Source organism: Tachyglossus aculeatus, chromosome 15, assembly GCF_015852505.1.
Source record: "Tachyglossus aculeatus isolate mTacAcu1 chromosome 15, mTacAcu1.pri, whole genome shotgun sequence".
NCBI lineage: Eukaryota > Metazoa > Chordata > Mammalia > Monotremata > Tachyglossidae > Tachyglossus > Tachyglossus aculeatus.
The window spans coordinates 20798840-20870928 of record NC_052080.1 but is presented as its reverse complement, the minus strand read 5'-3'; positions in this window follow the sequence as shown (position 1 = coordinate 20870928).

Genomic DNA, 72089 nt, shown 5'->3' with positions numbered 1-72089 from the left:
ACTCCAAAGCCCGGGCTCTTTCCACTGAGCCATGCTGCTTCTAATCCCACTTCTGCCACTTGTCTGCAGTGTGGTCTTGGGCAAATCACTTAACTTCTCTGTATCTCAGTTCCCTCATCTGTAAAATGAGGATTAAGACTTGTGTAGCCCCACGTGGGATAACTTGATTACCTTGTATTTACCACAGCACTTAGAACAGTGCTTGGCACATAGCAAGCGCTTAACAAATACCATTATTATGATTACAATTATTATTATATATGTATGTATATGCATTATTACAATAGAGTTGGTAGTCACATTCCCTGCCCACAACAAACTCACAGTCTAGGGATGAAGACAGACATTAATATAAATACGTAAATCACGGATATGGACATAAGTGCTGTGGGGTTGAAGGGGAGAAAATCCAAGTGTAAGAGTGACACAAAAGGGAGTGGGAAAAGACTGGGGAAATCTTGTACCTACCGCAGTGGTTTCAGCCATGCTTGGCACCCAGAATTTATTGAGATGGTAAACCAAAAGCTCTTTATGTGCAGGGAACGGGTCTGCTAATTCTGTTGCAATGTTCTTTTTCAAGTGCTTAATACAGCGTTCTGCCCACGGGAAGCATTCAGTAAATACCACCGCTTGATGGGCTGAGCATTACTGTGTGCACAGCATGCTCTTAAGTGCTTAGGAGAGTACAGCAGAGTCAGAAGACCCTGTCTCTGCCCTTGAGGAGGTTTCAGTCTTGTGATGGGAAATCTTTCCATTCCTTTACACCCTGAATGCAGGAAAGCGGCAAGGAATAGCTCAGGCCACAGCCAATTCAGTCTCTTCCAGGGTATGGACTCTTGGTTCAGTTTAATTATCCCTGCATTGTTCCCCACCATATAGCTCAAGTGTCTTTCTTCAAAAGAAGAAGATGAAGCTCTTTCAACTGAAATGAGGCTGGGAATGAGGGATTCTCTCAATGATATGGATTTCATTACTTATGCAATCTCCCCAGAGGAAAAGAGGTATCGATTCTCTGTACTTGAAAAAGCCAAAGAACTTATTGTCTTGGCTCCTACGTTCAAGAAAACACATGCACACACACTCACACCAAGAAATCTTTTCCTTTTCTTCATGAAGCAGGGACAGAGGGCATCATGAGTGACTCCTACATAATTGTTTTACAGGGATTAAAAAAAAAATCCTTCATTTAGGGCGAAAGTTGCTCTTCCCTAGGAAACTATGATCAATTGCCCTCATTTTCCCTATTCTGTTTCCCTTCTGCATCACCCTTGTACTTGGATTTGTACCCTTTATTCACCCCACCTTCAGCCCCACATCACTCACGTACATATCCAGAATTTAACTCCTGTCTTCCCCTCTAGACTATAAGTTCCTTGTGGGCAGGGCCCATGTCTACCAATTCTGTTATACTATACTCTACCAAGTGCTTAGTACAGTGGTCCTTACACAATAAGCACTCAATAAATACGATTGCTTTCTGTTGGAGATGAACAATGGAAATAGGAAATGGTGAAAATGGCAATCTCTTCATCTGTCCAAAAGCAGAGATCTGGTTTCCACTGCAGGGTTAAGTCTGTGTCGAGCTCACCTTCTGTACCATCAGCTTTGAATCTGCATTTTGTTTTGTTTTATATATCATCAGGTAGCTCTTCATTCCCCTTATCACAAAAGGAGAGTTGGGAAAATGAAACACTTCAGCTTTCCCTGAGTTTCTGTCTAACCTTTTCCAATTTATATCCAAGGATATTCCTTACATGCAGGAGAGAGGAAGGGGAAAGATTCATCCAATTATTCTAGTGGGAGAATTCAGACTGCCATAATATTATCAGGGAAAGAATTATTATCATCCTCCTCCTCATTCTTTCAGAGGGTGAGAATCCTTCTTTCGAGATCCTTAAAAGCAAAGTTGCCTCTTCTCTGCCAGGCATGATAATGATGAGAATAATAATAATAATAAGTATGCTATTTGTTAAGCACTTGGGTGTCAAGCCTTCTATACTGTAAGCTCGTTGTGGGCAGGGAACATGTCTGTTTATTGTTGTATTGTACTCTCCCAAGTGCTTAGTACAGTGCTCTGTGTACAGTAAGGGCTCAAGAAATATGACTGACTGAATGAAAGAATGAATGAGTGAACTCCCTCCCTTCACGTCCATCAAACAGCCTGTTTGAATGAATGACAGTACTGTTTTAAGCACTGGGATATATACAAGTTCATTAGTTTGGACACAATCTCGGTCCTCCGTGGGACTTACAGTCTAAGTAAGGAAAACAGGTATTTCATCCCCATTATACAAATGAGAAAACCGAGGCACACAGCAGACTGACTTGTTCAGGGTCACACAGCAGACAAGTGGCAGAGCTGGGATTGAAATGTCCGAGCTCCATCCACTAGGCAATGCTGCTTCCCAGGGAAAATGTGTTGTCCAAAGACAGGAGCGTGATTCAACGACCTTTGGAATCCCCTTAGAGCCATTATCACCATAGGTGTCATCTTTTAACCTGGCTTTATTTGGTTAACCAATCCTTACCTCCCAACCAATGGAAGAATCAGCAGCATCATTCATATTCTAGATTCGGCAAAAGCAGGAAACATCCTATATCCAAAATATACTCCCTAAGTAGGAAAATGGGGGAAAAAAAAAGAAAAACCAAAGAATACCCTTCTATTATGAAGCTCAATTAAACTTATCCTGTGGTGAGTCCAGTCAGCAGGTTGCCGTGGAAGGTTTTTAGTTTTTTTCCTAGCAGGTGAATTCCTGAGACATCTGTAAAGAAATTTCCCCCACAGCCGGGAACTCATAGCCAGAGGGGAGAAGTTATTTTAACTCTGGCCCCACAGGCTGAATGCAGCCCTTGATTGAGTGATTGGAACTGTGCTTCGAGGGTAAAAGGAACTGGGATTTTTTTTTCCCCTCTCTCTCTTTTTTCCACCCTCCTAATGAAATTCGCAGACATGGAAAGGAAACTGAGTTATTTATAGGAGTGGGAGGAATGCACGGGGCCTAATTGTGCTTAGTCTATTGCTAAGTACGTAATCTGTTTGCTATTAAGTTTTACAATCTTTCAGCAATATACACATTTTTTTAGGAGGACTACATAAATCTGAGTAAGGAAAGCTGAAGGGAAGTGTTCCAAGCATTTCACATCTCCCCATAAAATCTACTTTTTAAGAATTGAAAAACAACCCAACAACAACTGTATATCCAGGGTTAATTTCCCTAGTGCAAACTGCAAACTCTCCTCTTTCTTGCCCTGGTTGGGGCAGTTTATGCATCTCCCTTTCAGACCTGTATGCTCGATGCATCGATCTACGGGCTGAATAAATCGCCCTGGGTGGCCAGCCTGAACTCTGACTGCTCTCTGGGGTTTGGGTGTCTTCTGTGGAACCACAATCTAAATTCTGTCCCATGCAAGTGGATGGAAGCGAGTGTCTGAGGGGAGCTTTGACCTCTTGTCCTTTGGACTGATTTGAAGTGGTGAAGGCTTTCCCCGGGGAGTATTAAACAAGATTGGACCAGACCAGAGCATCAATTGTATTCCCCCAAGCACCTCTCCCAAGCGCTTAGTACAGTGTTTTGACATAGTACGTGCTTAATAAATACGGCCGAATGAATGCATGAGAGAACCGGTCCGGGTGCATTGATTAAGCGCTTACTGCATGCAAAGCACTGCACTAAGCACTTGGGAGAATACACTACAACAATGATTTCACCAAGCTCTTTGCCTTCCAGATGTTGGGGAGGAAGGATTAAGCATGGGATGGAGAATGAGGCATTTGGCAACATCTTAAGGCTACATCACCCCATATTAGCCTCAAATATATACTTGAGGAAGGTGTAGAGGGTATGAATGGGAAGGGACTGTGTCTGTTGTGCTCCACCCTCCTAAGGGCTTAGTACAGTGCTCTGTATACAGTAAGTGCTCAAAAAATATCATTAATTGATTGCTTGGGAGCCCTGTGTGGGACAGGAGAGGGAGGGAGAATACAATAACAATTATAATTATAATAATGATTATAATTGTGGCATTTGTTATGTACTTATCCTATAAGAACTATGCTAAGCACTGGGGTAGATACAAACAGATCAGACATAGTACTTCTCCACCAAGAGGTCTTCCCTAACTAGACCCTCATTTCCTCTTCTCTTACTTCCTTCTGCATCACACTTCAGCTTGGATTTGCTCCCTTTATTCACCACCCCCTCAGTCCCCCAGCACTTATGTACATTTTTGTAATTTATTTATATTAATGTCTGTCTCCCCATCTAAACAGTAAGCTCACTGTGGGCAGCGAACTTGTCTACCAATTGGTGCTATGCTGTACTTTGCCAAGCACTCAGTATGGTGATCTGCATACAGTAAGCCCTGAATAAATACAATTAATTGATTAATTCTTCTTCACTTGACAGATGAGGACCCTGAGGCACAGAGAGGTTAAGGAATTTGCTTAAATTCATGCAGCTGGAAAAGGGTGGAGCCAAGATTAGAACCCAGGTCTCCTGACTCTTTGACCTGTGATCTTTCCTCTAAGACAGAAAAAATTTCCTCATGTAATAATAATAATAACACTTGTTGAGCATTTACCATGTGCCAGACACTGTTCTGGGACAGATAAAAGAAAATCAGGTTGGACACAGTCCCTGTTCCACATAGGGATCACAGTCTTAATCCCATTTTACAGATGAGGGAACTGAGGCACAGAGAAGTAACTTCCCCTAGATTAACTTCCCCTAAATTACACAGAAGAAAAGTGCTGGAGCCAGAATCAGAACAGAGGTCCTTCTGATTCCCAGGCCCGTGTTCTATCCACTAGACCACACTGCTTCTGATCCAGGAAAAATGGCAGATTAGAAAAATGGTACTTTCAACCTATGTTTCTCAGTGGTAACTAACATGACTTGGCCCCATTGTCATTCAGCCTGAAACAACAAATTCTCAATCAGGGGATTCCGTGGCCTGAAAAGGCACATTTTTTCTTTTTTGTTATTTCATAGTCACACAAACTGCTGGATGTCCCTTGTTGATGTGATGGAGCTTGTTCCAGGACTCTAAGATGATGCCTGGAGAGTCATGACTCAATTGAATGGCTAACGGCTTGTCAAAAAAGACCCCGCACGACTCACTATTTTCACAAAAAAAGGGCATTTAAAAATGACTTGTAAAATGAACCATTAGCTGCTGGTGATATCATCTTTAATTGTGGCTTCAACGACCATCTCAGTGTAGATGATTCCTCAATCTACATCTCTGGCCTGAACTTTCTCCTTCTCTGGGGTCTCACATATCCTCCTGCCTTCAAGAAGATTTCTATTTTTTTAATGGTATCTATTGAGAGCTTATTATGTGCCAAGTACCGTACTAAGGGCAGGAATAAATACAAGATAATAGGGTTGGACACCTCCAATTTAACAAGTCCAAAACTGAACTTCTCATCTTCCCACCCAAACTCTACCTCCCTGTAACTTTCCCATTAATATAGATGGCACCATCATCCTCCCTGTCTCCCAAGCTCATAATCTGGGCATTATCTTTGATTTATCTCTCTCATTCAACCCACTCATTCAATCTGTCCACAAGTCCTGTTGGTTCTACCTTCAGAACTGCTAAAATCCACCCTTTTCTCTCCATTCAAACTACTACCATGTTGATCCAAGTACTCCCTGCCTCTTGTTTCTCCCTACTCCAGTCCATACTCACTCTGCTGCACAGACTGTTTTTCTAAAACACCATTTAGTCCATGTTTCTCCACTCCTCAAGACCTCTGGCGACTTTCTCTTCACTCATTCACTTTCACATCAAACAGAAAGCACTCAATCACCTTGCCCCCTCCTATCTTTCCTCACTGATAACCAACTACAATCCAGCATGCTCATTTCACTCCTCTAATGCCAACCTATTCACTGGACCTTGATCTCATCTATCTCACTACCAACCTCTCGCGCACAACCACTTCCTGGCCCAGAATTCCTTCCCCTTTCATATCCAACTGATCATCACTCTCCCCACCTTCAAAACTTTATTAAAATGACATCTCCTCAAAGAGGCCTTCCCCAATGAAGCCTGGAGAGGACAAAATGACAATAAACAGACATAGTCCACTGCTATTTAGCCTTCAAGGGTGCTAGTTGAGCATTAAAAAAAATAAAAAATATTAAAAAACATTAGGATATTAAGTATTTACTGAGTGCTCAATGCTGGGGTAGATGCTCTGCACATAGCAAGTGCTTAATAAGTACCATATTAATAATAATAACAATAATAATAAGGTAAACAGGTTGGAAACCATCCCTGTCCCATAAGGGACTCACCAGCAAAAAAGAAAGGAGAACAGGTATTTCCCATTTTTTCGGATGAGGAAACTGCGGCACTGACAAGTCAACTGGCTTGTTCATAGTTGTATAGCAGGCAAATGGCAGGCCCCGGGTTAGAACCCATCTCCTTGGATTCCCAGTCCCACAGTAGGCCACACTGCTTCTCTTCACTGGTTTAAAAACCCTTTCATCCATGTTTCAGTTTCTACTCTTGACTTGTGGGAAGGAAACCATGGGGGTATCTCGAAAAAAAACCAGTTCCTATGCCGAGCTGGATTTGCCTTCGTCCCGATTCTTAGAGGGAGGCGCAATGGGGTGGGCCCTCGTGGACATTTGGTGTTTTCTGAGGGCTAACTGCGGGGATGTTTGCCACAAGGAGCTCAACCCCTAGTCCACTGTGAATAACAAACCTCTTTCCAGTTGGCCAATAGCCATCTCTTCCAGAAGCCAACTGGCAACCAGAAACCCCCCGGCCTCCTCACAGTTCGCAGATGTGCACTGGACAGTGTGGGAGTGATGCTGTACTTCAGAAATCAATTGCTTTTCAGGGTAAATGGTAGAACCTGAAGGGTAATTGCAGCAAAAAGTTTGTTTCCTCCTGCAGTGTGAATAACCTTTGGGAAGTCAAATGGCCTAAAGCCTCTCAAATCCAAAAGGCCAACTGGCCAAGGAACTCAGGTTCGGCCCCTCCTGGGAGATTTAGGACGGTTGGCGGGGCTTTGGTGAGGGAGGGAAGGGTGCGGGGCTTTTCCCACATTTGTTATTGAGCGGCGGACAGGTTTCTGGAAGGGGTTAAAGAGAAGAGGCTCGGAGGAGGGAGGAAGGCTTGTTTCTCCTTAAGCAGCGGAGAGCGGACTGCATGCCAGCTGGCCACTTGCTAACCTTGGCCCCCGGGCCAGCGGAACAGTTCAATCCTACTTTGCGTCAACTGTTTGCGTCTCGGGATGAGGCTGGTGTGGTGATTTCAGGCCCTAAATAACCTGTGACAGGAAGAGTGTTTACTGCCAGGCTTGGGGCCTCACATTTGCGATGGACCCAAGTGAACTGCCTCCTTGCACTCCTTGACATCGGGCTTCCTGTCGGCCATTTCTCTGAGGGCAGAGAAATGAGAGGCCTTTGCGATGGGCACCAGGGCCCGACAGGACACCATCTTTGCTAAGTGACTCAACTGAGGGTCTGTCCTAGAGGATGGGTAACTTCAGTTTGTGATTCTGAATCCTGTGGCAGGCGACATGCGTACTGGGGCTGCAAGTCCACGCCTCATGAGGGTCCGTTCATTTGAATAGTCCAGTGGGGATTAAGCTTAAAGTAGTGTCCTGTAGATTGGTCTACAGCAGGTTATGTTATAGGGCAGCATCTTCCCCATGAACACCTTAAGATTCCGCTCCCCTTCCTCACTACAACCTTTGGAGGGTGGACGGATCATGGATTTCTCACCCTGAATGACCAGTTTGGCCACAGCCCTGAAATGTAGCAAGCGAACCACCTAAAATGAGCCCAATCTGCTCATAAGGCTTGGAGATGGGAAAGAAAGGATTCTGAGACATATTTGGTGGCAATGGTAGGATATCCTTCTGCAGGTGAGTCTCAGTGCCAATCTGAACTGGACAGTTGAATTGGATATGCTTCTTAAGCTCATGTGGCCAGGGAACGTGTCTAACAACTCTGTTATATTGCACTTTCCCAAGGGCTTAGTACAGTGCTCTGCTCACAGTAAGACCTCTATAAATGTGACTAATTGTTTTGCTCACCCCAGGCCCATCACAGATATTCACAAGAGACTGTCAAGGGCCTTGGGTTAAATAAAGCAGCATGGCCTACTGGAAAGATCAAGGGACTGGGAGTCAGAGGATCTGGGTTCTAATCCCAGCTCTCCCACATGTCTACTGTGTGACCTTGGGTAAGTCATCGAACTTCTTTGTGTCTCAGTTACCTCATGAGCAAAACAGATTAAAACCATTAGCCCTATGTGGGACATGGACTGTGTCCAATCTGACACAGCTTTTATCTACCTCAGTGCTTAGTACAGTCCCTGGCACAAAGTAAATGCTTAACAAGTGAAATTTAAAAATAATAATAAAAATAAAGCACAAATGTCCCAGTCTGTCTCCTAATAACCGTGCAAGAGTCAGGTTGAGGGAAAGAGCCTGATAGGTGCTTTATGAAGGCAGGAGATAGTTTTTTTGGGTGTCTAAAAATGATGCAGAAAGCAAGAAAAATGATTAAAAGCCAAAAGACAGACAATGGGGTGTTATCTCATCTGGAGATAGCTGAATTTTCCAAGCCTGCTGGCTAAGAAAAACAAAACATAATATGAGTTGTCTTAGTGAAAAATACTGAAGTTTAAAATCAAAGCAGGTGCAGTGGGCAAGGGACTGCGGCATCTCATGTTTCTCAGATGATTAAGTGACTATTGATGAACACATGAAAAATCAATAGAGAAGAATCAATCAATCCTCATATAAAACGTGCCACGTTGCTGGGGTGTAAATCACAGGTCTGGGGAGGAGAAAACTAGTAGGATATGGCCTCTTTAAGGAGCATGAGAGACTAATTGGAGGAAGTGGGAGACCCTCCTGAATGGTCTGGAGGGTACCAATCAGGGCTATGTATGTACAGGAACACTTTGAGCTCCAATATCTTCTGGGATCCTAACAACTCTATTTTACTGTACTCTTCCATGTGCTTACTACAGTGCTCTGCACACAGTAAATGCTCACTCACTACCACTGATTAATTGATGAATTGATTGGTTGGAGGGAGGCGAGCATGCAATTCTCTCTCTCAGAGTAAAGAACTAGGGTGAAAATGGCCCTCAGAGAAGTTTCCTCACTGTCCTGGCTAAATACTAATTTGGATACTTGTTAAGCACCTACTATGTGCCAAACAATGTATTTAGCGCTGGGGTAGACCCAAAATGTTTAGGTTGGATATGGTCCCTGTTCCACAGGGAACAGAATTTAAACCCTATTTTAAAGATGAGGCAACTGAGACCCAAAGAAGTGAATAATAATAATAATAATAATAATGATGGTACTTATTAAGTGTTTACTATGCGCCAAGCACCATTATAAGTGCTGGGGTAGATACAAGTTGATCAGGTTGGACCCCGTCCCTTTCCCACATGGGGCTCAAAGGCCTCATCCCCATCTTATGGATGAGGTAACTGAGGCTCATAGAAGTTACATAACTTGCCCAAGATCACACAGCAGGCATGTGGGGGAGATGGGATCGGAACCCAGGTCCTTCTGACTCCCAGGGACTTCACATACCCAAGTGAAGCAGACAAGTGAAGGAGTCAGAATTAGAACCCCAGGCCCGTGCTCTTTCCACTAGGCTACACTGCTTCCCATGGATAGTTGCTTTCTCCCATTCTCCTTCCACCCACAGCCCACCTTCTGATGGTTGGACCGAGTCAGCTTCAATCCCACTTAAATTGTGCTACAGAGTGGGGCCCAACTGGTTGGTTCCAGGTTGACCTTGCAGCTAACTGAAATGGAGCGAACAGCTTGAACACGTTCAGCTTTAGTTTAAGGTCTTTGCTCGGATGAAACTTTCTGGAAGCACACATCTGTGAAAAGCAAAGCCTTCTCCAGAATTTGATGTTCAATTAACTCCTTAGCCAAAAGCTTTTCTCATTGGTGAAATTCATAGAAATGTGCCTTTTAAAAATACCGTGTTTCAACTAAATTGGGAAGGCTTCTTCAATTTTAACGCCATCATGACTTGGCCTAAAAGAGGACCAGAGAAGCAGCAAGGCCCAGTGCAAAAAGCAAGGGCTACGAAGTCAGAGGACCTAGGTTCTAATCCTAGGTCTGCTACTTGTCTGCTGTGTGATCTTGGAAAAGTCACTTCACTTCTCTGTGCCTCAGTTACCTCATCTACCAAATGGGGATTAAAGCTGTTTGACAGGGACTGTGCCTGACCTGATTAACTTGTAGTCAGTGAGTCAATCAATTGCATTTATTGAGCGCTTGCTGTGTGCGGAGCACGGAACTAAGCACTTGGGAGAGTACAGTACAACATAAACAGAAACATTCCCTGCCCACAACGAGCTGAGTCTCGAGGGGGAGACAGACATTAGCATAAATAAATTACAGCTATGTACCTAAGGGCTGTGGGGCTGGGAAGGGGGATGAATAAAGGCAGCAAGTCGGGGAAAGAAGGGGTAGGAGAAAAACAATGTCCCCAACATTTAGTACAATACCTGGCACACAATAAGCGCCTAACAAATACCACATTTTTTTTTATGTTAAGGAAGGAAAGAAACCTCACAGTGTTCTGCTCTTCTTGGTTCATCAGAAGAATGCAGGACCCAATGCTACTATGAGGGGCTGGGCAGGGATAAGGCAAGTAATCAATCAATACTACTCATTGAACCTACCATGTACAGAGCACTGGAATAAGCACTGGGGAGAGTTCAATCAACATAACAGTTCCAGCCCTCAACCAGTTTTGAGTAATAGGGGGTGTCACACAAAATTACATTTAGAAGGAAAAAGGTAATGGGAAAACGAATAAGCGAATTACATGCTTATGAATTGCCAGCATCTAAGTCCACATATAACAATAATCATCATCATCATTATTATTATTATTATGGTAGTTGTTAAATGCTTACTATGTGCCAGACACTGTACTAAATGCTGGGGTGGATACAAGCAAATCAGGTTGGACACAGTCCCTCTCCCACATGGGGATCACAGTCTCAAGCCTCATCTTACTGGTGAGGTAACTGAGGCCCAGAGCAGTAAAGAGATTTGCCGAAGGTCACACAGTAGACAAGTGGTGAAGCCGGGATTAGAACCCATGACCTTCTCCCAGGCTCGTGCTTTATCCACTACACCATGCTGCTTCTCACTACATCACACTGATGTGCCCTCTCCCTTCCATGCTGCCCCTGCACTTGGGACTTGTATCTTTTAAGCATCCCCTTGCCAGCCCAGCTGCACTTATGGACATATCTGGGATTTATTTCAATGTCTTTCTTCCCCTATAGACTGCAAGCTCCTTGTGGACAGGGATGATGCCTACCAACTCTGTCGTACTGTTCCCTCTCATCTGCCTAGTACATGGTAAGCACTCAATAAATACCTGCGCATGATTAAAGTGAATTCCTAAAACTACCGGTGGCTGTGAGTCACATAAATCCTGAGGTGGTAGTTGAAAGGATATGGGCAGGGGAGAAGAAAATAAAAGATGGGAAGAGCTGTGATCTAGACTGAAAGCTCATTATGGGCAGGGAGCGTGTCTAGAATCCTGTTGCATTGTGCACTCCCAAGCACTTAGTACAGTGCTCAGCACATAGTAAGTGCTCAATAAATACTATGGATTGATCGATCTGGAGGGCTTACAAGGGGAGGGAGCCCCAGGCTAGGGCAGAGGCAGGAATGAGGAACTCTGACAAAGTTGGCCTGGGAGGAGTGTACAGGAAGAGGAGTGGGTGAAGAGAGCAGACAAGTACAAAGGAGAAAGGTGGAAATCCTTGAAACTCCTGATGAGACCATTCTATATGGAGGTGGAAATGGGCAGCCATCGGAGGCTCTGGAGGAGGGGAGAAACGTGAGTTGAACCAAGTGTCGTGAGGATGATCTGCTCTGTGGAGCCAAGGAGAGCCTGAATTTCAACTGGTGGTGACAGTCATCCATTCAATATTCATGATTATTAAAAGGGACAGTCCTACTGGGTAAAGAACTGTAGAGGAGAAGATGACAGGGAGGACAAATTGAGTACAATTTCAGATCCCAACACTGCCATTGATGACTGTGTGCAATGACTGTTCTGTTACTCATTCAGAGTTTCAGAGAAGCAACAGAGAATAGTGGTAAGAGGTACAGGCCCGGGAATCAGGAGGCACGGGTTCTAATCCTGACTCCACCACCAGCCTGATGGGTGAACTCGGGCAAGTCATTTGACTTCTCTGGTCCTCAGTTTCCTCCTCTGTCAAATGGGGATTTAATACCCTAGTGGAAAGAACACAGGCCTGGGAGCCAGAGGAAGTGGGTTCTAAACCCAGCTTTGCCACATATCTGCTGTGTGACCTTGGGCAAGTCACTTAACTTCTCTGTGCCTCAGTTACCTCACCTGTAAAATGGGGATTAAGTCTATAATCCTCATGTGGGAAAGGAACTGTGCCCAACGTGATTACTTTGTATCCACCCCAGTGCTTAGAACGGTGCTTGGCACATAATAAGTGCTTAACAAATACCACAGTTATTATTATTATTATTATTACCTATTCTCCTTCCCCCTTAGGCTGTAAGCCCCACGTGTAACACGGACTCTGATCTGACTGCACTGTAGCAACCCCAATGCTTAACACAGTGCTTGGCACTTAGTGCTTAATACAATTATTGCAATTAATTTCAGCTTCTTGTCAAAGCTGCCTAACCCTTCTCAATACCTTCCCTGCACTCCCCCTGCACCCCACCAAGAAACGCCATGATGCTAAGAGCTAACTTTTGAAAAGGACTTTGCCCTCTTTGGATGAGAGTTGCCCTAGAAACACACAGCATTTTCCCCACACATTCTAGCTCTCTTAGCCTTGGTCCTCCGTGTTCATGTTCCAGATATCTTAATGGATTGGGATTTATGAAATGGGATCTGAGCACACACAAGCTCTAAGCAAACACAGATGCAGAAGTGAGATTGTGAAACAACAGCACAATCTGTACCTGTGAAACCAAGAGGGATTCATGTGCATAACTCCGTGAGTTTATTCTTACCCTCTCTTCACCTTCTACTTTGCACACAAAAGAGTTGGGCTAGGTAAAACTCTGATGGCTCTGGTCATTCCTTTGAGATGGAGTCACTGAAAACTTGAGGAGGAGCCTAAACTGGCTGAATATTTCCTATGAGGCCTCTCTCCTTCCCTTCTCCTTACTGCTCCCTTCAACCCTCTCACGCACTGCTGAACCATCCCCTTGGCTATTGACCATACTCATCCCTCTTATACTAAAAAAACCTCTGGATTCCACAACTCCCTGATCCTATTCCTGTCCAAAATCTTTGACTGGGCTATAAACACCTGCTGTTTTGTTGACTCTCTTCTTGACCTATGACCACGGCTCCCTTTCTCTTCACTAAGTCCACTCTCCCTGCTCACCCATGACCTCCTCACAGATAAATCTAATCTAATGGGGTCTTCTCTGTCTTAATCCTTCTCAATTGCCTCCAATGTTGTTGCCTGCTTCCTTCTCTAGAAAAGCAGCAGTCAGACACCTGGGTTCTAATCCTGGCTACGCCACTTGCTTGCTGTAGAACTTTGGGCAACACTGGGCACTTAAAGTCTCTGTGATTCAGTTTCCTCACCTACACAGCAAGGATCTAAGTACCTCTTCTCCCTCCTCCTTTGACCGTGAGGCCCATGTGGGACAAGGGACTGTGTCCTGGGTCTGACCTGATTATCTTATCTCTACCCCAACAATTAGTTCAGCATTTGGCCCATAGTAAGTGCTTAACAAATCATTTTTATTAGTATTAATTATCATTAATAACAGTATTAATATTATTAAAAAATACTACATCACCTTGCCTTTGCCAACACGGTTCTCACCTGGCTCTCCTCATACATAACTGATCTCTCATCCATCTCATTTGCTGGCTTTTCGTCCTCCTCACATCTCTCAAATATGGGTACCCCCAAAGGTGCCTTTCTGGTTCCCCTATTTCTTGCTCTATGCTCAGACTCAGAGCCCCACACTCATGGTCTCAACTACAACATGCAAGTGGATGACTCCAAAATATATCACTTCTTTTCTCTTGCCTCCAGGACATCTCCATGAGCACCTCAGATACAAATCTCTATAACTGAACTCCTTATCTTCCCTCCAACACCCTAAGTCACATAAATCAACAGACAAGTCAGCCCAATATACTTTTCCAAATTCAGTTGGACATTCAATTATTTATTGAAATTGTAATTTGTAATTATTTATTATTGTAATTGTAATTATTTATTACAAATTTTTGGTCTTCCCCCTCCTTCCAAGCTTTGTAAATTATTTTAGTCTCTCAGTCTCTCCCTAGATGGCAGAGATGCTTCCAAACACTCTAGTACAGTGCTCAGACCACCTAGCAAAAGAAAGGAAAGTTTCAATAACTTGAAAGATCAAGGATCTGGGGATTTTTTTTTTCTAAAGTAGGGTGGCCCCCTGAGACCGAGCCCTAATCAGACAATGCAGATTTGATTGTGTGGAGTCTTAAATGCTTATTCTCTTGAGTTTTGGCAACTAGATTACACTGCATCTAGGTGACCTATATGGAAATATAACTATAATAACAATGGCAATTATTAAGTACTTACTATGCGCTAGGTGCTGGGGTAGGTAGGTGTGGTGGGACATAGCCCGTGTCCCACACGGGGCTCACGATCTCTTACCCGCACAGTATAGATGAGGAAACTGTGGCTTCAAGGTTAGGTGACTGGCTCAAGGTCACACAGCAAATCAGTGAGTTACCTGGAAATCAACCACGGGTCTTCGGATTGGCTGTTCTGTGCCTTTTCCTCTAGACTACCCTGCCTCCACTCTCTAGCCTCTTTTTGGCTTAGATGATCTGGATTGTCTGCTTACCCCGCCCAAATCCATCAGTGATTGGCTTAAATTCTGCTTTTTAAGTGGCGAGGGAAGACCTCGACCAAACTGGCTATTGTTTGTGACCATTTGGAAAGCCTTCCTGCCCTTATGACTCCTGCCTAGCAGGATGGAAACAAACCATAGCCACAAGATCTCAATCAGGCTGTCATGTGAATTACTTTACGGTGCATAAGGAAATAAAAATAAACTAGATTGGGATTGGAAAAAAAAAAAAGCCTCTCAAAGCCTCTAACCTCAAGTATAATCTTCATCAGTGGTAATTCCAGCATAGGTTGGGGATGGGGAAAAAACCATCGTTGTTAGTGACTCAAAGTCTTGGATTGCACAACTTGTTGCTTCTTGGGAGGTTACTGTGGGATTTCGACTTAATAGCTTGCCCAATTTTTCCACTTTTAGTTCCAGGCTATTACTCTTAACCACTTTTTGATTGCTGATGAGCAGACCTGCCCCTTACTTTCTAGAATGACTTGTTTCCGTCGGTAATCCAATCCATTGATTCCCAGCCTCAAGCGCTCAATAGCTTCATTGACCACAGAGCGGGCTTCAGACTAGCCTGCCGAGTTTCTTCCTCGAAGCAATATTCCCAGCCACTTGGGCTACTGTTGCTTTTTTTTTTTTGGTATTTGTTAAGTGCTTACTATGTACCAGGCACTGTAATTAGTGCTAGGGTAGACAAAAGATAATCAGGTTGGACACAGTCCTTGCCCCATATGGGGTACACAATCTAAATAAGAGGGAGAAGGATTCAATCCTCATTTTACAGAAGAGGGAACTGAGGCACAGAAAAGTTAAGTAACTTGCCCAAGGTACTACAGCTGACAAGTGATGGACGGAGGATTAGAACTCAGGTCCTCTGACTCCAGGCCCATCCTCTATCCACCAGACCACATTGCTCATGCTTTCAAACTTCATATAGGAGTCTAATTTAGCCACCTGAGGTCATATGGGAACAGTTCTGCTTCTTTCTGATCTCCATTCCCCTAAACTAAGTACCACTGAACTTCACTTATGGGCCATAATATTTTCACTCAATCAATTAATCGTATTTATTGGGAGCTTACTGTGTGAAGAGCACTGTATTAAGTGCTTGGGAGAGTACAATTCAATAGGGAAGCAGCATGGCTCAGTGGAAAGAGCACTGGCTTTGTAGTCAGGGGTCATGGGTTCAAATTCCGGCTCTGCCAACTGGCAGCTGTGTGACTTTGTGCAACTCACTTAACTTCTCTGGGCCTCAGTTACCTCATCTGTAAAATGGGGATTAAGACTGTGAGCCCCGTGGGACAACCTGATCACCTTGTTAGCTCCCCAGCGCCTAGAACAGTGTTTCGCACACAGTAAGTGCTTAATAAATGCCATTATTATAATTATTATTCTTAATAGAGTTGGTAGATCAATCAATCAATCAATCATATTTATTGAGCGCTTACTATGTGCAGAGCACTGTACTAAGCGCTTGGGAAGTACAAATTGGCAACATACAGAGACAGTCCCTACCCAACATTGGGCTCACAGTCTAAAAGGGGGAGATACATTCCCTGCCCACACAGTCTAGAGGTGGAAACAGATATTACTATAAATAAATTACAGATATGTAATTAAGTGCTGTGGGACTGAGGGAGGGGTGAAAAATGGGAGCAAATCAGGGTGACACAGAAGGGAGTGGAAAAAAGAAGAAAGGGATTAATTAGGGAAGGCTTCTTGTGGGATATATACTTTAAAAAGATTATGGGAGCGGGGAGAGTAATTGTCTATTGGGTAAAAAAAGGAAGGAGGTTCTAGGCCAGAGGCAGGGCGTGGGCAAGAGGTCGGTGGTAAAATAGACAAGCCAGAGGTACAGTGGGTAGGCTCTTTACAGGACAACTGACTGTGCCACCAGAGCTGACTGGTCCACCCTAGCAACCCAACCTGAACTTCCTGAGCTCTTGGTAAGTTAGAGGTTTCGTAAATTTTACAGTGGCCCCATGAAGGAGTTGTGTTTTGGGTGGGAGGGGCTTGCTGAAATGGAATGGGTAGTCTCCATTCCCAACTTTAACTAGAAGTCATTGGGGTTGGTTGGGCAGGCAAGGGGGTGTCCGATCATCTCAATCACCACGGATAAGGGAGGGCCTGCAGGGCCAGAACATGTCCGACCTGATTCTCTCCCCAGAGCTTAGTTCTGTGTTTGGCACACGGTAAACATTTAACGACTAATACTTGCTATAAAAATAATTGTTATTTGTTAAGTACTTACTCTGTGTGATACACTATTCCAAGCCCTAGCGTAGATAAAAGTTAATCAGTTTGGAAACAGTCCCTAACCCACAAGGGACTTACAGTCCAAGCAATCTTTTTATTATTATTATCATTACTACTATTATTACATAATGGTAATTGTTATTATTACATAATAATAATTGTGGTATTCCTTAAGGGCTCACTTATGTGAGCCCTGAACTAAGCACTGGGGTGGATACAAGCAAATCGGATTAGGCACAGTCCCCGTCCCACATGAGGCTCAGGGTCTCAATCCTTATTATACAGATGAGGTAACTGAGGCACAGAAAAGTGAAGTGACTTGCCTAAATTCACGCAGGGTGGAGCTGGGATTAGAACCCAGGTTCTTCTGATTCCCAGGCCCAGAGAAGCAGCGTGGCTCAGTGGAAAGAGAACGGGCTTTGGAGTCAGAGGTCATGGGTTCAAATCCCGGCTCCGCCACTTGTCAGCTGTGTGACTTTGGGCAAGTCACTTAACTTCTCTGGGCCTCAGTTACCTCATCTGTAAAATGGGGATTAATACCGTGAACCCCACGTGGGACAACCTGATCACCTTGTAACCTCCCCAGTGTTTAGAACAGTGCTTTGCACATAGTAAGCGCTTAATAAATGCTATTATTATTATTATCCACTAGGCCACATCTTTTCGCACAAGCTGATCATCAATGCTGTCTGGTTCCTGGAGGTTTTTCCGATTTCAACACGTCCGGGCTAAGCACTTTCAGGGACTGAGAACATGGAGCACATAATGACAAATCTAGACCAGAGGGTCTATACTGGACTCCTTCCTCACGTGGCCCTGGGCACTAAGGGTCAGGCCACACACAAGGCAAAACACGCATCCCTGTCGATGGACCATTCACCTCCTGACTTCATCCAGCTCCCCTCAACGCCACAGGGGGATGGTTCTGTGAACCCGTGCCCCTTGATTTTATTTCCCCCCACTCTCTGCGGGGATGATTTTGCCTCTAGAAATGAGCAGCTGCATAAGTCTTTAAAGGGCGGCCGGGGATTTGGGCGAGCCAAAGAATGTTCCTTTACTATCTTACGTCTCCTTGATCGACCCGAAATGTTAAGGGAAACACTCAGCCTTGCAGGTGCGGCTGCTGCATCTTAAAAATAGGTTTTAACCTTGAAGCAGACCGGCACTGCTGATGGCGGTGGAAGCAACTGTGTGATCTGACACGTTTTCGACTCTCTTGGGTGATATAACTGATTTCTTTCCAGAGCAGCGTGCTTCTTCTCAAGTATTCGCAGATTTTGCATCTTCAGGGTGGAGAGGGAAGTTGCATTTCAGCAGCAGATTCGAGAGTCAAATGATTGTGGTATTTATAAGTGCTCATCGCATACGACAGGACTGGGTTAAGAACCCAGAGGAACAGCGTGGCCTAATGGGTAGAGCACGGGGCTGGGAGTCAGAAGGACTTGGGTTCTAACGCCACTTGTCTGCTGGGTGACCTTGGGCAAGTCACTTAACTTCTCTGTGCCTCAGTTACCTCATCTGTAAAATGGGGATTAAGACTGTGAACCTTGTGTGGGACAGGGATCGAGTCCTCTTGATTAGCTGGTATCTACCCTGCGCTCAGTACTGTGCCTGGCACATAGCAAGTGCTTAACAAATATCATTAAAAAAATGAAAAGAACTGAGACTGATACGAGAGAGGCCCAGGTATCTGTAGCTGTACTGGGTTCAGTGTGTCGATCGATAGTACCGAGCACTTACTATGTGCTGAGCACTGTACTAAGTGCTTGGGAGCATTCAAAAGAGTTAGTAAACACTATCCCCGCCTTCAAGTAGTTTACAATATACTAGCCCTACCTCACTCCGGTGTTGGTCGGGGAAGGGGCCAGATGGAGGTACTGTCCTCTCGGATTCTACTGATTAATCACCGTGCAGTAGCTTGAGGTCCTTGTTGAATTTCTCGTGATTGCTGAACTTAATAGTGATTTCCATGGCTTGGGAAAGGGAGGTCATATGGCAGTGCTTCACAATTTTCTTGTATCTGTCATACTGTAAAGATCATATCTGCTTTTCTGTTTTGGTCTGATGCCACACTGTAAATCAGGCAGCTGAGCTGCCTATATTCTTGAATATCATTCAAAGAACTACAGCCTGCAAGATAGAGCAGGACGATTTTCCTTAAGTGTCCACTGTCTGGGTCTCTCTTTTGTCTCTGTCTCTCTCTTTCATCTCTTTGACTCTGTATCTCTCTTTTGCCTCTGTCTCTCTTGTGTCTCTCTCTCACATCTCTACCTCCCTGCTCCACCACTCATCTGCTGTGTGGCAAGTCACTTAACTTCTCTGTGCCTCAGTTATCTCATCTATATAATGGGGATTAAGATAATAAGCCCCATGTGGGACATGGACTATGTCCAACCTGATTATCTTGTAACTACCCCAGCACTTAGTACAATGCCTGGCACATAGTAAGTGCTAATTTGGGGGTCAGAAGGTCATGGGTTCTAATCCCGGCTCTGCCACTTGTCTGCTGAGTGGACTTGGGCAAGTCACTTAACTTCTCTGTATCTCAGTTACCTCATTTGTAAAACAGGGATTAAAACTCTGTCCAACCTGTTTTGCTTGTACCCACCCCAGTGCTTAGTACAGTGCCTGGCACATAGTAAGCCCTTAACAAATACCATCATTATTATTATTAATAGTAATAATAATGTTTGTCTTGGCTGCTTGCCCTTTAAGCACTTTGATACTAGCCCAATGATATTTATGTAAATATTCCTATGCTCTATTATTTCCCTTATCCCTCTAATGGCTTCAACTAACATTTTCATGCATATGATTCCCAAATTTAACTCTCCAGCCCTGACCTCTCTCTCTGCAGTCTTGCATTTCCTCCTGCCTTGAGGACATTCTATCTGAATGTCCCACTGACACATCATGCTAAACTTTCCCAAATCAGAGCTCCTTATCATCCCATCCCATCTTAACCATCACCATATACAATACCATTGTCATCCCTTTCTCACAAGCCCGTAACCTCCGCGTTGTCGACACATCTCACGCATACAACCCACATATTAAATCTTAAATCTGTCACCAAATCCTGTCAATTTAGCCTTCGCAACATTACTAAAATCCACCCTTTCCTCTCCATCGAAACTGCCACTACAATGATCAAGCGCTTAGCCTATTCTGCCTACAATACTGCATCAGCTTCCTTGCTGACCTCCCTGCCTTCTATCTCTCCCCACTTCAGTCCATACTTCACTTGGCTGCCTGGATCATTTTTCTAAAAAAGACCCACAAAAACAAAAAACCAAAACCATTCAATTCAGGTTTCCTCAATCCTCAAGAACCTCCAGGGGTTGCCCACCTCCTACAGAAACTCCTTGCCGTTAGCTTTAAAATGCTCAATGTTTGCCCCCTCGTACGTTACCTCATGGATCGACTACTACAGCCCAGTCGACACCCCTCTCTCCTTTAGTGCCCGCTTTCTCACTATGCCCCTATATCATCTATTTCATTAATGACACCTCTCTCACATCCTCCCACAGGTCTGGAAATCCCTGCTCCTTCATAATTTGTTAGAACACCACTCTCTCCACCATCACCTTATTAAGGTCATATCACCTCCACGAGACCTTCCCCAATTAAGCACTCTTTTCCCGGCTCTGCAGTGCAGTACAGTACGGTGCAGTACAGTGCTCTGCATTCAGTAAATGCTCAAGAAATACCAGTGATGCTGATGATGAATAAATAGCACTGGTTGATTGAATAAACAGTACGCAACCCGACAGCTTAGTCACTCTTTCTGATTCTAGCTGCAGGAGTAATTTCATTAATGCCTTGAGAAGAGATGATGTTTTTGCATGTTGTTACCCTGATGAGTGGATATGGAGTGGGTATCACTTCTCTGAGCACTGTGGGCAGGGAATGTGTCTGCTTATTATTATATCACAATGTCCAAAGCACTTAGTACAGTGGTCCGTACACAATAAGCGCTCAATAAATATGACTGAATGAACTGAGTGGAGGGGGCTCCACACTCATCATAAATGAATAGATAGCAATGGCACCCCAAAGATCTTGAGAGAACTCCAAAGAGCTGATTACAGACCCACTCGGCTGCCCTGAAGGGAGAAGGAGAATAAGAGGGAAGCCTAATAATAATAATAATGATGATGGCATTCGTTAAGCACTTACTATGTGCTGTTCTAAGCGCTGGGAAGGTTACAAGGTAACCAGGTTGTCCCACAGGGGGCTCACAGTTTTAATTCCCATTTTACAGATGAGGTAGCTGAGGCACTGAGAAGTTAAGTGACTTGCCCAAAGTCACAAGCTGACAAGTGGTGGAGCTGGGATTTGAACCCACGGCCTCTATCTCCCAAGCCCGTGCTCTTTCCACTGAGCCACGCTGCTTCTCAGCCTGGCCGACAGAGCAAAAGACTGGTGGAGCAGGGAGTCCCAGTTCTGCCCTTTGCCTCCTTTGTGACATTGGGAAAAATCACTGAATTCTGTGCCTCAGTTTCCTCATCTGCAAAATGGGAATTAGATCCTTGTCTCCCTCTTCTTTAGAGTACGAGCCCCAAAGGTGACAGGGACTGTATCCAATCAATTATCCCATATCGACCCCAGCACTCATCACACAGTATTAACAGATAACTCTATTATTGTTATAAAATGAATAGTACCTTAAAGTAGAGTTCCAGTGAAAGATGGAAAGGGAAGTCTCATATGGGAGAAAAGGAGACTAGTTGAGGGGGTGGAAGCAAAAGGAGATTATTTGAGAAAGAATAACCCATCAAAAATGGTATCTGTTGAGCACTCTTGTGCAGAGAACTGTACTGAGCTTTTGGGAGAGGAAACTACAATACAGTAGGTAGACATGATCCCTGCCCACAAAGAGCTTACAGAACCGAGACAGAAGGAAAATTGATTAGCTCCATTAAACTGTAAGCACATTAAAGACAAGGAAAGAGTATCTGGCTACTATTGTACTCTACCAAGGGTTAATGATGAATTTGATAAATACCACAAGTTGATTGAGCATCAAAATACAGGACTGAGGAATCCATACTGGCAAGAAGTATTTATACAGACTACTGGGGAAGAGGGATGAAAGAGAATAAAAAGATGAAAGTAGATGAGGTCAAGTTAGATCTTCCATTCCAAACTTCCTTTGCTCGGGGATTGGGACACGGAAGGAGGCTTGTAAACACCTTAGGAGTGGGTGTGTTAAGATGAGTGAAATTCCTTCATTCCACTTCCTTTAAAAATATAAACAACATGCAAATTCCAATAAAAAAATTCCTCCATGCCACATTGGGAAACTCTCTGTTTTCTTCAGTGCTGTGAGTCACGTTCAGAGTATTCTCTCAGGAATGCTATATGTAGGGAAGGGCAAATTTAGAGGGGAAGAGGAGGATGAAGACATCTCCAGAATGGGTGAAAGGATGGACAAACCTGGTCAGAAGGGGTGGGGGGAAGATATGGAACTCTCCAGAATGGGTGCCAGTGGCCAGGACCACAAATTTTCAGAATTTCTGGCTCACTCTCTGCTGCTATTTCAAGAATCTCTGCGTGTCTGGGTTGAGGCCAGTTCAGGAAGGAGAAGTACTGAAGAAATAACCCAAAAGTCAGCACTTTCTATATAAAATCTGTAGTCGTTCTTGATGTGCTCGAGTCCTTCACGGAAACTTGGATTTCCTGCAGAAACATCCCATTTAACAGTAGTAGCAGTGGCATTTATTGAGTGCTACACACTGTATTAAGTGATTGGAGAAGGTATGACGGGAGAACATGGCTCAGTGGAAAGAGCACGGGCTTGGGAGCCAGAGGTCATGGGTTCTAATCCCAATCTGCTACTTGTCAGCTATGTGACTTTGGGAAAGACACTAACTTACCTTCTCTGGGCCTCAGTTACCTCATCTGTAAAATGGGGATTAAGACTGTGAGCCCCACATGGGACAATCTGATCACCTTGTAGCCCTCCAGTGCTTAGAACAGTGGTTCGCACATTGTAAGCGCTTAACAAATGCCATTATTATTATTATTATTATTATTATTATTATTATTATTATTATTATTATTATGTGTATCCAGACCTCAAAGCAGTTGCACTTTCTAATGGGGAAGATGTACATAAAAATATTTTTGAAGAGTGGAATTAGAATATACAGTTGACTGCACCTAAACCCATAGATTTAGGATAGATATCTATAAATAGCCAAGTGATGAGTATGGATGCAGGGCAGACTGGAATCTGACACAATCTGATATTAGAAGGGTCTGAATCCTTAAATCAGACTGAAGTTGGCAGAAGAAAAAGTCAATTCTAAGAAGGTAAGGACACAGTGAGCCTCGGGGATATTTTCCTCACAATCTCTGTTGTGGGGGCTTAAGAAGAGAAGTGGAAGGTGTCCATTTGGGTCTATCTGACATCTTTTTGATATGCCAGCTTCATTATAAAGGAAGGGCAGAACACAAACCTGTCCCAGGGTACCACCCAACAGTGTTCTCCACACTGTAGCCCATTACTGGTTCTTACTGGTTACTGATGGCCCTCACCATCTTCCAGACTCCCTTGAAATGATTCAGGTTCAACTCTGTGATGGAGAAAAGCTTGGTACATCAAGTCATTAGACCCAAAGATTGGGGACCAGGTATTTCTAGAACCCAAGAGGTTAGAGAGGAGATTTCTAGACGTCTTTAAAAAATTGTTTTGGTCATGCGGTGAAAGTGAATTGCATTCTTTCGGCAGTGATGTTTTGCAATCTTCAAGTCCTTTGGACTTTATTTTGAAGGAGGTTGAAATGGAAGAAAATGGCAGTGAATCAGCATGTTAAGAAGGTTAACCATTACTCATACGTTTGACAGATGAGACCATTTCGCCATCTCTACCTTTTAAAAATAACCACATTTTTTATTAGATTTTAATCATAAAGGTCATGGGTAGTGTAAGTTTAGAAAACCAGAAACACAGACTGTGTCAATGTTGGCAATACTGTTTCGCTTCATATGTGTTAAGTTGGCTAAATGAGAAAGAACAGATGGTGAGAGGCTTTTGTTCTTGAAACTATCAATTATAAAACGTATGATTTCAATTGTCTTTTTTTTTCCATTTTCAGGCTGAACCTCACGGATGTTAACATCTAGCCTGGTGGATTTTTTTTTCGGGGCTTATGTACTGCCGCTGAAATGCCAACGATTGCTTAGCCAGCTGTATCAAAGGACCAAGTGACTATTTCAACCAGTCTTTAAACCTTCATGGTTGACCTTGCTCATATGGATTACCTAGTGTAAACCACTAAAACTAAATATAAAAACTTGTAAATATTTATAGAGAATTAATATCCTTGTTTGTGCTCCAATGCTGTGCAATGTGGTACACTTGAGCAATGCTTGCTGACTAGCCACTGCACCTTGGATTAACATGAGTTTATCGTCATTAAAGCACTGTAACAATAATAATAATACAAATGGTATTTAGTAAGTGTTTACTATGTGTCAAGCACTGTTCTAAGTAGATCAGACTAATCAGGTTGGTCATAGGCCCTGTCCCACATGGGGCTCACAGTCTTAATCCCTATTTTACAGATGAGGTAACTGAGGCACAGAGAAGTGAAGTTACTATGCAAAATGATGTCTTTGAGGTTAGGGTTACCTTAATTTTCCTAAAGAGTTCCCATTATGGGTTATATACAAGTGGTGCTGAATAAATGTACAACAACAACAATAATAATAATAATAATAATAATAATAATAATAATAATAATAATGGTATTTGTAAAGTCTTCATTAAGTGCCAAGTACTATGCTAAATGCTGGGGTAGACACATGATAAAAAGATTAGACACAATCCCTGTCCCACCCAGTATTCACCATCTAAGTGGGAGAGAGAACAGGTAGCTTTCAGGTTAGTTATTTGAAAAAAAAAAAGTCTTCAATTCAAAGTTGCAAACTTTGAGGGCAAGGATGAAACGGGGGTGATGATAAAAATAATAATAATGGTATTTGTTAAGTGCTTACTATGTGCTGAACACTATTTTAAGAACTTGGGTAGATACAAGTTAATCATGTTGGACACTGTTCCTGTCTCACATGTGGTTCACTGTCTTAATCCCCATTTTACAGATGAGGTAACTGAGGCCCAGAGAAGTGACTCACCCAAGGTCACACAGCAGACAGGTAGCATAGCCAGGATTAGAACCCGGGTCTTTCTTACTCCCAGGCCTGTGTTCTATCCACTAGGCAATGCTGGTTCACGCTGCTTCTGTTGTAACTGTCCTCTCCCAAACTCTTAGTACAGTGCTCGGCACACACTAATTGCTCAATGAATGCCAATGATTGCTCTATTACTGGTTAGGGATTTTAGTGGGAAATGAGAAAAGGAAGAGGTCGGACTTAAAAAATCCAAGCAGCAAAAAAGCCACTATTTTAGCAGTGAATGGAGCTATCAAAGTACTGAAATTTGTAAGTCTAAGAAGCCAGCTCATAAAACCATGGTGTCTGTAATCGTTGTGACTCGAGTTACCTCTTCCCATCTACTGGTTTCCTGTTCTACTCAGATGAGGCATTTGGAACCTACCAGGTGTATTTTTACTATATGCACTGACCCGGTAACAGATCAATCATCAGTGGCATTCACTGAGCGCTTAGTGCATGCACAGTACTACATTAAGCGTTTGGGAGAGGACAATTATAACAGAAGAAGTGTGAAGCAGCATGGCCCTGTGGAAAGATCATGAGTCAGAAGGACCTAGGTTCTATTCTCAGCTGTGTCACTTGCTGCTGTGTGACCTTGGGCAAATCACTTGACTTCTCTTGGCCTCCAAGAACAGTGCCTGGCACACAGTAAGCACGTTCCCTTCCCACAACGAGCTTTCAGTCTAGAGGCACAGAGTCATCCCCACTCCATTTCTTGGCCAATACCATGGAAAAGAAGGTCCTGCTGTCCATTACAACATACAAAGTATCACCATGCTATTTCCCTTATTACACTACCTTCTTTGAGGATTTTCACTTGGCTTTCTTTTTACTCCATGAGAAGTAGAAAAAAAAAGGCCTTTCAATTTGCTCTCTCCAGCAAACTGGGGAATCTGGGTTTGTTTTCTCTTTGTAAGGAAACTGAAAGTTTAGAACTTGTGACAAACCCATTAATGTGACTTACAGCTTCAAAGGCAGCTAAGAATACTCCAAATATATTGGCATCACGGTAGAAGGATACACAATGGTTGGAACGCAGAGTAAAACAAACAGTGCCTCTCTTTTTAAATGAGACACCTAAGTAATAATAGACGAATTTACTATTTTTGAATAGAAAGGCATGAATCAACACCACTTAAAATTGTTACGAAAATCAGATCAGATTTAAGATGACTTTCTTATGGTTAAACAGAGGAATTTCAGACATTTCCAATAGGAAAAGAATTATTTCTTTAACCTTCTCTCTGTTAGTCTTTTCAATTCTATTTTCATTACATAATGAAGGTTACCCAAAGGTAAGGCATGCAAGGATGGGAGACAGAGAAGAAAAGGGGAAAGAAGAAAGAGACCGAGATTTGCAAGGAGACCTGTGGATATGTTAACCAGTGACTAGCGGAGATTCGTTACTGAGCAGGGTGGAGGCGGCGGAGAAGAATCAAATCCCATTTGATTCACATCACGACTGGTGTTATTTTCTAATCCCTGAGCTTGCTTTGAATTCAATCAACTGGATCAATGGTGTGAGGGAGTAATCGGAGTAGAGCCCCATATGATAATAATCCAGGTCAAGGGAATCAGGAGATTTCGATGATTAGTTGTATTTCATGCTCAGAGATGACGCCTCTGGTGCACTTTGCCTATGTGTGTGTGTCTGTCTATAATGATCCAAGTGGGACCTGTAGTCCCAACTGTTTTGTGCAAATGCAAAGACAGCTCTTTAGCATGAGGTCATATTTGTTTGTGGCACCTCATACTCTCTCCCTCTCTCCTTACGAAGATTCTGCTCAAAAAGAACTGCTCCTTTCTCGTTTGAAGTAAGCTCTTCTGATTTCTTTGAAGCTGCTGGCTCCCAGTTTTCAGCCGGGATCCAGCACGGTCTGAGGTTAAGCTTTACCACATACTTGACACTTCCCCTGTCCTCCTTGCTTTCCCGTTCCCAATTTCAGCTCACCGTTCAGCTGCTGTATGGGTATCCCGCTGTCATCTGTTCTCCTCACTCAGCTCGTCCGTTCTCCTTATAAGCGGCTTGTCCAATCCTAGGAGACCGACTTCCTTCTAGGACTTGGTTGTTTGTTTTCCTGTTGATTGGAGGAGAAAGACGAAGACTGTAATGAAAGTCACAATACATGCAAAGAACGATATTTAATCTATCACTTAAATGTTACTTTATTCATTCAATTATTCACTTGCATTTACTGAGCACTTACTGGGTGCAAAGCACTGAACTAAGCACTTGGGAAGATGCAATATAATAATAAACAGACACATTCCCTGCCCACAATGAGCTACATCTAAAAGTCTCAGAGGATGAGAAGCAGCATGGCCCAGTGAAGATAGCACAAACCTGGGAGACAAGGACCTGCGTTTGAATTCTGCCTCAGCCACTTGTTTGCTGTGTGACCTTGGGAAAGTCACTTTACAGCTCTGTGGCTCAGTTACCTCATCTGGAAAATGGGGATTGTTACTGAAACCCCTATGTGGGACAGGGACTCTACCCAATCTGATTATATCATATCTACCCCAGAGTTTAGTACAGTGCCTGGCACATACTAAACTCTAGAGAAATATAATTTTAAAAAAAAGGAATTGTTTTTATCTCAAAGAAGTCCGGTGCAGAAAAGGCGCACAATTCCACGTTTTTATATTTAGTCCTTTGTTTATCCAGATCTCCCTTCCTTGTTATGAGAAGATACTTTTTTGAAACGCTTCAGAAAGAGTCTTGATTTAAAGTCCTTTCTGAAACTGACAACCAGAATATTTCACTGATATTTTCAACTGGCTCATTACATGTGGTTGTGGTCTGAGGCTGGTAAAATCAGACAAGAAGATGTGAGATGCTCTGGGTAATTGCTTTGAAAAAGTTCTGCTTGGGATTAAACTATGCCCCACTTCTCCAAATAGCACTAACCTGTTCATCTTTTATATGTGGCTCATAAATAGCAATACCGCCAATGCTCAGCTATTGGCTGCGTCGGTGCTAACGATGATTGGCACCTAGGTTCGCAGCTTATTCTCCAACCCTGAGTCCCTTCTGGGGCTCCCCCAGTTCTCGTTGGTGAACCTCTGGGCTCTACTGCCTGAGCACCACCTCCTCTTGTCAATACCCCCTCTCCCAAATCCCTGCCCTAGAGAGAAAGGGCTGAGCCATATCATTCCACTGCTCAGTCCAGGCTTAAGATACTACCTCTTCCACCATGTTGGGTCACTTGTTGTCTACCCCATTACTCTCTCTGTTAAGGGTTATTAACTGCCTACTGAACTACCAAAGGGAATGGAATGATCTACAGCCATAGCATGGTATTTTTTGATGGTATTCGTTAAGCCATTACTATGGGCCCGGCACAGTTCTAGGCGCTGAACCCTAGCCTCTTACCGTACAAATGCACTGCTGGCTTAAACACTAGCAAGGGAAGCAGTGTGGCCTAGTGGAAAGAACACAAGCCTGGGAGTCATTGGACCTGGGTTTGAATCCCAACTCTGCCACATCCATCCATCAATCAATCAATGGAATACAAAACACTACACTAAGCAAATGGAAAAGTAAAATACAACAGTTAGTAGACACGCTTCTTGTCCACAACAAGCTTAGGGGGTCTGCTGTATAACCTCGGGCAAGCCTCTTAACTTCTCTGTGCCTCAGTTTCCTTATCTGGAAAATGGGGACTAAATCCTACTTCCCCAATGTAGATTGTGAGCCCTATGTGAGACAGAAACTGTGTCCAACCTGATTATCTTGTATCTACCCCAGTGCTTAGTACAGTGCTTGGCACATAGTAAGCATTGAACAAATACTATAATGAGAATTATTATTAGCTAATGTACATAGTTTTGTCTCAATCAAGTCAATTTGCCTTGGGTAAGCTTGGTTGTGGACTGATGCTCTTTGAAATCTTGGAAGTTAAATACCTCAGGTCTTGCCTATCTAGGAATGTTTTGGTTTATTAATTGAATTCCACTGGTTTTGGCTGACCTCCCCCTCTCCTTCCCCTCTCCTATTTCTCTAGCTCCTTCTTCCAGGAAAACCAGGTTTGAGTAGTGAGTATATGGACTATTCTTTCACGGCAGTATTTTCTTTTCCAGACTTGGTGATGGCTGGTGGTGTGAAATTGCCACGGGGTACCGAAGAGCGTGTCAAAACCGTCGTTGTTAATGTTCCTCTCAAAACCCATAATTCAGGAGTGTGCGGGCGGGATGTGCTGGAGGGAATGGTTGCCTGAGATGTGAATGCACAACTTGAAAGGCAGCCGGCTCCAGACGGACTCAGAACCGCTCGGAAGAGCAGACAGTTTGAGAACATTCCTCTTCCCCTATTCCGCAAAGCCTACTTGTGCTGACTGAGGCACTTTGGCAAAGGCAGGTTTCAGGGAACTGAGTAGAAAGTGACCTTCCTACTTCGGGGGTCAGTTAATCAGTAGTATTTACTGAACACCTCCTGGACATAGAATACTGTACTAAGTGCTTGACAGAGTAGAGCTGAATCAGTACACATGATCCCTGAGCCTAAGGATCTTACAATCCAGCTGTCAGTCAAAGCTGTTTTCTTCCCCTTTTTTAGTTCATGGTATTTGTGAAACACTTACTGTGCATCATGTACTGTACTCAGCATGGTATTTATTGAGTGTTCATTGTGTGCAAAGCACTGAGCTAAACCCTTGGGAGAATACAATGCAACTGAGAAGGCTGTCAGGATTCCTGCTCTCCTGGAGCTCACAATCTAGTGAGGAGATGTGCTCTGAATGCATTCTGCACAATCCCACAGAGGTGCATCTTTGCCCTCTATCATGACCTTTGAGGTAAAATGGACTTGATCCACAGATCTGCCTATATCTGTGGCTCCAACTCCTGAAATAGAAGTTCAAGACTTTCCAGGCAGTCAAACCCAGTGTTTGACAGTGAGGACGACTGCTGTTTCCATGGGAAAACTATCCGGATTTCTTGGCCTCCTTTTGATAGGAATAGGGAGAGGGGGGAAAAAATAGGAGGTGAGTTTTAATAATATGGATTTCCTCCCCACCCCCTGCCCCCACCCCTATCCCCCTATCCCGCATAGTGCGAAAGTTACTGAGATTGCCAGGGGTACTAAAACTGTCAGACCACTCTCAGAAATTCAGTCACCTCTTAAACACTTAGAGCCTGAATTGAGTGAAAACCCATTTTCAGAAGAGTTTCCAAGGAAGTAGAAAGTTTCCACACGCTAAATCTGACACTAAAAGAAATGGAAACTAGTACAACACTGCCAGAAAGTCTGAGCTGTTGTGTCACAGACTGTTGAATGTTGCATCCAGCCATAAAAACGTGAACATGCTTGGTGCTATATTAAAATACACTGTGAAAAGTTTTGCCTAATGATTGTAACTTTTTTCTTTTCAGCAAGTTAATGCCATTACAGCTTTGCGCGCTCAGGAATACATTAGAGGGAGCTAAAGAAAATTCAGAATGAGGTTGAGAAGCTTCAAAAATTCACCCGATGAGAGACCAACGAAGTTAAAAACATCCTTCAAGTTTGTGAAGGGAGAGCTTTAAGTGTGAAGGAATGTGGCCTAGTGGAAGAGCCCAGGACTGGGAGGCCAGAGACCTGGGTTCTAATCCCAGCTCCATCACTTGTCTGCTGTGATACCTTGGGCAATAGGTTTCAATCAATTAAACACATTTATTGAGCACTTACTGTGTGTGGAGCACTGTACTAAGTGCTTGGGAGAGTACAATATAACAGAGTTGATAAATACGTTTCCTGCCCAGAAGGAACTTCAAGTCTAGAAGAGCAGTCTAAAACTGATCTATGCTCCTTTTTCTTCAGCAGGAATAATGGGCTTGAGATACGTGTCCTTCTTCCCACTTAGACTGTAGCCCCATGTGGGACAGGGAGAGTGACCTGCTTATATTAAACCTACCCATTGCTTTGTAAGGTTACAGAGACATCATAAACTCTTTATAGCAAATGCCACATACGGGTGAGAGTCTGTTTTAAAAGACAAACTCCTGTGACACCCTACGTCCACGAGTGTATGATTTCAGATATTCTTATCTTATATTCTGAATATTGTACATGAAGCAGGAAGCTTAATGGCTCATTTGAAATATGCCAATAACATTATAACAATTCAATCAAAACTGACAAACACGGGTTAGGGTAGCTCCAGGGGAAGACAATGTAATCTTGAGCCTCATCCACAGCCAATGGAATCTGTGGGCAAGAAAGTGGGAAATGCTATGGTTGGTTTCACCTAGGGGGAAGGTTGGTCCCACCATACTTATTCCAGTGTTATATGAGACCTCACATAGGCAGCTCAAGTTAGCTTGCTCCCCTCTCTCCTCCTCTCAAAAATTTCTCTTTGAAAAGCTCGATGATTCGGAAGCAAAGCTGCAAATGGCAAAGTGTTCAATATCTGATTTCCCTCAGTTCCTGTACCAAACACAATTGGAAAATCAGTAGTGCTTTCTGGAACTGTAAGTCTGTGTCTAGTGCTCTGGTCCTGGTATTATGAGTAAGCTCCTTGAGGGGAGCCAGTCTGTCAGTCAATAGTATTTTACTGATCATATCTTTATTACGTTTCCAACTTAAGTTTCCTTTGATCTACTCCAGTGCTTAGACGAGTGATTAACACACAGGAAGTGCTTAACAAACACCATTATTATTATTATCATAAGACAGATGAGGAGAATCATCAAGTGGAAAGAGCATTGGCCTGGTATTTGGAGGATCTGAGTTCTAATCTCACCTCTGCCCTTTATCAGCTGTGTGACCTTAAGCAAGTCCTTTGCTCTCTGGGTCAGTTTCTTCATCTGTAAAATGAGAATTCAATATCTGTTCTACTTCCTACTTAGACCCTTAGACCGACGTAAGACAGGGGCTGTGTCCAACTTGATTAGCTTGTATCCTCCCCAGTGCTTTGAACAGTGCTTCACATATAGCAAGCACTTAAGAAATATCATAATCATCCATTCATAAGGACAGTAGGTATTTTATCTTGCAAACGTGATCACAGGGCACCTTAAATTCCAATGTTATGTTCTCAGCCACTCATACGAGTCATCTCCTGTGTTCCAACAAAGACTTTGAGACACCCCACAGAGATACAGTGATCCGCTTGACATCCCCTGGCTGCACTTCTGCCTGCCTAGTTTATGAATCAAACCATGAGTGGTATTTACTGCGAGCCTACACTCCTAACAGAAAGTTTGTGAGGTAAGAGCCTCTAAAATAGGAAGCAGAGAAGCAGCATGGTCTAGTATAAAGAGAATGCTTTATACTCTAGTATAAAGAGAATAGGGCTGGGGTCAGGAGACCTGGGTTCTATTCCTGGCTCTGCTACTTGCCTGCTGTGTGACTTTGGGCCAGTCACTTAACTTTTCTGTCCCTTAGTATCCTCATCTATAAAATGGGGATTAAATACCAGTTTGGCTTCTCACTTAAACTGTGAGCCCTGTAGGGGACAGGGATTATTTCTGAATCAACTGCATCACAGCAATCAGTCGATGGTATTTATTGAGGCTGTACTGTGTTTAGAACAGTGCACTAGAAGCTTGGGAGAGTTCGGAAATAAAAATAACCGTTATGGCATTGGTTAAGCACTTACTATGTGCCAAGCACTCTCCTAAGCACTGGGGTAGATACAAGATAATCAGGTTGGATGGAGTCCTTATCCCACATGGGGTCACAATCTTAATCCCCATTTTACAGTTGAGGTAACTGAGGCACAGAGAAGTTAAGTAATTTGCCTAAGGTCACACAGCAGACAAGTAGATGAAGACAACCCTTTCCTGCCCTCAAGGAGTTTAGTATCTACTGCACAGGTGCTTAAGAAAGTTTAAAGAGAATGTGAACCTTCTGGGTTTTTTAAAAAAAATCTTTCCTGCTAGAATCAAATGAAAAGATTTTCTAAAGAACACAGCACTCCTGCAAATCAGATTGATTTATTTAAGAATGTCTCCTTTTCCCTTCTCAGCAAAATAACAACAACAATAATAACAGCACTAATTATAATATTAGTTATTCCACTACCTTTCCCTGCTAATGCATGTTTAGAAATGAAATGCCAAATCATTGGTGTTGCAACTAAATCTACATGTCTACAATCAAATTCCTGGCCACATCCCGGTACATTTTTTATGTTTAATTATACACTAAGATAAAGAGTCAATATTTTGGAAATATTACCAAATGATTTCCAAAATATTTTTTTGGAAATGGAGCTATTTGCATGACTAAGCCTTAATTAAAAAAAGGATTGGACTGTAAAAGACGAATCAGTACTGCTCTTTGCCATTGAGAACATTTTTCTGTTGGCAGTTGGGGCTGGAAGCAAACAGACTGGTTGGGTGCCTTTGCCTGATTTTCCTACAGAGCTCCCTGCTCCTAAAACGCAACAGGAGACCACTGATACTGGTAGTTAATAATTCAATACGTGTTAAGCACTTACTATGTGCCATGCACTGTTCTAAACCCTGGGATAGATACAAATCAATCGGTTTGGATACAGTCCCTGTCCCACATGGGACTCACACTTATCCCCATTTTAAAGATGAGGTAAATGAGGCACAGAGAAGTGAAATGACTCACCCAAGGTCACACAGCAAACACATGGCAGAGCCGGGATGAGAACCCAGGTCCTTCTGACTCCAGGCCCATACTTTATTCACTAAGCCTCGCTGCTTGGGGCATGAGAACCGATGCACTTAAAGTTCCACTGACAAAGTACAGGGGTGAATTTTTACATCAATTAAATTAAGTGTAGATGGGTCCATCTGATACAGATCACTTAACCCAAAACCTGGCCCCCTGAAAATCGTACGACAGCAGAGCGGCCTGGTGGAAACAGTACAGGCCAAAGAGTCAGAAGACCTGGTTTCTAACCCCGGCTCTGCCAACTGCCTGTTTAGTGACTTTGAGCAAGTCACTTAAACTCACTGTGCCTTAGTTTCCTCATCTGTAAAATGGGGGTCAAATCCAACTCCCTCCTACTTAGATTGGAAGCCCCATGTGGAACTGGGACTGTGTCAAGCATGATTAACTTGCATCTACCCCAGTGCTCAGAACAGTACTTGACACCTAGCGCTTATCAGATACCATTATTATTATTATTGCTCTTATTTCTTAGTAATAATAATTGTGGTATTTGTTAAGTGCTAATTACGGTCTCTACACAATCAAGGCATTTGGCTGTGGAATCTTTAAGCACAATGATACTCATCCCAACCCCACAGCACTTTCATACTTATCCTCTATATTCCCTATCTATAATCCCTGTTAATCCCTATTTCCCCTATCTGCAATTTGAGAAGCAGCATGGTCTAGTGGATTGAACACGGGGCTGAGAAGGACCTGGGTTCTAATCCCAGCTCCACCACCTGTCTGCTTAGTGACCCCGGGCAAAATCACTTAACTTCTCTGTGCCTCAGTTACCTCATCTGTGAAATGGGAATTAAAACTGTGACTCTGCCCAACCCGATTGCTTGCATCCACCACAGCACTTAAGGCAGTGCCAGGTACATAGTGAGTGCTTAACAAATACCACAATTATCAATTTATTTTAGTGTCTTTCTCTCCCTCTAGACTGTGAATTCATTGTGGGCAGCCCTCCATGACTGCTGTATTGCACTCTCCCAAGCGCTTAAGTGCTCTGTACACAGAAAGCACTCAGTAAACATCACTGATTGACCGATAACAAAATAATCAGGAAGGACAGAACCTGTGTCCCACCTGAAGCTCACAGTCTAAACAGGAGGGCGAACAGCTATGGACTACCTATTTTACAGATGAGGAAACTGAGGCACAAAGAAGTTATGTGACTTGCCCAGGTAGAAGCAGAAAGAGCTGGGATTAGGGCCAGCTATGTTCTTTCCATTAGGCAATTCTACTTCTCCTCAATTCATTCATTCATTCATTCAATCATATTTATTGAGCGCTTACGGTGTGCAGAGCACTGTACTACGACTCTCCCCCCTTACATCACAAAGCCTGTACTCCATTCCCAAAATTCCCTGTTCCAACTGCAAATAATGACCCAGAGTGGCCTAACAGTGTGACCTTGAAACCATGGCTGTGGTCATCTGAAGGTCCCCAAAGGCCAAATCTCCCCTGAGGTTATTTCCAAAAAATTCAAACAAATCTGTTGGATTTCTCCAGATTATCAAACGGTCTTATCTGAATTACCTATAAAGACCAGGTCATTGACTGACTCAGACTTATTTGTCAGAGTGAAGGCACTGAAAAGATGTGGATTGAGTCAATTGAGTTAACGTATATGGTCCCTGACCTAAACGAATCTATAAACTAATGTAACCAGGAAATTGGATTTCCCACATCTCTGCCACAGAAAATAATCCAACTTTTTTTCTTCCAATTTATTAACCTTTGGACAGATCTGCATGGCAAAAAAACAACACTCATCTGAAACTAACAAAAAATAAATCACAAATCTCCATATTTGTTTATGGGGCAGAAGGAAGTGATAACGTAGTAAGGGACTTAAGAGATGGAGACCATTGTTATTACTGTTTTCACCACTTCTCTTCTATTTTTATGTGTGGTCTGAGAACCACTTTTTTGACAATAAGATGGGAGGCATAATCAGTCGATTACATTTAGAGATAATCTGCTGCCTGCAAGGTAATGTGAATGTACATTAGAGGTAAGGCACAGCTCCTGTCCCTAAGGAGTTTATATTCTAATGGATTAGACAGAGATGAAATTACTTACAAATAGGAGAATGGAGAATGAGAAAATGAATCGGAGAAAAAATAAGTTCTTCAAGAGTAGCGTGTATAAAGTGATAGTAGCTGAGAGTGCATAAATTTTGAGGAGGTAGGAAAGAAATGACCTGGGGAGAAAAAAATTAATCAGAGAAATCTGATTGAAATTTCACCCCTGATTCTTCCAATCTCCTCTTCCCTCTCAAGTAAAGGAAATCAATAGAGCAACACTTCTTTTGTAGATAAAATATATCCATTGCATCTTGTATTGGGGATCTCTGCAAGGATGATAAATCTTCCCATTTGTTAAGAGCCCAGAAATAGAATTGGTACCATGGTACTAAATAATAATGGCATTTGTTATGTGCTTACTGTGTGGCAAGATAATCAGGTTGGACACGGTGCTTGCCCCACATGGGGATATAGAGAAGCAGCATGGCTCAGTGGAAAGAGTGCGGGCTATGGAGTCAGGGGTCATGGGTTCAAATCCCAGCTCCGCCAATTGTCAGCTGTGTGACTTTGGGCAAGTCACTTAACTTCTCTGGGCCTCAGTTCCCTCATCTTTAAAATGGGGATTAAGACTGTGAGCCCCCCGTGGGACAACCGGATCACTTTGTAACCTCCCCAGTGCTTAGAACATTGCTTTGCACATAGTAAGTGCTTAATAAATGCCATTATTATAAGAAGCAGCGTGGCTCAGTGGGAAAGAGCATGGGCTTTGGAGTCAGAGGTCATGGGTTCAAATCCCGGCTCTGCCACTTGTCAGCTGTGTGACTTTGGGCAAGTCACTTAACTTCTCTGTGTCTCAGTTCCCTCATCTGTAAAATGGGGATGAAGCATCTGAGCCCCACGTGGGACAACCTCATCACCTTGTATCTCCCCAGTGCTTAGAACAGTGCTTTGCACAAAGTAAGCGCTTAATAAATGCCATCATCATATAGTATAAGAAGATGAACAGGGATTATTATATCTCCATTGTGCGGATGAGGAAATTGAGGCACATAAAAGTTATGTGACTTGCCCAAGGTCACTCAGCAGATTAGTGGCAGAGGCAGTATTAGAACCCAGGACCTCCGACTCCTAGGCCTGGGCTCTTTCCTCTAGGCCATAATGCTTCAATCTCCTGTCCCACTGGGAAAGGAAACCCACAGGAGATCAAAAGGTCCAGGAAACCAAAAACGGGCAATTACAGGATTGGACATGACAAAATGTCCCAAGTCAGGACAACAGAAAGGACCAGGGGTAGGTAACAACCCCCCTTCTAGACTGTGAGCCCACTGTTGGGTAGGGACCATCTCTATATGTTGCCAACTTGTACTTCCCAAGCGCTTAGTACAGTGCTCTGCACACCTTAAGCACTCAATAAATACGACTGAATGAAAGAATGAATGAACAAAGCTCTTGAGGTAAGTTCCCCTCCTTACACTAAGCTCCATGCGGACATGGACCCTTTCTATTATTTCTATCGTGCTCCAGAATGTACCTAGTACAGCGTGGGATCTGAGACAAACTTGGCCACTGTGTATCAGATTCTGACTGTGCTCAACTATGCAACTATGCCTAGCAATAACTCAAGCTCAGCTTCAGATGTTTGAACACACATAAATAGCGATAATGAGGGCAGTAGCCAGAGCTATAAACAAGCATATTCACATTAGCCTAAGAAGCAAAACATGTTGGCATGATAGATGATTCACAGTATTTATGCCGAAATGAAAATAATCTTGGTAATTTGTGAAAGTGTGTGCGTGTGCGCGCGCGAGCGCAAAGTTTCCACATCCATGGTTCTGTTGAAAACATTTCTGAAAAATGAGCTTGATTACAGTTTCATTTGAGAACGTTAATTGGGATTTGAAGTCCGAATACAATCTGCCATTAATCCCATTTTATGTGGGCCCGTTTTGAGCTGTACCAAGTTCAGAATCGCATTTGGTTTTATTTCAGGCTCAATCCCTTCCCAGTAACTGAAACACAGCTGACCCAGGAGCCCTTGATGTAACTTCACGTATTCTGTGGTAATGTGCAAAACAGCAGCACAGACCCAGACACAATCGCCTCCCTTTATTCAAATGAACCCAATCTTAATTAAAAACGGAAGGCTTTGTTTGCATTTGAGCCATGTCAAAGGGAATCATTTGTTCTTATGGCATTTTTCTGGTTATTGTTTCCCCTTTCCCCCTTGCCCCCCCGTCTCCTTTCCCTTTTTGGGAAGCGAATCCTTTTTCCATTCTTTCATATTGCAGGTGTTTCAGGCCGGGGGGACTTGGTGTATAAACGCAATACTTATCAAGCCTTGTTACTTTTGGATCCAAGCTTTGGCACTCGTTTATATGTTCTCTTCTCAACCTTTGCATGAATCTCCTCTAGATCAGTAATAAATGTTCAATAAGACCCACCCTCAGCACCGGGTCACACAAGAATGTTTTTTTATGTCATTTGTTGGGACCCCTTGGTGGTAGCCAAAGGGCAAGATGAAATCGTGATGAGGTAATATAGTCATCCGCATTTTTTAACCAGGATTAGATAGCAGCGTGGTTCAGTGGAAAGAGCGCGGGCTTTGGAGTCAGAGGTCATGGGTTCAAATCTGGCCCCACCAATTGCCGGCTGCGTGACTTTGGGCAAGTCACCTAACTTCTCTGTGCTTCAGTTCCCTCGTCTGCAAAATGGGGATTAAGACTGTGAGTCCCCCATGGGACAACCTGATTACCTTGTTACCTCCCCAGCGCTTAGAACAGTGCTTTGCACACAGTAAGCGCTAAATAAATGCCATCATCATTATTATTATTATAGCCAGGATTAGGACCCAGGTCTTCTGACTCTCTGGCCTGTGCTTTTTCCACTTGGCTATGCTGCTTCCCCAAAGACCGCAGAGCCCCAGGCAGGATATCCAGAATGGCAGTGAACCCCTAGTACGGCTAAGACCCAGCTGATTCCCCAGCCTAGGACAGAGCAGAGAATTGACCCCTAAATGGGAGAGAAAGAGATTGTAACCGCTTAAGGACATCAGATATCAATCAACAGTATTTACTGAGTGCCTACTGTGTGCAGAGACCTGCCCTAATAATAATTATTATTATTATGGTATTTGTTAATAATAATAATAATGGTATTTGTTAAGCGCTTACTATGTGCCAAGCACTGTTCTAAGTCTAAGCACTGGAGTAGATACAAGGTAATCAGGATATTCCACATGGACTCACAGTCTCAATCCCCATGAGGTAACTGAGGCACAGAGAAGTTAAGTGGCTTGCCCAAGGTCACACAGCATTCAAGTGGTAAAGCCAGGATTTTATAACCCATGTCTTCTGACTCCGAAGTCTGCACTCTTTCCATTAAGCCATGCTGCTTCTTAAATAAATAAATGGCATTTGGTAAGTATTTTCTATGTGTCAGGCACTGTACTAAGCGCTAGGGTGGATATAAGTAAATCGGGTTGGGGACAGTCCCTGTCCCACATGGGGCTCAGAATTTCGATCCCCATTTTTACAGATGAGGTAACTGAAGCTCAGAGAAGTGAAGTGACTTGCCCAAAGTCACACAGCAGACAAGTGGTGGAGCCACGATTAGAACCCATGGCCTAAGGGCTTACTATCCATAAGGGCTTACTGTGTGCCGGGACTGTACTAAGTGCAAGCAAATTGGGTTGGACACAGTCCCTGTCCCATATGGGGCTCGCGGTCTCAATCCCCATTTTACAGATGAAGTAACTGGGGCCCAGAGAAGTGAAGTGTCTTGCCCAAGGTCACATAGCGACTTGGGAGAGTACAACAGAGTTGGTAGACAAATTCTCTGCCCACAGTGAGCTTACAGTCTAGAGGGAGCTTATAGTTTATAAGGAAATTTACAGACCAGAGAGAGTTTACGGTCTAGTCTATCTTTAATTTACACCTTCTTTATATGATTTCCTGCACTGAATTGATCAGTACGTACATGACAGCACTTTATAAATGAAAATCGAAAGGATGAATTGATCTTTCCCGCATACTGACACTCCCAGTTAAACCCTGGATATTTTCCTGTCTCTGTTCCCTAAGAATACATATTCACCTCATTCCCCTCTGTCTACACCTTCCTCCTTGGCCACCCCAAATTTTCATTTCATTTACGACGATGCTGTTCAGTGTTCAAATGTAAGACATAGTGCGAGCTCGAGGGTAGGGATCACGCTTCCTAACTCTGGTCTCCCACAATTTTAGTTCAATGCTCTGCATAAAGATTCAATAAATGCAATTACTTAGACTGATGTGTGTGTCTCATCTTGTTTTTCTCTATGAATCAGTTGTATTTACCAAGCATTAAATTAAGCCCTTGGGGGAGTACGACCAAGTTTTTTTTTAAGGTATTTCTTATGTGCTTACTATGTGCCAGGCACTGTACTGAGTGCTGGAGTAGATAGAAGCTAATCAGGTTGGATACAGTCCACATTTCACACGGGTCTCCCCATTTTACAAATGAAGAAACTGAGGTACAGAGAAGTTAAGTGACTTGCTCAGCTTGGCTTAGTGGATTGAACCTGGTCCTGCGAGTCAAAAGGACCAGAGTTTTAATCCCTACCCTGCCACTTGTTTGCTGTCACCTTGGGCAAGTCCTTTCCCTTCTCTGTGCCTCAGTTACTTCATCTGTAAAGCTGGGATTAAGACTGTGAGCCCTCTGTCCAACCCAATTACCTGGTATCTACCCCAGGGTTTAGCAAAGTGCTGGGCACATAGCAAGTAATGAACTCCACAGTTATTACTATTATTAAATATTATTATTATTATTTAGGTCACACAAAAGACAGAGCCAGGAATAGAATCCGAGTCCTCTGACTCCCAAGCCTTTTCTCTTTCTTCTACACCAGGCTGCTTCCCATCCACAGGATACATCAGAATAGCCTAAGAAACTTGCACCCTGGAATACGATCCTGGATTCACGTGGCGTCAAAAGTGCTACAGTTGTAATGATTGCTGAAGAAAATCTGATCTATGCCTGTACAAATGCAGTCAGATCAAATTCATTAAGCTCAGAAACCTGGCGTTGTATTTGTTCTTTCCCGACCCCCTCTTACATATCACTGGAACTCTTTGGAGGAAATATATTGAATGAGACACTTGCAAACAAGGAGTCCATTAATAATCCAAACTCAGTGTAATGATGCAGTGTCTTACATACCACTGGAACTCTTTGGAGGAAATATATTGAATGAGACACTTGCAAACAAGGAGTCCATTAATAACCCAAACTCAACGTAATGATGCAGTGTCATTCGTGCTGCGCTGCAGAGCCATGAAAATTAACATTCCATCCATCTTTCCTGCTGGAGCAGGAAAATTAAAACCAAACCCGGGTTATTTGGGAGGGGTCTGATTAGAGACAGGTGAAATTCCTGGAGAATTTTCTAGGCCTCGATTGCATTTCAGGTCTCACGTCTGGGAGGCCGTACATTTTTGTAGTGTGCCCGCTCTGGTCTGGTGAGCAGGTCAGATCTGTGTTCCACCTAAACAATGAAATTATTTCACATCCCCGATGCGGGGAAAGGCACGGCCATTCAAACTAATCTTCAAATGAGAAAATACAGTGATGCCACTCGCTTAATTTATCTTGGAGACTAGGTAAAGGGACTTAAAATGTTCCCACTGACAGCTTTTGATCACTGCCTGGCTTGTCCACCCAGCCTTGATTGTGCTATTTCAGAATAATACTTAATGATAATACTAATGGTACTTATTAAGCACTTACTACGTGTCAAGCACTGTTCTAAGCGCTGGGTTAGATATAAGATCACCAGGTTGGACACAGTCCCTGTCCCACATAGGGCTCAGTCTTAATCTCCATTTTACAGATGAGATAACTGAGGCATAGTGAAGTTAAGTGACTTGCCATAGATCAAGCAGCAGACAAGTGTCAGGGCTGGGATTAGAATTTACATCCTTCTGATTCCCAGGCCCGGACCCTTATCCACTAGGCCAAGAGGCTCTGAATTTGTTTTGTTCCAATTTCCTATTTTCTTTACTTTCTTAGGAAGGGTGCTGGATACATCTGACATGACACATCTTTCAATCTTATTCCAATGCATGGGTCTGGGAATGAACATTACTGGCGGAACAAAGATTCCCTTTCCAGCAATGAGGGAAGCCAAAGTGGAGTCTCTAGAAATCAAATGAGATTTGCTCATTTTCCGACACACAGAGAGTAAATGGAAGAAAAAGCTACATTTCCCTGTTGTTTCAACAGACAAAATTACAGTGCATAATGGATTGAAATTCAGGAGGGAATGCTGGTCCTTTTAAGACAGTGTGGGAAATGGAGCCTGAAAATGAAATGCATTGATTTCTTGGAACTACCTCTGAATAAGCATGCCTGTGGCCTAGCAAACGGACGGATTATCATTGGTCAGGGGTATTCCCGGGTGCTCTCCTAAACCTTCAAGCACTCAGCCGGCCACCCACATGCTAGTGAATAGAAAAAAACTCAATCCCTCTTTGGTGATAATCTGGATTTTCGGTAAAAATGAATCAGAGTGATATTGTTTCAGCTTTTTCTTTCTTTGATACACACAACATGTCTTTGTACACAAAAACCATTGATTCCCGTTATGAAATGTGACACTAAATTTTACATATCAAAGAATACTGGTGAGAAAACTGGATGAAAGGGATACAGTCCAGGGAGGTTCTGCCATTTTTAGTTTCTTGGTCTCAAAGAAGAGTACGTGAAGAATCTCTTGAGACAATCTAGACCGTAACCTTGTTGAGGGATGGGAATGGGCCTACCGACTTTATCGTTTTATCGTACTCTCCCCAGAGCTCAGCACACAGTAAGATACCATTGATGATGAGGACTATTTCTCGACCACGGTGACACAAAGGATAGGACCTGCAGTGATCAATCAATCCATCGTATGTTGTGTAGTGGACAGAACAACAGCCTGAAAGTCAGAAGAACACAGGATCTAGTCCCAGCTCCACCACTTACCTGCTGTGTGACCTTTGGCAGGTCACTTCACGTCTTGGGCCTCAGCTCCCTCATCGGTAAAATGAGGACTGAGACTGTGAGCCCCACATGGGACAGGGACTGTGTCCAATTCAATTTGCTTGCCCCCACCTCAGAATTTAGTACAGTGCCTGGCAAATACTAAGAGCTTAACAAGTACCATCATTATTAAGTCGGCCGATGGATAAAGAGTCAAGAGAGTCTGTGAACCTGGTTAAGGAAAGCACTGATTTTAAATCTCATCCTACCCATCTCATTATATCTAGCTTTGTTTTTCCTCTTGTGATTGTTGTCATTGGGTCTGTCCAACTTCACACTGGTCTCTAATCATATCACAATGTTTATAGAGACCAGGAAAACCAACAGAATATACTCAGGCAGCTTACAACCAGAGCTATAGCCTTGGTCCTGCCTTGGGATGCAACAGCAGAAGATTAAGATACATAGCTAGCTCTCTTCCTCCCTTCAAAGCCCTACTGAGAGCTCACCTCCTCCAGAAGGCCTTCCAAACCTGAGCCCCCTCCTTCCTTTCCCCCTCCCCATCCCCCCTGCCCTACCTCCTTCCCCTCCCCACAGCACCTGTATATATGTTTGTACAGATTTATTACTCTATTTATTTTACTTGTACTTATTTACTATTCTATTAATTTTGTTAATGATGTGCATCTAGCTTTACTTCTATTTATTCTGATGACTTGATACCTGTCCACATGTTTTGTTTTGTTGTCTGTCTCCCCCTTCTAGACTGTGAGCCTGTTGTTGGGTAGGGACTCTCTATATGTTGCCAACTCGTACTTCCCAAGTGCTTAGTACAGTGCTCTGCACACAGTAAGCGCTCAATAAATACGATTGAATGAATGAATGAATTTGCTTCTATGTTAGGCAAATAGTTTACAATTGGAGGGAAACAAGAGAAGCAGCATGGCCTAGTAGCTAGAACATGCGTCTGGGAGTCAGAAGGGCCTGGGTTCTAATTCCAGTTCCACCACTTGTTTGCGGTGTGACCTTGGCAAGCCACTTAACATCTCTGTGCTCAGTTTCCTCATCTGAAAAATGTAGAATAAGGCTCTGTTCCCCATCTGACCTCTTGTCCACATCCTGCCTCTGGCCTGGAATGCCCTTCCTCCTCAGATCGGACAAATAATTGCTCTCTCCCCCCTCTGAGCCTTATTGAAGGGGTATCTCCTCCAAAGGCCACCCCTGACAAAGCCCTCCTTCTCTCTTCTCCCTCTCCCTTCTGTGTCATCCTGACTTGCTCCCTTCATTCATCCCCACTCCCAGTCCCGCAGCACTTATGTACATATTTGTAATTTACTTATTTATATTAATGTCTGTCTCCCCCTCTAGACTGAAAGCTTGATGTGGGCAGAGAATCTGTCTGTTTATTGCTGTATTGAACTCTCCCAAGCACGCGGTACACTGCTGTACACACAGTAAGCACTCAATACAGACAATTGAATGAATGACTATGGGACATGAACTGTGTCCAACGTGATTAGCTTGTACCTAACTCTGAGCTTAGGACAGTGCCTGGAACCTAGCAAGCACTTAACAAATACCATAAAAAAAAAAAAAACCAAACCAAACACTGAAAAACTCTGTTCCTGTCTCAAACTTGTGTGCTTATCTAAGGTAGTGATGTCTTTTGGAGAATGGATACTGAGGAGCTAGAAGATGTCTAATGATTTCATCTATTAGTCAATGGATAGTTTCCATTGGTCAACATGACATCGGAATCCATGTGCAGGAAATTCATATGAAAATAAACTCAGCCCGTTGAACTGACCTCAAAAGGGTAGCTTTTTAACAATCGGCGTATTTACTGGGCACCTGTGTGCAGGGCACTATATTGAACACTTTTTAGAGTACAACAGAGGTAGAAGATGTGATTTTTTACCCTGAAGAACCTTACGATCTAAACGGGATTAGGCATAAATGATTTGGAACTAGGATGAAGACACGCTCAAATGGACTATGTAAACTGATAGAAACAAAAGTGCAAGGAGAGGTCACCCTGGAAAGAAAGCGATGAAGAAACAAAAAGATTGATAGCAGCCTTTTCCCAGCTTTGTTACAATCAGCCTATAGTCCATTAGCCCCTGTCCCCAGGCCTCTGTGAATCTGTCAGCACAAATAACGACCCAGCTTGAAATAAACTGAAGAGGACAGGTGCCAGCTTGGATTTCTGACCCGGGAAGCCTCTCTGTGTGTCTTTCCCTGGACTCTCCATCTGACCCTCGCTCTACCCAGCAGCTCTGAGAGGGGCGGGTTTGGGAAAGTTTGTAAGTGGGCTTTACCCAAAGCTGGGGACATTTCTACTGATCGTGATAAGATGCTGAACGCTCCTGGAAGGTCCTGAGAAGTCTTGATTCAATTAAGCATGTCAGGCATCCGACGTCTCACATGAAAAACTGCCGTCCCGTCTGTGCCATTTCCTTCAGATACTGCTTCCCAAGTCAGAATTTCCAAGAGCCGCCACCTCCTCTGATCCACGGACTGCTTCCTCATCTGTTTCCCATAGATAACTTTACATAAGGAGGAGGCAACTGGAGCCTTCTAGGGGGAAAGCAACAAAACCATCCCTGCCAGTCCTGGCTCGGAGATCGAGATCGCATGCTTGACGCAGTTAGGGCCAGAGATGAGAGGGCTCAGGGGTTTGCAAATAATTTCCGATCCATTTCAAAAACGCCCCATTTTAAAAAGGCACATGCTGGTCTGAAACCAAGGGTAAAATCCTTCCGGCAATGCCTACAGATTGAGGTAAAATAATCTGGGCAATTAGATTTGAACTTACTTCCCAGGTGATTTGAAAATGTGATTTCCCCTACTGATGGAATCGCTCCTCTGCCCCTTAAGTACTTATGTGAATGCCCTTATGTTTTATCATTTCCCCTATCTGGAATTACATTTAATGTCTATCTCCCCCTTATACAAAGTAAGTTCCTCGTGGGCAGGGATTGTGTCTACCAACTCTGTCGTAATGTACTGTCCGAAATGCTTAGCACGGGGTTTTGCATACGGTGAGTGCTCATTAAACACCACAGATTGATTAAGTGGCGAGCCTCAGTTCTGAGATTCTGGAACCGAGCACCTGTGCAGAAGAGCTGATTGTAGAGCTGGTGACTTGCACAGAGATACTTAGATGTTCTTGTCCCCATCTGCCAATCAATCATACATATTAAGTGCAGAGCACTATAATAAGCAGTTGGGAGAGAATGGAGTTTATAGACATGTTCCCTTGCCCACAGCGAGCTTACAGTCTAGAGGGGGAAACAGATACTAGCATAAATAAATAGATTATGGATATGAATATAAGCTTTGTGAGGTTGAGAGAGGGAGGATACCACTGTGGTAAGAAGTAGAAGAAGTAAGAATATGAGAAGCAGCATGGCTCAGTGGAAAGAAAACGGGCTTCGGAGTCAAAGATCATGGATTCAAATCCCGGCTCCACCAATTTTCAGCTGTGTGATTTTGGGCAAGTCACTTAACTTCTCTGTGCCTCAACTACCTCATCTGCAAAATGGGGATTAAGACTGTGAGCCCCCCTGACGGACAACCTGATCACTTTGTAACCTCCCCAGTGCTTAGAACGGTGCTTGGCACATAGTAATTACTTAATAAATGCCATTATAATTATTAAGTACAATCAGCTACTCAGTGGTATTTCCCATGTGCTTACTATGTGCAGAGTGCAGTGATCAAGTGCAGCATGGTGTAGTGGAGAGAGCGTGGTCCTAGGAGTCAAGTCTTGGGTTCTAATCCCAGCTCCACCCCCACTTGTCTGCTGGGTGACCTTGGATATGTCACTTCACTTCTCTGTGTTTCCACTACCTCAGCTGTGAAAAGAGGATTGAGACTGTGAGCCGTACATGGGATAGGAATTGTGTCCGACCCGATTTACTTGTACCTGCCCCAGCGCTTAGTACAGTGCCTGGCACATAGTAAGGGCTTAACAAATACTACAATTAGTATTATTATTATTCAGGTGTGGTCTGTCCCCATCTTAGCTGACTGCACGCAGAATGAGGACTAAAATTCAGGTCTCCTGATTCCCAGATACACGTTCTACTAGCCACGGCTATCAATTGTGGGCGACTCTTCCCCTTAGTAGATACGCGACTTCAGAAGAGAGATTCTTGAAGCCAAAGGGAGATTCGCAATCCTTTAGGAACTGTGTCCAACCTCATTACTTGTCAATATCCCAGAACTTAATTGAACCATCTGCTCATGAAAAGCCCTCAATAAGTATATAGATTGCTATTATTATTATTATAGTATCTTGTCTGGATTAGAAGCTCCTCTCCAGGTTTTCTCTGGTCTTTAGACTTTACGGCAATATATCTGATTTCCTGAGACACCAGTTTTATGCACAAATTCAAAGAATTGTTATTATGAGTATTATTATGACATTTGTTAAGCACTTGCTATGTGTCAAGGACTCTTCTAAGTGCTGGTGTAGATATAAGTTACTCATGTTGGACACAGTCTCTGTCCCAAATGAGGTTCAGACTCTAAGTAGGTGGGAGAACAGGCATTTAATCTCGACTTTAGAGTTGAGGAAACTGAGGCACAGAGAAGTAACTTGCTCAAGGCCCCAAAGCAAGCAACTGGCAGGTCTGGAATTAGAACCCAGGCCCTCTGACAGCCAGGCCTGGGCTCTTGCCACTAGGCAACACTGTTTCTAAAGTTCATTTGGAAGTTTTCACTTTGGACCCTCCTGTCTGTCTCTTATTGGTTGCTCTTACCCTTTCCCCTGCCGAGAACTTCCACCTCCTTCAAATCCACCAGACCACATCTCTCCCCTGATCTGAAGCCTCCAGGAAATCCCACCTCTCCTAGGAAGCCTTCCCTGATTTGTTTCCACAACTCCTGCTTTTGACAACCCATCAGACTCAATTAGCATTTCTGAAAATAGCAATTTCAGTACTCCACTTAATCATTTTTTTTTTTAATTTTTCCATTCTCTTCCTCTTGTCAGTGTTACCACTATTTTTACTCCTGTCCCTACTATTCATGTACAATCCATTCCAACCTCTCTCCCCAAATTTTTGTTTAGCTTCTTAAGGGCCGGGACAGTAGCTTTTAGTTACCTGGACTAGTGGATACACCACGAGCCCAAGAATCAGAAGGACCTAGTTTCTAATCCCAGCTCTATCGCGTGTCAGCTATGTGACCTTGGCAAGTCACTTCACGTCTCTGTTCCTCAGTTATCTCACCTTTAAAATGGGGATTAAAACTGTGAGCTCTGTGGGGAACACGGACTGCGCCCACTCCAATTACCTTACAACTACCCCAGCACTTAGATCAGTGCCTGGCACATAGTAAATGCTTAAATACCACAATTATCATTATTATTACTTCTCATCATAGTCTCTCAAGGACCTGGTGCAGTGCTCTGCACATGGTAGGAGCTCAATAATATTATCCATGACAGCAATAAATTACTACTGACTGAAAGTTTTCATCAGTGGTATCTAAACATTTCTCCACTCTATCCACATATGATCAGTTTTGCTTGAGAAACAAACACTGGAAAGTGACACTTCACTTTGAAGTCGTGAAAGCAATCTTGAGCCAAAGACTTACTAGGTTCTGGCCCAGGATCTGTCTCCTTCTGGGTGATTAATAAGTAGCAACAAATCAACTGAGATTCACTTTAATATGCAACTCGGGTTGGTTCATCAGGGCCCACTGCACCCAGCGATGTTAAAAGTGAAATTTAAACTTTCATTTAAGATGTACCTTCCTGCGGGCCAATTAAGATCAATGATCCCCCAGAATGAAAAACTCAGTTCTGTGACAGCTCATATCTGCAGCAATGAGAATCGTGCACGTTATGTTTTTGGCACTCCAGGGCTCCTAAAGGACTTGGGAACTCTTACAAAACATAACTAACACTCTTAACACCAACCACATTAGGCTTTCATAAGAGCTTTCTACATGAAAATACTTAAGGAATGCTGAAACCCTGTCAACAGGTTTGGGCAAGTTAGGAGAGACAGTTTCCATTATTTAATTCATTTTAAAGTAGTTCAATAAATAGACTGTTTTATGGCCCCGAAGCCTCTGTCAGACGGCAACACAAAAATAGCTCCCAGATTCTTTATATCTGCTGCTACTTAAAGTCAGGTAGGGGATCATTTTGTGGAAATACAGACTTTCCTTGGGACTCACCAGAGTCTAATTCTTGAACATGGTTCAATTAAAAAGGGTAATTAGATTGAGTTCTTATTTCACCTCATTTCCTTATTTTCCACATTTCCTAAACCCCAGCGATCAAAAGACCAGGTTCCTCGTTCTGCTTATGTTTTGTTTCCATCTTCTTCAATAGCTGTGTATGTATTTTCTCTTTAAGAGACTTTCACAACACTTTTCCGTGCCCAAGAATAGTTGAATTGTTCCCGTGCTAGTCTGACTGCTCTTTGCCATGACTGCTGAAATACACTGCGGGCCCAAGTGGTCTGGCTGTGCTTCAGCGTTCTGTCATTTAAGAGTTTTCTTTTTCTTCTTTCTGGTAACCTTTGAGAGTCTGGGGTGGTTGGGGGAGAAGTAAAATCGTAGCCTTTTCTGCCTCATTTACTAATTAACTTCTGCGCCTCACTTCGAGCAGGCATGCCAACAACACGAATAAAGCCCATTGCTACTAGCTAACTTATTTTTAGGAAAGGTTGACTTTGCACAAACTTTCCCCTAGCTTTCCTCCCCGGCTCTATCAGACTTTTCTCTACAACCAATCCTGGAGATACAGTCGTGGTTAGGGATTTTCTTTGACAAATAGGCATCATACACCGGGGAGGTTTATCAATTCCTGACTGAATTTTCCAGGAAAAATTTCCTTTTAAGTCTCTTGAGAGAGTAAACCTTCTGAGGGCAAGGTCCATAGCTCCCTTAATTCAATTCAATTGTATTTATTCAGCACTTACAGTGCGGGGGGCACTGTACTAAGTATTTGGGAGAACAGCACAATACAGTGGATACAGAACGGGCCTGGGAGTTAAAAGGTCTTGGGTTCTAATCCCAGCTCTGCCACTTACCAGCTGTGTGGCCTTGGACAAGTCACTTCACTTCTCTGTGCCTCTGTTCCCTCATCTGTGAAATGGGGATTGAGACTGTGAGCCCCACAGTGGGTATTTGTAACCACTCCAGTGTTTAGTGCAATGCCTGGCACAGAGTTAGTGCTTAACAAATGCCACAAGTATTATTATTATTATTACAATAGTAAACAGACACATTCCCTGCCCAAAACCAAGTTCACAGTCTAGATGGGGAGACAGACATTCAAATAAGTAAATTACAGATATGTACAAAAGTACTGTGGGGCTGGGGGTACGAATAAATGGAGTAAGTCAGGGTGATGCACAGAGGAGTGGGAAAAGAGGAAATGATAAGGCCACTATGTTCCTAATGAGTGCTATTTATTGAGTACTTACTGTGGGGAGAGCACTATACTAAGCTCACTGGAAAGTCAATACAGTAGAGATGGTAGAAACATTGCCTGCCCACAAGGAGCTTACGGCAAACAAATTGCAGAGCCAAGATTAGAACCCAGGCCCTCTGACTCCTAGGCCCACCCTCTTTCCACTGGACCATCATGCTGCTTCTTGATTGAGGACATCTGCCATTGCTATCCATCATGCCTGTCTTGCGGCTGACCCCTAGCACATGTCCTGCCTCTGGCTTGGAATGCCTTCCCTCCTCAAATCCGACAGAGGACTATAATGGTTTTAGTATTTGATATTTCATTTAAACTAGAGACACTTATCTAGATGCCAGATAGAAACTCTTCTTGCCCAGGTGGTTCTTCAGGTAATTGTGTCTGTATAGACCTGGATTCTGCTAGTATATTACTTTACTGCAACTCTTCCCCGGCCTTCAAAACAAATAGACTTTGCCCTTTCTCCTTTTTTGAAAGGAATGACCTTTCTAACAATGAGGTTTTAAAGGCACCCTGCCTTTATCCACACTCTATCCTGAAGATTAGACTGTTGTTTTCCTCCTCTTCTACCCTTTGCATGGAATATTGGCAGGACACCATCAGAAATGACATCTCACATAGTCTCGGTGAAAATAAAGGCGATGTGGATGAGACCATTACGAAAAACAGCAAAACCCCGGTCCAAAAATACGGCCCGTTTCCTGTCAACAGCGTTCTTTATGTCCATCTTGGCGAATACAACGTTTCTCACACAGTAGGTATGGCTCTTTTCCAGCTGCCTTTCAGCATCCAGAACTCATCGAGTTACAAAGCAGGGTAAGGGACCACTGAGTCAATATTTATTTGTGTAGCATCCACCCTTAACTCCACACTCATTTGTGGATAAAGGTTTCCCCAATTTCCCTCTCCACTGAGCAATTTAGGTGGTATTTATAAGGATCCAAGGTCAGAACTTCCCCTGACCATTATTTTATGTTTCTGTTTTGCAGTCATTGTGGAATTTTTTTGAAGGAAACTCACAACTGCTCTGGCATTTCAGGGATATAAGGATTACACTTTTTCTTCTCTGGGACAAATGATCAGGGGGCCAGTTGCCTTAGGGGTCTATCTGCCAGAGGACCTTTTGGGAGGAGAAATATTTGCACTGAACCACTCTTTTTCAGAATCTCTTTTTCAGAGATTCTAGTGTTTATAAGTATAAGGCTGCAATAGTGAGAAGCAGCAGCAGGTAACAGTGGAAGGGTGAGGAAGAGAGAGAGAGAGACAGAGAGAGAGAGAAAGAGAGAGAAAGAGAATGCAGCTCTCCTGCTCCTTTTCTCATAATGCCCGTGGGCTTGCCCACAATTGGCACATGCCCCTAGAACTCCCAATTCCTCTCCTGTTTTTCATTGCCCTTCAAGCCTCTGTTTACTTAGAGAAATTAAGCCAAGTTTTAACACACTGTAGTGCCTCAATAAATATTAAAGATCAATTGAAATGATTACTGCATGTCATAATGGGTAAAGATTAGGGATTACATTAATCCTCTTAAATCACAAAGCTCTTGCCAGGAATTCTTATAAGTTTTCTTCCAAACCCATTGAGAGAAATTTTGGTATCGTTACCCTCATTTTACAGATGAGGAAACTGAGGCACAAAGAGGTTACATCATTTATTAAAGGATGCCCAGAAAGTAGCACTACTGAAATTAAAACTCATATCCTTTAACAGCTCGTCTTTTTCTCAACCCACTGAATCATCTTGACTCAATCTAGGGAGCGGAAATGTCTTGAATGGAATGCGTTGGGATGGGGAATGTCTGACTCTCTGCCCTTGCTGTGAATCGACCTATCAATCAATTAGTGGTATTTACTGAGTGCTTGCTGGCACTGTATGCAGAGCACTGTAACAGGCGTTTTTGGAGAATAGAGTATCAATCAATAGTGATTGAATGCTTACTTTATACAGAGCACAATACTAAACACTTGGGAGAGTACAATTCAACTGGTAGACACATGCTATGACCTCGAAAATCTTATAGTCTAGCAGGAAAAATTTGTCGTGCTGAGTTTCTGTCTGCTTTCATGGTAGTGTTATGTAAACTGAGAGGGGTTTTTTTAATGGTAATTTGTTAAGTGTAACTTGGTGCTAGGCACTGTACTAAGCGCTAAGTCTTCTGACACCCAGGCCCACGCTCCTTCGACTAGCCCAGGCTGGGTCTCTACTTTCAATATTTTTAATTTTTCTTTTAGCTTTTTAGTTATTTTGGGAGATGCGAGCGTCAGTTTGCTCATATGCAGGAAGAGTCTGTTCCTAGACCACATGCCTGTTTTCCGAGTTATGGCACCGCTCCGGCTTGAGTGGACTTCAAAACGTTTTGCTGCATTTTTGGACCGTTACATGATTTGTTCCTCAAGCATTTTCAAAACAGTGACGTCAAGACATCAGTGAGTTTAGAGCAGAAAACAGCAGCTCTGCTTAAAGTTTGTTGATGAACGTTGTGATTATGGCATCTGACAACTGGCTTTTATTTGACTTTTGGAGAGTTCTGCACTTGCAAGGTTGTATAACAATTACTTGAGTAATAAGCAAACATTTATAATTGAAATCTGAGTGGCACTTTCAGTGAAGCAAAAAAAAAAAAAAGGCCGCAGATCTTGGTGATTCTTAGGAGTCCCTGAATGGCAGTCATCCATTCTCCAAGGCTTTCCTTGGTTATTTTGGTCGAGAATTTAGCTTTTTATGGATGGGAGAGGATTGAAGACAACCTCTCAGATATCTCTGTCTTTTGAGAATCTGACATGGACCTGATTGGCATATGTTTTCAGAGCCCAAGCATTGCTGTTCTCACTGACATGTGATTACAAGCCTCTGCTTAGTTCATCATACTCTGATAGAAGGAATTGCCCACTTAAACCCTCCTCCCGGTCTTCAAGTAGACCTGAGCAGTTGGCTCTTAAGGGCACAGTAGGTTTGGGAGGATAAAGCAAGTGCTTTCCTTTGAGTTATATAACTGATAATAGTGTTTTTGCATGTTGTACAGTCATTCAGAGTAATAAATAATAATTATGGCAAATACTATGCAAAGCTCTGGGGTGGATACAAAATGATCCCCCACATGAAGTATCAACCTAAGTGGAAGGAAAAATAAATCACTGTAGATTTTAAGGTTCTTGTGGGCAGGGATCACGTCTACCAACTCTGTTGTATTTAACTTTTCCAGGTGCTTAGTACAGTGTTCTGCACACAGTAAGCGCTCAGTAAATATGATTGAATGAATGAAGGAAGGAAGGAGATGTGTCTTCAATAAGGCTTTGAAGCTGGGGAGAGTCACTGTCTGTGTGTGGAAAGCTCTCTGAAATCTTCCAATGAAAGATGCCGCCTCCAGGAATTTGATTTTCTCCCTGCTTGGGAAGGAGTTTCCTCCCATCTTGTGACTGAACCCCAGTGCCTTCTCTTTTGATAAATGTGAATCAGGTTTTGGCACTGGGTCGATAGGCTGGAACGTGATGAGAACAGCCATTTCTTTCCAGTTTTGATGAATAAAAGGGTGTAATTCTTACCTTTGAAATCTGACTCAAGCACAAAACTAACCCCACAAACATTCAGACTTCCTCCAAAATTTCTCTGGCTCTTCTTGCCCCCAGCCTCCTCCCTGAACTTAGCTTTAATGGTTCATTTCATGGCCTTTAATCTTTGCCTGTTTGGCTTGTCCTTATCAGAGAGGCTATTTTAAAGAACAAAATGGCAAGAGTGGGATCCACATCACACAGGTAGAAAATGCAATATGATGAAAACCTGAAGTGAGAAGTGGCCAATGCAGGAGATTACTTTTTCCAATCTTAGAATGGCCGTTAACCTCGGGGCATTTCAAATTTGGGAATGAGCTTCAAACCCTCCTGGGTTTAAGTTGCTGACAAAACACAACTTTCTGTTTCAATAAGGCATCTTGGCCATCAAAGAATTCAGCTCTTACAAAACATTTTGATGAGCTAAGTGTAAATGAATCAGAAAACATACGGATTACATTTCCACTAAAATACACATGGGATTTCAAAAATGGAGGGAAAAAATGCAGTTGGCAAGACATGTTTGGGGTTTTTTTTTCAGCCCAAAACATTTGTAAAATAGTTCAAGACATTTTCCTGAACCCATAGAAATCAAGGGGCTCATTCATCTCTGATTTTATCATTTGCTTTGGATTTGCTGAACTCCATCCAACCACATACATTGGGGAGATATCGATTCAGTCAACAGATTTAGTAACTAATAACTAATATGTCTTCTGATATTCGCTGAGCGCTAAGTGCCAAGCACAGTGGTGGTAACAATACAATCGGATTGGACACAATCCCTCATGGGGCTCACTGACTACAGGGCAGGGAGAACAGGCATTTAATCCCCATTTTACAGATAAGGAAACTGAGGCACCGAGAAGTTGTGGCTTGTTCAAGGTCTTGGAATGGGCAAGGGGCAGACCTGGGATAAGAATCCAGGTTTCTTGATGTCCAGCGAATTCTGTGGTCTTTCCTCGGGCACCCACTGCTTCCCTGATTATTTTTTACCTTCTCCAGTAACCGTTAGCTGCTGTGAAGTTAGCAGTATATTCCACTATTCTAGAGTAGGCTTTCCAAGTAGATATCATCATTATTATTGTTATTATTATTCCACTATTCTAGAGCAGGTTTTCCAAATAGACATCATTATTATTATTATCATTAATGAATAATGATATCTTACATAATTATACTAATAATATAAGAATGAGAATGGTATTTGTTAAGCATTACTATTTGCCAAGAGCTGTACTAAGCCCCGGGATAGATACAAGATAAGCAGTCAGACACAATTACTGTCTCACAGGGGGCTCACCGTCTAAGGAGGAGAACAAACAGATATCGAATCACCATTTTACAGTCGAGGAAACTGAGGCACAGAGAAGTTAAGTGACCTGCCCACATTCACACAACAGGCTAGTGGCAGAGCTGGGATTAGAACCCCAACCCTCTGTCCCCCAGGCCTGAACACTTTCAACTCGACCACACTGCTTCTCATTAGTGATATCTCACCTTTTCTCGGGGGGTTGGTGGAAGGGTTTTTGTTTGGAAATAGGTATGACTGGTGTCACAGAAGAAGGCAAAAGACTGGAAAAATACATTTCACTCAGATTGCTCTGCCCCAGGGAGCTGGTTCTGACTGAGAATAGTCTCCGAAATGGTTCGGACACCTTTTATCAGACTCCCAAAGAGCATCTCTATTTTGAAGAAACAGAAGGATAGAGAAGGCATGGTGTGGTATCCATTACAAAACATTCTGAGACATGAGCCCATTTCAGACCCCTTAATCACGTGAAATGAAGAACTACACACACAAGCAGAATGACCTAGGGCAAAGCACCTGCTACAGTGATCTGCTAAATGCTCACCAAATATCATTGATTGAAACAGCACGGAACAGGGAGCCTGTAGAGTTGGGTTCTAATCTTGGCTGTTTTGTGACTTTGGGTAAGTCATTTAACTTCTCTATGCTTCAGTTTTCTCATTTGTCAAAAGGGGAGTAATGAACTGTTCTCTTTCCCCTTCAGACTGAGAGCCCCATGTGGAGTGGGGAATGTGTTCAATCTGATTGTATTTTATCTATCCCAGCATTTGGTACAGAGCAAACACTTAACAAATACCATTATTATTACTACTTGTCATGAGGGAATACAACTGCAAGATGAACCTGCCAATCACTCCAGCTTTGGAGAGAGCCTGGCCATTTCTTTGAGTTACACTTTCTCCTCTAAGGCCAGAGACTTACGAACATATAGAGAGTAAGATCATCAGCAATTCATAAGGGGTCCAGTCATTACTAGGAATTTCCAGGCACTCAATCAATCATATTTACTGAGCACTTACTACTGACTCCAGGGTATTTGGTATTGTTATTATTACTACTACTAATAATAATAATGGCATTTGTTAAGTGTTTACTATGAGCCAAGTACTGTACTAAAACCTGGGGTAGATTCAACAATGGGCTACCAGTCTAATAATAATAATTATGGTACTTGTTAAGCATTTACTATGTGCCAAGCACTGTTGTATGTCCTGGGGTAGATACAAGTTAGATTGGACACAGTTCCTGTCCCACATGGGGCTCATGGGCTCAGTCCACTAACTGGAAGAACAGGTCTTGAATTCCCATTTTGTCAATGAGGGACCTGAGGCCCAGAGAAGTTAAGTGACTTGCCCAAAGTCACACAACAGGTAAGTGGCGGATGAGAGATTAGAACTCAGGTTCCCTGACTCCTGGGCCTGTGGTCTCTCCACTTGGCCACACTGTCTCTCAGTTTACAAAGATTTGCCCGGAATATATGATGAGGCACGGCCCTTGGAAAGGGACCAGGATTATGAAAGGATTTGGCGATTTGTGGTTTATTAAGAATGGGACTGTGCTAACCAGCACTACCTGCAACCAACATCTATTCAAGTGCTTAATACAGAGCTCTGCACACAGTAAGTGCTCGATAAATACGATTGAATGAATGAATACTATAGAATCAAATTATGTGCATAATTCAGATGCAGTGTATATGCCAGGTCTCCAACATCAAACAATTAAATCGTATTCACTGAGGGCTTACTGTGAGCAGAGCAATATACTAAGAGATTGGGAGAGTACACTATAACAGAGTAGTGGACACGTTCCCTGCCCACGCCAAGCTTATGGTCTAGAGACTGAACTGTCCTTGTATTTCTGGTGGATTTTATTCCTCTGAAATAGGTAAATAATTTCAGTCAAAGCTTATTTTAGGTCCCACATTTTTTCACCAAAATGCAAGTGCTTTTTCATCTTAAAAAAGCACCCACCAAATCCATCCTCATGAGGACTACCATCAGGAAAGGTAGACTGTAAGCTCCTTATGGGCGGGGAACGCATCTGCCTAATGTGTTGCATTTTTCTTTTCCAAGTGCTTAGTACTTTTCTCTGCACACAGTAAGCTCTCAATACCATTGACCGATAGGCAAGCAGTGGTGCAGTCCATGGCAGAGTGGACATGTGATCTTTGCCCATGAGAACCACATGCAAATTGAACCAAGACTAGAAGCCCAGTCTGTAATTGTTAAGTGTTTACTATGAGCCAAGTACTGTACTAAAACCTGGGGTAGATTCAACAATGGGCTACCAGTCTAATAATAATAATTGTTAAGCATTTACTATGTGCCAAGCACTGTTGTAAGTCCTGGGGTAGATACAAGTTAATCAGATTGGACACAGTTCCTGTAATTCCCAGAGGAGTGCTATTATCATTTTTATTATTATTGCTCTTTCCACTGAACCAGGTCGAAACAAATCAGTTGTTCAGAGCAAAACTTGCTTTTAATCTTGTATTTAATCCTTAATAAAGCCCTAAATCTCATTTTAAAAGCAGGAATTGTAATTCTTTCAGCACATCTTTTTATAGCCTAATTGTTTCTATGAAGTGCTTACTATTTGTTAAGTTCTACGCTAGTATTGATATGGTCATTGTGGGTAGGTAAAGCATCTACCAACTCTGTTCTATTTTACTCTCCCAAGCATTACTACAGTGCTCTGCAAGCCGTAAGCACTCAGTAAATACCACTGACTGATGATCAGGTTATCTCACAATCTAAGAGGTGGGGTCAGCACATATCCAATTCCCACTTTACAGTTGGGGAAACTGAGGTTCAGAGAGGTTAAGTGATTTGCCCGAAATCCCACAGCAAACCAGTGTCAGAACCAGGATTTGAAACTTTTCACTAAGCCAGGTTGAAGTCTATTTTTTTTTTCTTTCTTTACCCCACCCTCTTGCTCCTGAAACAGGTCTCTGATGAAAATCCCAGAGGAAGCTGCTGGCATATATATCTCATTATCCTTCAACACTAATCCTATTTGTGAACTGATGTCAGTCAAGGGTGTAGAAAGCATTTAGCATGTGGCATCAGGAACAGGGGAAAACATGCAGCCAATTTTTAAATCTGAGAGGTGAAACAGAACTCACGGGGTTGAAATGAGGTGGAGACAAGCCTGTTTAAACGTTTGTTGTGATAGCACTTTGGAATTCTGACCTCTGAATTCCCTTGTGGATCCAAAATAGCTTTATTGAGATTGTTGGGTATGGTAATCAAATGCATGTATGGAGGGGTCACTGTCTAAAATGTCAACAAACTCTTTTATGGGATGTTAAATGGCATTATTTATTTATATTAATGTCTACCCACCCCGTAGACCTTAAGCTCCTTGTGGGCAGTGAATGTGTCTACCAATTCTGTTATATTGTACTCTCTCAAGCACTTAGTATGGTGCTCTGCACACAGTATTTGCTCAATAAATACCACTGATTGATTGATTGATTGACTGGGGGGTATTCCAAGTTGGGGAAGGGCTATGACCATCTGGAGCTGGGAGAGTTAAGTCCACGGACCAACAAAGAGATTGGTTGGAGAAGAGAGAGCATAGAAATTCCCCAGAGTAAGATTATTAAACACATTATACATAGATCACTAGAGGAGATTGTCAAATTTCTTCTTCACAAACTATTTTACACCTGGCCATAGTGGTTGATATTTCATCTGGCTGAATGCAAGGGGGTAGAGAAGATGCATTTTGGCTCTAATTCCATGTTGGCTTTGTGGGGTATGCTTAAAAGAAAAAGGAATATGATAAAAGACACCGAGGTTGTCACAAGTGGACTTATTACATATAAATCATGAGAAGCAGGATGGCCTAGTGGAAAAGTCATGAGCCTGGGAGGCAGAGGACCTGGGTTCTAATCCCGGCTCCACAATGTGCCTGCTTTATGACCCTGGGAAGGTCACTTTACATGCCTCAATTTCCTCAGTGCAAAATGAGGATTCAATGCCTGTTCTTCCTACTTGATTGTGAGCCCCATGTGGGGCAAGGAGTGTCTCTCGCCTGATTAGCTTCTATCAATCAATCAATCGTATTTATTGAGCGCTTACTATGTGCAGAGCACTGTACTAAGCGCTTGGGAAGTACAAATTGGCAACACATAGAGACAGTCCCTACCCAACAGTGGGCTCACAGTCTGTCCCAATGCTTAGAAGAGTACTGTAACACATAGTAAGCACTTAACAAATACCATAGAAAAAATCAAATTCAAACCAATACATAAGAAGCCAAAAGCTTTTAAGGGTGAACTTCTTTAAAGGCTAAATGCTATGACAAGACTTTAAATTCCCTTTTCCCTGCTACAGAAGAGTTATATAGTTCTAATCTGCTAAATTTTCCTTCCCAAAGTAGTGGTTCACATTCTCGTATGTTGAGAAATGCGACATTATTCCTTGGCTCCCAGAAAGCATTAGTTTGTAAACATCTTAAAGGCAGAGATCATATTTTTAACTCCTAATGTATTCTAGGAAGCACCTAGCACAGTTCTCTGCCCATAGCAGGTGCTCAGTAAATACTACTGAATGAATGAATGAAAACCAGTTATGTGTTTAAAGAATTAGAGGTTGTTTAAGGTTTTACTATTTTGTGGTAATGAATGGCTCATGCAGAGCCTGCATGAGGCCAAATATTTATTAAAACAAAGAATTTCGACCTCCGATTTTTCACTGGTGTCTGTAGATTATATTTCAGGTTTTAGAGTTGATAATTTTATTGGATGGTGGGTTAATTCCTCCAAGCACTAAGCAGCAGAAAAATTTAAGGCCTGTTCAGAGAGTTATAATGATTCACTATAATGCGGGGCTTGTGTTGCCGCGTCAGTGCTTATGTTCACAGTTACTGACTGTTTTTCTCAGATTATTTTCCTTCAGGCCCTTGTATATTTGTTTATAACAACTGGATTTGGTTGGCTGGTATAGTTTGATGTTTCTAATATTCCTGGAGGAACGCTTCATCTATCACGTAAACCTCCCTATTTGTAGTTTACAACTGTCTGCAAACCTTCTGTCTTGCTACCGATCCATGTAAAATGATTTGGGCGCTCAATAGCATACGGGTGCTTTGCGGGGGTATTTCTGTTAAATGGCCTGACTATTTTGTGGTTAGCACAGTTGACTTTTCAGTTCAGCCTTCACTTTCATTCCTAATTAACTCCATTTGGTGTTGTGTAACCTTTCTTTGGTTGTAGCAATGCAGAACAGATTGTCAGAATAGGCCCCGCAAAGGGTATAACTGTAGGATGCTGTGGTCTTTAGGATTCTGATCCCTCTCAACGCTCTGGCCTTTAGCAGAGAAATCTCCTCATGGGATCTCCAAGAGTTTGGAAAATGTGAGTGAATCCATCTCCACTGCCCCATAGAAGATGGCAGTGGTAGGGTTGAATGGGTGAGAAAAACAATCCACCAATCCACGGTATTTATTGGGCACTTGCTGAAGGTAGAGCACTCTACCAAGTGCTTGGGAAAGTTTAATAATAATAATAATGGTATTTGTTAAGGACTTACTATGTGCAAAGCACTGTTCTAAGCGCTGGGGAGGTTACAAGGTGATTAGGTTGTCCCACGGGGCACTCACAGTATTAATCCCCATTTTACAGATGAGGTAACTGAGGCACAGAAAAGCTAAATGACTTGCCCAAAGTCACAAAGCTGACAGTTGGCGGAGCCGGGATTTGAACCCATGACCTCTGACTCCAAAGCCCGGGCTCTTTCCACTGAGCCACGCTGCTTCTCCTTTTAAGGCAATAAAGCCAGTAGACATGATCCATGTCCACAAGGAGCTCGCAGTCTAGAGGGGGAAGGTAGACATTAGGAGAAGTAAATAATTATGGATATGTACTTAAGGGCTTTGGGGCTGAGCGTGGGGTGAATATCAAGTGCCTAAAAGCTACAGATCCATATGCATAGGACCACAGCACTCTTTGGAATAAGCTTTGAATGACACATTTGCAGTTACTAAATCTTATCCAAGTCTTTCAAATGATGGCCATAATAGGGTCTTAAAATTACAGACTGCCTTTCTCCTGAAGTGGTTAGGACAGTTTGGGATTTTTTTTTTTTCGGTATTTGTTAAGCACTTACAATGTGCCAATCACTATACTACCCATTGGGGTAGATACAGTCTATGTTCCACATGGGACTCAAAGTCTTGAACCCAATTTACAGATGATGTGACTGAAGCACAGAGAAGTTAAGTGATTTGTTCACTGTCACACAGCAGACAAGTGGCAGAGATGAAACTGAAACTTAGATCCTTCTCCCAATGCCCATGCTCTATCCACAAAGTCATGGGCTTCACAGTTCACATATATTATCACATCCTCCTTTCTGATGTCTCTCTGTGTACATATCCCTTATATATGTGCATATTTTTATTTATGCATATCGTTTATTTCTCTGTGTTTCATTCTATAGTATTTCCACCGATTCCTTCGTTACACTTGATTCATTCTAAAAAACGTTTGTCTCCCCCATTAAAAATTGTCAGCTCCTTGAGGGCAAGGAGCATGTGTTTTGCTATGGTGCTTAGTTCTCAGTAAGCACTCAGTAAATGGCTTTTAATAATAATAATAATAATAATAATGGCATTTATTAAGCGCTTACTATGTGCAAAGCACTGTTCTAAGCACTGGGGAGTTTACAAGGTGATCAGGTTGTCCCACGGGGGGCTCACAGTCTTAATCCCCATTTTACAGATGAGGTAACTGAGGCACAGAGAAGTTAGGTGACTTGCCCAAAGTCACACAGCTGACAATTGGCGGAGCCAGGATTTGAACCCATGACCTCTGACTCCAAAGCCTGTGCTCTTTCCACTGAGCCACACTGCCTCCATTTATTGATTTATTGATTAATAGCCAATAGGATCCAATTTACCTACTGGAAACCGAGGCCACAGAGAATGAGTGACTGATTTGGACCATGGTTTTAAATGCAGTCAGGCAAGCACTTGAATTTAACTGAGCTTGGAAGGACAGAGTTTAATCTCCGACCCTCACATAAACACCTAAACCGAAACACTCCGAATAAAATATTTGGGCTTTAGTCCAAATCTCTTAAATTCTGAGAGATACGGACCAAATAAATAATGCATGAGGTCAGCTAATAAGAGGTCATGGAAATATTGAGTAGCACACGGAACCAAAGAATAAATTCGTAATTTTATCATAAGAATATGATCTAATCCAGGGCTGCATATGGTTCAGATTGAATCCAAACCAGGGAGACTCGACATGCTTCCCTTTCTCCATTTCCCCCGTGAACCCCACTTTGCCCGTAGAAATCTCCCTCACTTTTGGGAAGTGGAGTGACTTAGTGGAAAGAGCACGGGCTTGGGAGTCAGAGGTCCTGGGTTCTAATCCCAGCTCTGCCACTGATCAGCTGTGTGACTTTGAGCAAGTCACTTAACTTCTCTGTGCCACAGTTACCTCATCTGTAAAATGGGGATTAAGACTGTGAGCCCCCCGTGGGACAACCTGATCTCCTTGTATCTACCCCAGCACGTAGAACACTGCTTGGCACATAGTAAGCGCTTAACAAATACCATCATCATCATTATTATTATTTTGGCCGGGATCTGAATAGGTAGTCACCCCCTGCTTCCTTCGGCGATGAATGCCAAGTGCAGATAAGAACAAGGCAGGTAAACAAGCCATTTCTCAGATAAGAGTAAATCCATGTTTGGTCTGAGACAGGCATGTTAATAGGCATTAATATTTGAAGACTCGCTACATTTTGGGGGAAAAAAACCACTGTATATTCTATTTGAAGACTACTGCATCAGGCATGGGTTCATCCTATTACAATTAGTCTCTGCTTCTTCTTAAGCCTTAAATTTGGTTGTCTTGGGGACTCCAGTGCCTCCTTGGTGATCTTGGTCAGCATAGGGAGTTACTGCTTTGTTGCCGCCCTAACGATATCTCTCCCCACCTTCAAAGTCACAACTTCCCTCAGCCTCAGTTTCCTCATCCATAAAATGGGTGTTAAAAGCTCATTCTCCACTTAATGCAGTAGATACTAAAAACATAACCACTTTTGTATTACTCAACACCATAGTGGGTCAGACCAATTATCTATCCAGCCCAGAAATGGTTTGCTGCCAATAGCATCCTGTGATGTTCAACAGAATAGGAATGGTATCTAATCTGGCTATCTTGTATTTATCACAGCGCTCAGCACAGTGCTGCACACAAGAAGGGCTTAATCAAAACCATTGTTTTTTTCTTGCCACACATCCTGTGCAATACCAGTCATATCCAACTTCAAATCTTAGGGATGGATCACCAGACTATCTTAACTTCTCCCTCATCCCTCTCCTAGGTGAATCTGTAGACAGTGATGCTGTCATCATTTCCTGCCCACACAACTTTCTTAGATGGACTGTCCTTCACAGGGGGTTTCACACACACCACAAATCACCATTCCCCCGGCAAAGGACCAAAGAGAGGTTTGGATGGCTGAATTCATTAAGCAGCAACTAGTACCTCTGTGTTTTTTGTTAAATTTTTTTAAATCACCTTATAAAGCTCCTTGAAGTCCATGTAGTTTACTTGTATTATCTCCCCTCGTGCATCAATCCATCCATCAATCAAGTATAATGAGCACCTAATCAAGACTGGGAATGCCAGTAATATTGGAGTTATTTGCAGATGCTGGCTTTTGAATTTTGAAAGAAATGTGACAGAACCTTGTTTGCCTACTTGCTTGAGCTAGTTGTCTACACCCATGGTCTCTATTTCCTCTCTTCCAGTTCTCTCCTTGAACCTGTCTAATCTGGTTTCCATTCCCTTCACTCCACGGAAACTGCACTCTCAAAGGTCACCAATGATCTCCTTCTTGGCAAATCCAGTTGCCTCTAGTACATGAGTCTCTAAAGGCTCAGTTCTGGGTCCCCTTCTATTCTCTACCCCGACTCCTCTGGAGAACTCATTCACTCCTCTGGCTTCAACTACCACCTCTGTATGGATGATGCCCAAAGTTACATGTCCAGCCCTGATCTCCCTCCCTCTCAGCAGTCTCTCATGTCCTGTTGCCTTCAGAACATCTCTACTTGGATGTCCCACTGACACCTCAAACTTACAAAGCAGATTTCCTTTTCTACCCACTCAAACCCGGCCTCCCTCTGGCTTGCCTATCACTATAAACCTCACCACCATCATCCCTGTCTCCCAAGCCCATAACATTGGCTTTATCCTTGACTCAACTCTCTCATTCAACCTACATAATCAATCTGTCACCAAATCCTATCATTTCAAACTTCACAACATCACTAAAATCCATCCTTTCCTCTTCATCCAAACTGCTACTATGTTAATCCAAGCCTACACCACTCTGCCTGGATTACTGCTTCAGCCTCTTCTCTTACCTGAGTCCGCTGTTGGGTAGGGACTGTCTCTACGTGTTGCCGACTTGTACTTCCCAAGCGCTTAGTACAGTGCTCTGCACACAGTAAGCGCTCAATAAATATTATTGATTGATTGATTGATTACCTCCCTGCCTCCCACCTCTCCCCATTTCAGCCCATACTTCACTCTGCTGCCTGGATAATTTTACTATAAAAACTTTCAGTCAATGTTTCCCCACTCCTCAAGAACCTCCAGTGGTTTCCCATCCACCTCTGTGTCAAACGGAAACTTCTCCCCGTCGGCTTTAAAGCATTCAATCATCTTGCCCCCTCCTACCTTTCTTACTGCTTTTCTCCTATAACTCAGCCCACAACACTTTGTTCCTCTAATGCTAACCTAAACACTATACACCTCAGTCTCATCTATCTCTCCACCGACTCCTTGCCCATGTCTTGCCTCTGGCCTGGAATGCCCTCCCTCTTCATAACCAACAAGTGATGACTCTCCCCACTTCCAAAGCCTTACTGAAGGCACATCTCCTCCAAGAGGCCATCCCTGATTAGGCCCTCATTTCCTCATGTCCCACTCCCTTTTATGTCACCTTTGCACCTGGATTTGCACCCTTTATTCACCCCTCCCTCAGCCCCACAGAATTCATATACATATCCATAATTTATTCATAGTAATGTCTAGACTGTAAGCTCGTTGTGGGCAGGGAAGGCATCTTCCAACTCTGTTATACTGTACTCTCCCAAGCACGTAGTACAGTGCTCTGCACACAGTAAGTGCTCAAGAATGTAAGCTTTTCCCCTATACTGCAAGCTCATGTTGTCACGGAATGTGTCCATTATATTCTGAAATTCTACTCTCCCAGAGCACTTAGTCCACTGCTCTGCACACAATAAGCATTCACTATATATGATCGATTGATTCATTGTCTGATTTATCTTACTTTTAGCGACTGAGGATCTCACTGTCTAAATGGTCCGTCATTAGACATTCGGGTTATTAATGCTATTTTACAAATACCCACAGAGCTAAACTGTATTTTCAGCAGCTCTGAAGAATAACAAAAATCATAAAAGGTGGATTAGGTTTCATGATCATAAAAAAAGACGTTATGGTAGCCTGTCCTTACACTGACCTTTATTGGCATCATGCTGCTAAGTGGCTGAGGGAGGGAAAATGCTGACTCTTAAGGTCAATGGATATTTGTAAGTGAAACAATAGAGGGAATCACTATTCATACTTTTGTTGGCTCCTCTTTGCTTCTCACCTATCTGCTGGTGCCCCTCAAAGCTCTCTTCTGGGTCTCTTTTTCTTCTCACTTTCAATTCACAGGGGACTGGTCTAAGGTACATATGCAGGAGCATCTGTTTTCCCTCAACTAGAGCTCATTGTTAAGCTAACCTTACCATTGGAGTGTGATGTGCTTTGCACAAAATAGACTCTCGGTAAATTCATCTGTAGGATTGGCCGATTACCTGTCCTCCATTTTACACTGATGGGATGGGATGAGATTTTGGGCCACACTTACCCCATGAACAGCCCAGGGGCAAGAGCACAGGCCCAGGAGTCAAAAGATCCGGGTTCTAATCCCAGTGCTGCCAATTGCTGCTCTGTGACCTTGGGCAAGTCACAACTCTTCTGTACCTCGGTTTCCTCAACTGTAAAATGGGGATTAGCTAGCTATTCTCCTTCCTACTTAGACTGTGAGCCCCACGTGGTACTTGGACTATGTCCAACCTGATTATCTTGTATCTATTCCAGCACTTAGTGTTTGAAATAAAGTAAGTGCTTAACAAATACCATTAGAAAAGTTGTATCAGCATTGACCGAGCCTCTGGCTAGCATAGGCGAGAGGCAATGAACTCCAATGGGAAGAGCCCTAAATCGGCGAGCGAGGAATCCTGGTCCTAGGGCCTAATTCACTTACTCCATCAACTAGCACCCTCAGGCCTTGAGCAAAGAATGTAGCCACTTTCGCCTCAGGTTTTCCATTCATTGACTGTGAATAAAAACAAGACATGGTCTTGTTTAGACTGTTTAGACTTTAGACTTTAGACTGTTTAGACTTTAGACTTTTAGACTGTGAGCCCACTGTTGGGTAGGGACTGTCTCTATATGTTGCCAATTTGTACTTCCCAAGCGCTTAGTACAGTGCTCTGCACATAGTAAGTGCTCAATAAATACGATTGATGATGATGGTCTATCTCTCTGGCAGAGATACTGTAAGGATGAAGGAAATAATGAACATATTCTCCTCCTTTGCACAGCTGAAGGCATCCAGCAGGGGACTTAGTATAATGTAAAACACTGAGTAGGGACTCAATAAATACCCTGGATTGATTATCCCAGCCTCCCACCCCCTAACTGTGGGTGTCCCTCAAGGCTCAGTTCTGGGTCCCTTTCCAATCACCAATAATATCCACTCCCTTGAAGAACTCATTCACTCCCATGGCATCCGATACCATCTCTATGAAGGTGATTCCCAAATCTACATCTCCAGCCCTGATCTTTCACCTTCTCTGCAGTTTCATACATCCTCTGCCTTCAGGACATCTCTAATTGGATGCCCCGCCAGCACTTCAAATTTAATAAATCCGAAACAGAAGTCTTCATCTTTCCATCCAAACCCTTCCCTCCCCTTGACTTTTCCATCATTGTAGATAGCACCATCATCATCCCTGCCTCACAAGTCTGTAATAATAATAATGATGGCACTTATTGAGTGATTACTATGTGCAAAGCACTGTTCTAAGTGCTGGGGGGGGGTTTACAAAGTGATCAGGTTGTCCCACGGGGGGCTCACAGTCTTAATCCCCATTTTACAGATGAGATAACTGAGACCCAGAGAAGTGAAGTGACTTGCCCAAAGTCACACAGCTGACCACCACACAACTGGTGGAGTGGGATTTGAATCTATAACCTCTGACTCCAAAGCCCGTGCTCTTTCCACTGAGCCACGCTGCTTCTGTAGACTCACGACTCATCGCTCTCACTCAACCCACATATTCAATTCAATCTGTGGCCAAATCCTGTTAATTCTACCTTCACAACATCGCTGAAACGTACACTTTCCTCTCCATCCAAACGGCTATCACATTAATCCAAGCACTTATCCTATTCCACTTTGATTACTGATTCAGCCTCCTTGCTGACCTCCCTGCCGTCCATCTCTCCCCACTCCCAAACCACACTTCACTCTGCTCTCCAAGTTGTTTTTCTACAAAAGCATTTAGTCCATGTTTCCTCACTCTTCAAGAACCTTCAGTGGATGCCCATCCACCTCTGCATCAAAGAGAAAATCTATGATCAGCTTTAAAACCCTCAATTACCTTGCTCTCTCCTACCTATACCTCTCTGATTTCCTACTACGACCCAGACCCCTAACTTTGCTCCTCTAATGCCCACCTACTCACTTTACCCGTTCTCATCTATCTCGCCGATGACCTCCCGTTGCATTCGACCTCTCTCCTGGAACTCACTCCCTCTTCGTATCTGACAGATCATCATCAATCGTATTTATTGAGCGCTTACTGTGTGCAGAGCACTGTACTAAGCGCTAAGACAGATAATCACTACCCCCAATTCCAAAGCCTTATTAAAAGCACATCGTCCCCAAGAGGCCTTCCCTGACTAGACCCTCTATTCCTCATCTCCCGCTCCAAGCAGCATGGCACAGTGGATAGAGCATGGGCCTAGGGGTCAGAAGGTTGTATCTTCTAATCCCAGCTCTGCCACTTGTCTGCTGTGTGACCTTGGGCAAGTCACTTCTCTTCTCTGAGCCTCAGTTACCTTCTCTGTAAAATGGGGATTGAGACTGTAAGCCTCATACAGAACAGGGACGGTGTCCAACACAATTTGCTTGTATCTACTCCAGTGCTTAGTACAGTGCCTGGCACATAGTAAGTGCTTAACAAATATCATAATTATTATTATTACTTGCACCCCTTAACCACCTCACCCTTAGTCCCTTAAGTACTTATCTATAATTAATGTATGCCACTGACAGTAAGCTCATTGCTTATTGTACTCTCCCAAACTCTGTGCAAAGCACTGTACTAAGCTTTTGAGAGAGTGCATTTAACAGAGTTGGTAGCCATGCTCCCTGCCCAAAAAGAAGCTTACGATCTAGAGGAATGCCGTACAGGTGAACTGAGGTTCCAACAAGGTTTTCCTGATTCCCAGATCAGTACTCTTTCAGTCGGATCAGATTCAGTGGAACCTAGCTCGTCTATCGTTCTGATTCTGATTTTAACTCTTAGAAGACAAACTGAATAATAATAATAATGGTATTTGTGAAGGGCTTACTTTGGGCCCAGCACTGTATTAAGCACTGGGGCAGCTACCCGACAAGCAGATTGGACACAATCCCTGATCCATCATGGGGCTAAAATCTCCCAGAAAGCTGTAAGTAAAATACCACACTTCAGGTTGTTTAGTATAGTGCCTGGCATATGATAAGTGCTTAACAAATACCATAATTATTATGATTATGGGCAAATTGTCTATACCAGTGGTTGCCTCTTTTAACTCCTGAGGAAAGGTCTTGTAAAGGTTTTCAGCCTGTGTTTTTGGTGCCAAAGGTCAAGGGGTTGATTCCCAGGGCCAAATGTGTGCTTGTGGGTTTTGCTGACAATTGTATCTGTGTATGGTATGTTCACTATGCAGTTAGGAATTATCCCTCTTAGAAGTCACCCACCTCCCCAGAGAGAGGGGAGGAGATGTAATAGTTGGAGCAGGCTCAGGCACTGTCACCTGGATGCTTCCCTTTGTGGTTGGAAATTTGAGCTTCCAAGGAATGTGGTTGGCAGAGTTTACGTCATCCAGAGACTCATAGGATCTCAGAACCAGGGTGTACTTCTGGTAAGCCTGGGAAATGACCTTTTTCTTTGTTAGACAATTTAACTTCTGGTAATTTTTTTTTCCTAATGAGGACCTACAGTAGTCGTAATTTCCACTTGCTCCCCTATTTAGAAAGGATCTGATGGTTAAGAAAATCCTTGGGTCTAGCATTCCCACCAACAGGTGTTTCTTCAAGGAAGGGGTTGGGTTTGGTTTAAAATACACCCACTCAAAATCAATCAACTTGTGGTATTTACTGAGCTCCTTCTTTAAAAAAAATTGTATTTGTTAAATGTTTACTCTGTGCCAGGCACTGTACTAAGCACTGAGGTAGATACAAGATAATTAGGTTGGACATAGTCCATGTCCCCCATGTGGCTCACAGTCCTAATCCTCACTGAGGATAAAGGTAACTGAGGCCCAGAGAAGTTAAGTGACTTGCCTAAAGCCACCCAGCAGACAAGTAGCAGAGCCATGATTAGAACCCAGGTCCTTCTGATTCCCAGGCCTGTGCTTTAACCACAAGACCATGGTGCACCGTTCAGTGCAAAGGACAGTACTAAGGGCCTGGCAGAATACAAGAGAAAATTGATTCTCCATTTGTGAATTAATTGTCTTTTCAATCTTTGGTATTTATTGAGGGCTTACTGTGTGCAGAGCACTGTACCGAGCGCTTGGGAGAGTCCAAAGCAACTGAGTTGGAAGATACACATGTTCCCTCTCCACAAGGAGCTTACAGACTTTAAAAACAATTACAGAAGTGCACATAAGTGCTGTGGGGCTGACGGTGGAAAGCAGCATGGTCCAGTGGTTAGAGCCTGGGCCTAATCTTGTCTCTTCCACTTGTCTGCTGTGTGACCTTGGACAACAGCACTTCACGTCTCTGTGCTTCAGTTACCTCAGGCTGATGATATTTGTTAAGTGCTTACTGTGTGCCAGGCACTATACTAAGCACTGGGGTGGATACAAGCAAATTGGGTTGGACATAGTCGCTGTCCCACTTAGGGCTCACAGTCTCGATCCCCATTTTACAGGTGAGGTAATTGAGGCCCAGAGAAGCAAAGTGACTTGCCCAAGGTCACACCTGTAAAATGGGGATTAATACTGTGAGCCCCGCGTGGGACATGAATTCTAGCCAACCTGATAAGCTTATGTACTCCAGCTTTTAGTACAGTGCCTGCTACACAGTAAGCACTTAACAAATACCAGAATTATTAACGATATATCTGTGCCTCGGTTTTCAATACCTGCTCTCCCTCCTACTTAAGACTGAGCCCCATGTGGAATCAGGTGTGTCTGATGTGACTGAGTTATCTTTATCTCATTATTAAATGCCATTATTATTATTATCCCGGCACACAGAACAGTGCTTGACGCATAGTAAGAGCTTAACGAATACCGATACTAAATATCAAATGTCTAAGTGGTACAGATTCAAGTGCAAAGGCAATGCAGAAGGGAGAGAGAGTAAGGGATATGAGGGCTTAGCCAGGGAAGAACTCTTGGGTGGATATGACTTTAATAAAGGAGATGTAAGATTCAGATAGGTGTTAACAGCAATTGGAAAAGAAGATAAACACCACAGCTGCTGCTTGTTTGGAGCAAATGATTAAGAATCAAAATATCTGGGTTCTATGAGTGATATATTTTTATGCTATTTGTTAAGCGCTTACTTTGTGCCAAGCACTGTACCAAGCAGTGGAGTAGATACAACATAATCTGACTGGACATAGTCCCTGTCCAACAAGGAGCTTGCCATCTTAATCCCCATTGTACAGATGAGGTAACTGAGGCCCAGAGAAGTGAAGTGACTTGCCCAAGGCTACACAGCAGACAAGTGGTGGAGCTGGGATTAGAACCCAGTCTTTGTGACTGCGAGGCCTGTGCTCTATCCACTAGGCAATGATTCCTTCTGGAACAACAGAGGAGGCTCAGGCCTGTAGTCTCAAGACCAAAGATGGGCCAGAGGAGATCAATCAATCAATCAATCAATCATATTTATTGAGCGCTTACTGTGTGCAGAGCACTGTACTAAGTGCTTGGGAAGTACAAGTTGGCAAGATATAGAGACGGTCCCTACCCAACAGTGGGCTCACAGTCTAAAAGGGGGAGACAGAGAACAAAACCAAACATACTAACAAAATAAAATAAATAGAATAGACATGTACAAGTAAAATAAATAGCAACGGTTTGCTCATCGACCCTCATACCCTTGGGTTCCCTCCAGTTGTGTTTCTGCTAAAGCAAAGACTGCAAACTGCCTGTAGGTAGGAAGGGGTTCAGCATGATGGGAAGTGAGTGATCAGTCTTCATCTGAAGAGAAGCAGCGTGGCTCAGTGGAAAGAGCACGGACTTTGGAGTCAGAGGCCATGGGTCATGGGTTCAAATCCCAGCTCCCCACTTGTCAGCTGTGTGACTTTGGGCAAGTCACTTCACTTCTCTGGGCCTCAGTAACCTCACCTGTAAAATGGGGATGAAGACTGTGAGCCTCCCGTGGGACAACCTGATCACTTTGTAACCTCCCCAGCACTTACAATGGTGCTTTGCACAGAGTAAGCGCTCAATAAATGCTATTATTATTA